This window comes from Pinus tabuliformis, chromosome 5_1, assembly GCF_031772625.1.
Source record: "Pinus tabuliformis cultivar Carrire ecotype Pingquan chromosome 5_1, CPIR1, whole genome shotgun sequence".
NCBI classification, from domain to species: Eukaryota; Viridiplantae; Streptophyta; class Pinopsida; order Pinales; family Pinaceae; genus Pinus; species Pinus tabuliformis.
The window spans coordinates 425,208,774-425,269,721 of NC_142305.1; the positions used below are offsets into that span (position 1 = coordinate 425,208,774).

General features: G+C 37.5%; 2 long non-coding RNA genes across 2 annotated transcripts; both read left to right on the plus strand.

Annotated features, from left to right (window-relative positions):
* The first annotated feature begins 35,078 nt into the window (after positions 1 to 35,078).
* Positions 35,079 to 37,900, plus strand: LOC149165305 (uncharacterized). Its single transcript, XR_016260747.1, has 3 exons — positions 35,079 to 35,555; positions 35,781 to 35,882; positions 37,813 to 37,900. It is a non-coding gene; the product is annotated as an uncharacterized LOC149165305 (long non-coding RNA).
* A 178-nt stretch (positions 37,901 to 38,078) lies between these two features.
* Positions 38,079 to 48,147, plus strand: LOC149165306 (uncharacterized). Its single transcript, XR_016260748.1, has 3 exons — positions 38,079 to 38,319; positions 39,475 to 39,872; positions 47,636 to 48,147. It is a non-coding gene; the product is annotated as an uncharacterized LOC149165306 (long non-coding RNA).
* Positions 48,148 to 60,948: the final 12,801 nt, after the last annotated feature.

The following is a 60,948-nucleotide window of genomic DNA, read 5'->3' on the forward strand; positions in this document are numbered from 1 at the left end:
TCATTGTAACACAGTTTTAGAACAGTTCAGAGGCATGTGGCCACCACATCTCTTCTCAGAGATAAGCTACCATCGCCCTAGCTGATTTATTTCCATTTCTGTTTGTAGGCACATTTCAGTATTTTACAGTAATGAAATGAAGCATTATTTCCGCTGCATCTCTGTGTTTATGGTTATTGCATCTTGGTATTTATCTCTATAATCTATTGCGTTCCTGTTTAAATCCGGATGAGTGGTATCAGAGCGGTCTGCTTTTTCTCTGTTTTTCTTTGCATGTCCCCAACGAGGTTGGGATATAAGGAGTTGGGGCTTGAATTGGTCAAACCTTTGCAAGACCAGCCTCGCAAATCTCGACGGCCTCCCATGGCGGATGAGAAGAAAGACGAGGGGGCAGGAGATCCTATCAAAATCTTGCTCGAAGAAGCGCTCGAGCGGCAAAGGAACGCGATGATGGATAGCTTTGCGCAGATTCTTCAGCGACTACCCAGAGGCGACGCATCGGCTTCCAACAGCGACTCTGGAAATGCCACACCCTTCAAGGTACAAGTTAATTTTGAAATCCCCATATTCGAGAGTCAAATAGACGCAGATGCCGTAGATAAATGGTTAAATCTGCTAGATGGGTATTTTTCTGTTCATGAATTTTAGAATCGGGAAAAGATTGTTTTTGCTCTTCTCAAAGCAGGCCCCCACGTCAAGTACTGGTGGGAAACCTACTGCGAGCAGAAGGATGAAAGTACAGGCTCACTATTTTAAGCCGCACCCACTTGGAATGACTTCCGGGATGCCATCAAGGAGCAGTACTACCCTGTCGGAAGCTATGAGGAAAAATACATCAAATGGACCACACTGCAGCAGGGACGAAACCAAGATGTACCGGAGTTCACAAACACTTTTCATACCCTTCGCACACAGTTGGGTATCAAAGATTCTGAGTTGCATCTGGTACTCAAATACCGTGGCTGCCTGCACAGATACATCCAGGAAGAGATGGTGTTCTTGAACATCCCCTCACTCGGCACAGCATACCGATACACTGTCAAAATCGAGCAAAAGTTCAAACAGAAGAAGCGAGACTTTGGATCTGCAAATCCGAAGCCCAAAGGACAAAGCCAAGGCGGGGTGACCCAAGACAACCCATCGAAGCCGCAAGAAAAGAACAACACCACAAAGCCGAAGAAGGACACAGGAAAGTGGTGTGAGTTCCACAAGATTCCCACTCATAACACAAGTGAGTGTCGGACCAAGCAGTCGCTGGTGGCTGAGTTGAAGGCTTCAGAATCAGATGCATGTTCCGACCCTGAGCCAGAACCCGACAAGGGGAATGGCAAAGGGAAGCAGATCATTGATGCGGATCCCAGCACCACTGTTGCCACCGCCAAGATCCAGAAAGATGAGCCCGAAAATCCAGAGGAAGGGGAGCGTCTTTTCCACTCACAGATGTGGGTGAAGGGTTCGCCGCTACAATTCATTGTCGACAGTGGCAGCCAAAATAACCTCGTTTCAGCAGAGGTCGTGAAGCGGTTGGGCCTACCAACTACACCACACCCACATCAGTACAGTATCGGGTGGCTTCATGAAGGACGAGATCTCAAAGTTCGCCAGTAGTGCCGCCTTCCCTACAGCATCAAGCCCTTCACAGACGAGGTATTGTGTGATGTTACACCTCTGGATGTTTGTGATGTATTATTAGGCCAACCATACTTGTGGAGGCGACATGCTGTGTATGAGTCAAGGCCTCGTGCTGTCATTATTTCTTTAAATAATTCATTATACAGGATACCAGAGGTAGCCCCACCTACTGCCACATCTTTGATCACTGCTAAGAAAGGCAGTAAGCTCATCTCCCAGACTAGGAAATTCATCTGTCTGGTTCACTCCCAAAGTAAGGGGAAGATCATTGCTACATCCATGACCCCTGCAAAGGGTTCCTCCACGCAGCAGCAACAACAAAGGGATACGGTCATGACAAAACACAGGAACAACTTCTCCTCACCCACAGGGGTACCACACAAGTTTCAGGTGGGCAACAAAATCTGGTTGCATCGACAGAAAGAACGCCTTACCAGAACCCATCAGAAGCTCAGACCACTCCCACATGGTCCTTACAGCAGTACCAAGGCTATGGGGAACAATGCTTTGGAGCACATCATTCCTCCATTCCTTCGCCTGCACCAAATGTTCAATGTGGACCATCATCGACCATGCTTCCCACCATTACTGAACACATTAGAGATTACAGGACAAGTTCAGCAGATGGAGAAACTCAACGCAATGGGGACCATTGCTTCCTAAGGGGGGAGGAATGATCCAGGTGGATGTTGGTGGCCACCCACCTATCCCATTTGGACCCCCACAACTGTCTCTTTCAGCTTTTTCAGTTTCCTAAATTGTAGCACAGTTTACTATTTTTAGCAGTTTTTCGAGTCCTGAACTTCCAGAGCCGTTTTGAGGCCCTAAACGACGTTTTTTTGGGAATCTGGGGCAACATGGGTCCATGGACCGATGTTGCCTCCCAAAGTGGTAGTACTCAGATAGATCTTTCTAACGAGTTATCGTACGCGTCAAACGGAGATCGTATGCCAAAGTTACGACCCCGGGAAATTAATGTACCAATTTACCCAAACGGGGCCCACAATTTGGCGTTTCATCTTCTAGGGTTAGGTTTCGGGATGTGAAGGGTTTTCCATTGTTTCTGAACAATAAATAGGCCTTCGAGCCTCATTGTAACACAGTTTTAGAACAGTTCAGAGGCATGTAGCCGCCACATCTCTTCTCAGAGATAAGCTACCATCGCCCTAGCTTATTTATTTATATTTCTGTTTGTAAGCACATTTCAGTATTTTACAGTAATGAAATGAAGCATTATTTCCGCTGCATCTCTGTGTTTATGGTTATTGCATCTCGATATTTATCTCTATAATCTATTGCGTTCCTGTTTAAATCCGGATCAACCCAACCCATCTAGTGCTTGGTACACGTAACTGACTACCAAGAAGCTAAAGACTCAAATACTCACGTGGAACGAAGTTACTTTATTGGCAAAAATATAGGGCATCATTTCCCTATAGGTGACGGTGTGGGCAGCACTTGAGCCTCATTTCCATTACCTTGGTTAATTCGTCGGTTGTTGGAAGGCATCACCATTTCTTTCGGGACGTTTCCCCAGGACCCATTAGAAGATATCTTTGCAATTCCTAGTTAATTTGAGAGTCGAAAGGATGAATAGGTCTTCTTAGGATCTTTTTGCGTATGCAAAAACAAATGAAAACCATTTTTTGTTTGATTGATCACATAAGCTAAAGTTAAAGGGAAAGTAATCTTTTTATTTTTTGATTTGGTTTATGTATGTGATTTATTTTCTTTGAATAATCATCTCCTTCCCTCGTCATACACAAACTATCACACACTCTAATCGACACCATAGGGGACCCTATGGCTCCCCATCGATCTAGATGCTTCTTAAACCTCCCCCCATTATCAGGAGGTGTGTCAGGGCTCTTGCCATTTAGGAATAGAGGACGTCTCGAAACCACCATTATAGGATCTTCCTTTATTGGTGCATCTTTGCTCAGGACCCCTCCTTGTCAAAGCACACCCTTCACGACCACACAAGGGTTCCCACGTGCTACCCCTTCGAGGAGTCCACATACCACTCCTCCGGACAGTCCACGAGACACCCACCGAGGTAGTTCCTAACACTTCCCCATAAAGGACCACTTTACATATAGTTATCCAAAATCATTTCGCGATGGTGGATAACTCGTAGATCCCGTTCTTAGCTTCTTTAAGCCTATCGTATTTAAGTAAGCTAAACAATGGCCTAATCGCTCATAGCTAGAATTGGCCAACCATGCCCACCAATCTCCCTTCGTACATTCCAAAATTCGAAGGGAAACAGGAGAAGACCCAGGAAACCATGTCATGACTTTTCACCTGTGGTGTTCATCTAATAGTATCATGGACGATACTATTCAATTACAACTATTTCAACGCAACCTAACTGGGCTTGCAATGAAATGGTACATTGACCATCCTTCTGCATCACATGGAAACTTTAGCTCCCTAGCTACAGCTTTCCTCACATTCTTCCAGCTCCTGGTTCGTCATGATTTGGGCCTAGAACTCCTCACCCACTTCAAACAAACACCTGCTACCCACATATTGGATCATATACATGAATGGTGGAAATGTTGTAGCTTATGTAAAGCACAGTTTGAAGACAAAGTCCTCCTCGACTTATTTTTGAGATCCCTCACATTGGAAATTTCAAAAGACGTGGAAAATTCATCCCCGCATAATGAGGAAGAAGCCATTATCAAATCTCAACAATTAGAGCTTATATACACCCAGTCTAGATACATTTATCATGTGCTTCCAGACGCCCCATGCCTGCAAACTTATAAAGAGACACCAGGTGCATCCAATGTTGTTGATGGATTGATTGGGTCCATAACCCAAAACCAACTCAACAACACCTACCAGTACCCTGGATACTCGTTCAATGGCTAAGAATTTGATGCTATACAAAATTGATGACCAATACAACTTACATGATACTACCCCGATCAACCCATGTCGATGCAGAATCCGGTTGGTAGGGTTAACCAATATCAGCCCCCACATGGAGGCCCATATCCCCCCCCAAAGGGAAACCAATGCTCCTCTAGGAATACAGGCACAATGTCCTCTACCTAGAATCCATATACCAATCATGGAAACCAGTTTCTCCTTTCCCCGCACAATAACCGAATAACCCATCGGTGCAAAATAATGCAAGGGTTAATCTAGTGCAACCTTCTCTCACTCAATAGCAACAATCAAAGGAGCATTTGAATGCATCTAACCCACCTATTGTTTCTAAAAAAAACCAAAGAGAAAACCAAAGGGAGAGCTTGAATAGGGGGGCAACAACCAACAACAACCCTCATGGGCACTGACAAGGGGCAACTCTAACTGGAATCAAAACCAAGGATCAGCCAACAACAACCCACAGAGGTGAAACAAGAACAAAATTCTGTGGACTAATCATTCTTGTGCCATCTGTGGGGAATATGTTCATTATACCCATCATTGTCCTCAACTCCCTAAGTTAAAAAGGATACAAGACAATAGGGGGCAGGGAGGGCAACAAACTGCAGTAATGAAGGACCCTTTTCCCCATGAGGGAGTGGTTAACACTCAACAACAACCATCCCATACACATCCTTCTCGAGGGAACCCCAATAATAATTATAATCACAACTTTTTCATGACAAGAGAATATATTCTCATGCAAACATGAAATAGAAGTTATGAAGCTCCCCCAGAACCCATCCCATCTACCTCAACCACAACAAAACCTACAGCATCATTGACCATTCCTCAACTTCCTATAGAACCCATGTCGAAGATGGTCAAAGGACCTTTACAGTGAGGAGGACTTAACTCAAAAGTTGCTCATAGCTACAACATAGCTGACAACTTAGTGCAATCTCCCTCAGCTATGTCAGCATTAGAGGCACTAAAAACATGCCCAGCCCAACGAAAAGCCTTAATTTTCGCTCTAGGCATAATCGACCTGGCCGATTCTCACCTAATGGTCTTTGACTTGGATAAATCTTCCCACAACTACCATCAGTTGTTGCTTTCTAAATTCCAGTTTCAATCCAAAACATCACCATCCATCTTTTCATTGTCGACGAAGGGGCATCCACATGTATAACATCCAAAAAAATTTGGCAGGAATTGGCATCCCCCGAACTCAAGCCTTTTGACATCACGCTTAGAACATACGACATGCGCCCTTCAGTCCCCGTAGGCCTATACCAAGGCGTGTTAGTACAGTTGGCCGGCAAAATCGTGCTAATAGATTTCAAAGTATTAGACGCTCAATTGGATTAGAATATCCTATTGGGCCGAAGTTACATGTACGAGATGTTAGCAGTCGCCTCATCTGTGTTCAGGGTGATTATGTTCCCACATAACGAAAAAATAATTACAATAGGTTAACTCACATATTATGAGAAGAAGACATTACCTGCACCCAATGGTGTTCTACCTTTCGTTTCATCTTCTCATGAATGGATCACCACTTACACTGAACTCATCCCAGGCCAATTTAAGTCGTCAACACTCCTAGGGACATTCCCAAGAGATCCTCCTATGATAAAGGATATTTCTCCAACCATGGGAGCATTGATGTAAATGATGACTTCATCAAACACCCCCTAAGCTCAAGAACCAGTTTCGGCTACCAACAACAATGTTGTTACTGATCCTACTTTCTTACCATATTCCATCACTCAAACACCCTTCTTATTCCCCCTGCCTAGTTTTGTCTCACGCCAAGTCATTGCAACACTCTCGTTGCCCCATATAGCTCTAGTGATATTGGTCTAGTATCTAGCCCCTTAGGCCACATCAGTAAGCTCAAGTATCACTGCAACGGGCATCAGTCCTATTCCTCCTTAGGACAACACACCACAACTAGCAGCACCTGCACTGACACCACTCGTTGTTAGAACAAGGGATAAGAAAAAAGGTAAAAAGGTGGAAGCTTCAAACACTCCCTCCTTTAGGGTCCCTCAACCCTTTTCTTTATGTGAAATAGTTAGGAACCCCACCAATAGGTGCCACGAGTTAGATGAGTTCAAATATCTTTTGCATGCCCCAAAAGTGTCAGTGAACCCTCCTCCCCTACTAGAGAAAAGAGCACACCTACGTCATAAGGTATTACGCACCAACCATGCATGCACCATATGCGCATAATACGTGCATTACACTCATCATTGCCCTGAAATCCCTTGATATCGAGATGCATTAGGTGCACTCACCCAAACCAATACCCCATTACTCCTAGCAGAGGATGGATCCAAAAACATTTTTTACATAGTGAGGAAAGAAGCTTCTTTCTCCTATCCCTCTTCTAGTCCATCAACCTCCCACCATGATTGAAGGCAACCCGGACTAGCGACACCCCTACCAACAACCACGTGCGCTTTATGTGACAAACCAGATCATTTGATTAGCCAATGTCCCGAATTAAGGGCATTTAACTAATTGTATCCTGTTACCAGCATTGCTCAAAGCACCAGACATAGGCACGAATGTCACACTTGCCAAATTTTTGTAGGAAATCATCACGTGCGACATTGTCCCCATCTTTCTCGATTTCATTATATGCTAGGATTCATGCAGTGATTTATTGCTAAGAATTCTGATTTAGTCGGGTCGGATACTGAACCATCATATCATACCACACCACTAGGGAATGAAGCATATAGGTCTATTTTATGTGTGTTTGAGGAGAAACGCCCCCAACAATTCAACAATGTGCCCATCATTACATCTCCTCTCACCATCATCAATCTAGATTCAGAAAAAACCGATCTAAGGTCGTCTGGCAAAAAAGATCACCCCACATGTGCCCTATGTGATAAACCTAACCACTTGGTAAATCAATGTCAGGAATTAAGTAAGTTTAATGACATCTTTCTATTGGTGGTCCAAATTCCACAAACCCATCTCTCCAATCAAGAGAATATCACATGATTTTATTTCCACATTTGCTCTCAATCACATCATACGAGGAATTGTCAGTACCTTCCACGTTTTCGTGCAACGAGAGCAGCATTGAGGCAAACCCAGACTCGCAAGTTACGTCATGCTAATACTAAGATCCAAAGATGGCTATTACCCCAATATGTCCCATCTCATGATGTCAACCAGGCGTCATCATCTCATACTATGAGAAATACCACCACCCACACTATATATTCGGTTAGTTCTAGTCCAGTGTATAGTATCTACACCAGTACCTCTCATAGCACCGAGACATGTCATATGTTACAAACATTTTGGCAGCTTAGGATTTAGCATCAAAATCCTATTGAGGAAGATACTTTTTCCCCTTGTACACCAACAAGACTGCAAGAACTTCCTCCCACTCATTATCAACCCACCATAACTGAAATTATACCACCACCTAATGTTGATGACATGCAACACCATATACGATTCATTTCCTCATCCGTAGGAACCATGATTCGTGTTGTCTGCTCATCATTTTTTGGTGTTAAGATCGCAAAATCCACCCCACCAATGGTAACACCACCAACAGTGTAGACCCATCCCATTTTCACATTTTCAACCTCGGTTGGTTTTACAACATTAACCAACGAATCATATTTTTTCTTGTCAACCAACACAACTAGGTCTGAACCCCAACCTCAAGGCCTGGCATAACCCAAGTCAACACTAGATAATTTTTTTCACTCAGATGAAGATATTCTAGAGGCCATGATAGAACACAAATTTCCATGGGATTCCATGCGTCGCGTTCATTTTTTCTACCCAAAAAAGCGTTTCTACCCACTACCGCACCAACCCACCATATCTGTGCCATAGAGTCAAAATATTTCCTACCACCAAGAAAAGTCAATTGGTTCAAAAATCCCATCCCAACACCTGATGCATTTGAGGAAGGGAACATGTCAAATATTTCACCTACCATCAAGGTAAATATTTCAAAAAAACCTGGAAAAGTCGAAGAGATCTCCTCGAGGGCAGCATGCTCTCCAAAGGAAATAATCGCATACACATCCCATATATTTTTGCATGGGATTACTCTAAGATATTTTTGCATGGGATTACTCTAAGATGTTAGGCATTAGTCCCACCATTGTGGAACACCATATTGAGATGTGGCCCAACTCCCATCCCGTCAAGCATAAACAATGTTAGTTACATCCTTCTAAGATAGAAGCAATCAAACAGGAAATTGATAAACTCCACAAAGTTGGGTTCATCTATCCTATCACTTACACATATTGGGTTTCTAACCCTGTAAACATCATGAAAAAATAGGGCACCATCTGTGTTTGTACTGATTTCCAAGATCTGAACAAAGCTTGTCCCAAAGGAAATTACCCTACACCATTCATCGACCAAGTCATTGACACTTGCGCCAATCACGAGGCCCTATCCTTCATGGACAAGTTCTCTCGGTATGCAAATCTAGATTCGCCATATAGATCAGTACAAAACCACATTCACAACCCCTTGGGGTACATTCACATACCAAGTTATGCCTTTCAGTCTTAAAAACATTAGTGGAACCTTCTAGTCGGCCATGAATTACATCTTCCACAATTTGGCTCATCTTATCATCGCCTATCTAGATGACCTTACAGTACAATCCGAGAAGCATTCTAACCATTTGGAGGATCTCTGTGTGGTCTTTCAGAGATGTCAAAAATATAACCTACACTTGACCCTCTCAAGTGCATATTTTGTGTCAATGTCGGAAGACTACTGGGATTTATAGTTTCCCAGCAATGTATTAGAGTTGACCCTCTCAAAGTACAAGACATTAAGGAAATACCACCGCCAAAGACATTCAAATAGTTACAAAGCTTGTAGGGTAAGGCCAATTTCTTACGACGCTTTGTCCCCGATTACGCTACTTGCGTGCAAGGCTTTTTATGCCTCCTTCATCAGGATATTCCCTTCCATTAGGATGATTAGGCTCAAAAATCATTTGAATATTTAAAAAATGCATTATCTCAAGTTCCTTTGATTATCCCACCCAACCACAATAAAGACTATACCCTATATCTATCAGCATCAGATGTAGTCATTGTTGGGGTATTACACGAGGACGGACCAGATAACAAGGAGCACGTAATTTATTATGTCAACAACAACTTATCTAGGTTTGCATTGAAGTATGAACCAAAAGAAAAAATTGCCTTAGCTCTAGTACATTATGTACAGAAGCTTCAGAATTATATCATCCTTCGAACCACCACCGTAATAGTAGATATTAACCCCATGAGGTCACTTGCCATATGATGAACCACAAATACGCTCGATGGATTGTTATTCTGCAAGAATTTGATCTACAATTTAATTCTCCTAAAAGCAAAAAGGTGCTCATCCTCACTGATTTCATCACAGATCTCCCAACAGAGACCCAAGGATCTCCTGTTAATGATGCTCTTCCCGATGAAAATCTATTTCTAGTATCAACGAACGACCCCTGGTACGGTGATATCCTCCTCTTTTTACGAACTCAAAATTTCAAGCCCCACCTTACCTGTGATGATCAGAGGAGCATATGCCACCAGGCCCCCTGTTACCTCCTTCTGGGGGATGTCCTCTATCGACGAGGAATCGGCACTATCCTTCATAGGTGCCTCACTCACCAACAAGTCGAGCAAGTCTTAAATGATTTCCATGGCGGGGCTTGCGATGGCCACCTCTCAGGGATGGCCATCGCCCAGAAAATCCTCTGTGTTAGTTATTTTTGGCCCAACCTTTTCCATGATTTCATATAGGCATTCAAAATATGTGAGCAATGCCAACGATGCACTCATAAGGTGTGAGCACCACCCGCTCACCTACATCCAGTCATCGTGGTTGGCCCCTTCTATAATGGGGCATCAACTTCATGACATGCAACCCCCCATCATCTGGAAACCACAAGTACATTGTGGTTGTCATTGACTACTTCACCAAATGGGTAGAAGCAATGCCCACATATAATAACACCACGAAAACCGTTGCACGGTTTTTCTTTAACCATGTCATAACACGGTTCGGTGTTCCCAAGGAGTTGGTTTCAAACCATGGTAAACATTTCGAGAACAAAATATTTCAAGAGCTATCCCAACACCTTGGTTTCTCTCACAAGTTTGCTTCCCCATACTACCCTCAATCCAATAGTCAAGTAGAAGCTCTCAACAAGGTTCTCAAAACAATGTTGCAGCATATGGTGAACAATCAAAAAACCAATTGGCACCACATGGTGTTCTCAGCCCTGTGGGCATACCGCACAACGGTCAAGGAATCTATAGGGTTCACACCCTTCCAACTAGTATATGGGGTCGAAGTTGTACTTCCCATTGAGTGTGATATCCCTACCTTACACTCTACCATCGAACTTCTTAGTGACACCAAACCTTTGGAACAAAGGTTGGTACAACTGGAGCTTATTGATGAAAGTCGACGAGAATCTCTCCAGAATAATGAAGCACACAAAAAGAGGGTCAAAGCCTCATTCAATCACAACATCACCCCTTGGACATTTACCGAAGGTGAGTTAGTCCTCCGCTACGATGTTGCCCAAGAAGCGGTAGGACCTGGGAAGTTTGAAACACTATGGAAGGGCCCATACATTATCAAACATTGCCTCCTCAAGGGGGCATACATCTTATCAAAGCCCAATGGGACTTTCCTAAAAAATCTTGTCAATGGTCTATAGTGATAGTGCAGGAGTTGGATGCATTCTAATAAATCCAAATGAAGAAAAAACCATGCTTACATGCAGATTGGAATTTGATTGTACTAATAACATTGTTGAATATGAAGCATTGGTTCAAGGCTTGCAAAAAGTTATCAGTCTTGATGTCAAGCATCTTAAAGTTTATGGTGATTCAGAAATTGTTATTAAATAAGTAAGAAATAATATTCATTGTGTTTCTAATCATCTTAAACATTATCAATCCTTGATTCAATATTTAACTACTCATTTCACAGCATTCAACATAACTCCAATTCCAAGATTACAGAATGCTAGTGTTGATCTCTTAGCTAATGTTGCTTCAAATCTCATTCCTCCAGAAGATTTCAATCCTGATAGATTTTCAATAGAGTTGATTTTTCACCCCTCCATTCCAGATAACATAACTAATTGGCGTGTATTCAATGATGATAATGATATCCTAAGTTTTTTAACTTCCAAAGGGTCTTATTTAGATTAAATCATTGATGAAGATGAACATGATAAGAAAATTAATAAGTCTTCTAAGGAAAATTCCTTGCCGAAGCCTGTAGTAAAATTAGAAGACTTATATGATTTGAAAGATAGATTCAAGAAAGCTACTAATTGTAAACTCCATAGTAGTACCTTAAGATTTGAACTGGTTAATCTAGGGTCTGATGAAAAACCCCAAAATATCAATTTAGGCCTTGGACTTTCACCTAATTAGAAATTTGATTTCATCCATTTGTTAAGGAGATACGAGGATGTTTTTTCCTGGAGTTATGATGATTTAAAAACATATGACACATATATCGTTCAATATATTATGCCCATGATGTCTGATGTAAAACATATTCAACAAAAACTTAGGAAAATCCATCCTAATCTTAAAGCTCAAATCAAGACCGAGTTGACTAAATTACTCAAAGCTAAGATTATTTTCCTGACGATAAATTCAAAGTAAGTTTCAAATCTTGTTCCAGTTAGAAAGAAGAATGGAAACATTCAAATTTGCATTAATTTTAGGAATTTGAATAGAGCATGTGAAAAGGACAATTTTCCTTTACCACCAATGGAACAAATCTTACAATCTGTTGCAGGTTCTGAATTGATGTCATTTTTAGATGGTTTTTCAAGATATAACCATATTCTTGTGCATCCTGAAGACAGATTAAAAACCACATTTAGGACCAAATGGGGAACATACGCTTATCAGAATATGCCTTTTGGATTGATAAATTTTGGAGCTACATTCAGAAGAGGTATGTACATCGCTTTCAAAGGTTTGATTAACAAATAAGTTGTTGTGTATTAAGATGATATTACAATCTATTCAAAAGAAATGAATAATCATATTAATGATCTAAAACAAAATTTTGAAAGATGTAGAAAGTTTGGGATTTCTTTGAATCCTAAGAAATCATTCTTTTCTCTTAGTGAGGGAAATATTTTAGGCTTTATTGTTTCAAAAGAAGTAGCATAGACCCAGAAAGAATTAAGGCTATTTCATAAATATCCTTACCTCATAACAAAAAATCTATGCAATCCTTTCTTTGTCAAATCAATTTTGCTAAACGTTGTCCTTGATTTTTCACAAATTGTCATAACTTTACAAAATATGATAAAAAAAAACAAGACAGTCTACAAATGGGGACAAACTGAAAGAAAATATTTTAAATAAATAATGCAAGCCATAATAGATTCTCCTTCATTGTCATCACCTAAATTTTCTAAAGAATTTTTCATGTATACTTTTGCTTCTGAACAATCCTATGCCGCAGTTTTAACTCAACCAAATGAAGAACAAGTTGAAGCTCTCATTGCCTTATTTAGTTCTAATCTACAAGGAGTTGAGTTGAATTATTCAGAAGTAGAAAAACAAGCTTTTGCAGTCTTTAAGTCAGTAAAACACTTTAGACCTTTTCTCTTGAAATCACATACAAAAGTGATTGTTCCTTTCCCAGCAGTTAGGAAATTTCTTATTCAGAGAGAATTAGGAGAAAAGAGAGATAATTGGGTTACAACCTTACAATAATATGACCTAGAAATAAAACCAGCTAAAATAGTTAGAGGTCAAGGTTTTTGCAGGTTGATAACTGGAGCTTTTGATAATCCAACTGAAGAATATTCAGGTAACAATCAAGTTTCAGAGGTATGTCCTGTAGATACTGAATCTTAGTATGCCGATTTAATTTTCTACTTGAAAAATGGTTATGCTCTAGTTGAACTCGATTACAAGAGAAAAAGAGCTTTGAGACTTAAAGCCAACCAATATCAACTTGTTAATAATGTTTTGTTTAGAAGAAATTATGATTATGTCTTACTTAGATGTTTAGAGAAGCCTGAAGCAGAAAAAGTGTTGCAGGAATTACATGATGGACTAGCTAGTGGACACTATAGCGGGGATACCACTGCTCACAAAATCCTTCATGTTGGTTACTATTGGCTAACCTTGTTCAAAGATACACATGATTATGTAATAAAACACAAAAATCTTCCAAACAACTTCAGAGAAAGAAAAGAAGCCAACCTTTCCTTTGTAGCCAATCAATATTGAATAAAATTTTGAACAATGGGGACTGGATATCATAGGTGAGATCATTCCACACTCTTCTAAACAACACAAATATATTTTAACTGCTATAGATTATTTCACCAAGTGGGTGGAAGCAATACCCTTGAAGGTGGTCAATTTTGAAATTGTTATTGATTTTATCGATCAGCATATAATTACCAAGTTTGGCCTTCCTTGTGCTCTCATGTTTGATAATGCATCATACTTTTCTGGAAATGCCATTACTGAATTTTCACTCAAGTGAGGTTTTAAAGTTAAATATTCCACAAATTACTATCCTCAAGGAAATGGATTGGCTGAATCCACCAATAAAAACCTCATAAGAATTATTAAGCGAACTATTGATGAAAACCAAAAGAACTAGCATAAGGCTCTAATTTTTTCTCTATGGGCTGACAGGATTACTCACAAAGCTTCTTTAGGAACTTCTCCCTATTACTTAGTATATGGAAAAGAAGTTGTCTTGCCTCCTAATCTAGCTTTTCCTTCACTAGCCCTAGTGCAATCTGTTGAGGAACAACCTTGCTCTTCTTTACAATTAAGAATGTCTCAAATTATAAAGTTAGAAGAAGGAAGAGATAAAGCCAAACAAACTCATACTCAACATCAGCATACAGTCAAGTCTTGGTTTGATGCGATTTCAGTAAGCAATAAATTTTTTGAAATCAATGACTTAGTTCTAAAATGGGATAAAGCCCATGAAGAAAAAGTAAAGCACATAAAGTTCCAAAATTTTGGCTTGGCCCCTTTAAGATCGTTGAAAAACTAGGCCCGTCAACTTTTATCTTCCAATATTTACAGGGTAAGAGAGATTCTCTTCCCATAAATGGGATAGTTTTAAAGAAATATTTTTCTTGAGAATGCATATTCTGCTGTAAATATGTAAATAAGCATATGTACATATTGATGTCTTTAGATTAGTTATATTGAATAATACTCCTTTGACTTCGTATTGGGTTTTCACATCATTAATATGGAATTTATAAATTAAAGGAGAACTATTTAGAAATAAATTATCACATTGAAGTTTAGTATTGCATATATTCTAATCTATGCTATCTTTATTTCCATTAACTTGTGAATTTTTCATGACTTGAAACATTAAAATATCATGTTATCCTTTGATCTGTCATGTACAGTTTCTTTTAAAAATAAAGACTATTTCAAATTTTTAGCACCTTATGACTTCAATTGTCATCCATAACTCTTAAGGAGTAGTTTTACCTCCCCATCCATTGATTTTACATTTTTTAGAGTGTAATTCAAAAATATTTAAACTTGAAAGATAAGGGGTCTCATTATGAGCCAGCTTACCATGATCATAGGGAACTAATGATGCTAACATTATCATAACTAGTCACCAAGCCAGGATAATGGCTTATGGTTGCAAGACTGTAAGACAAGAGGTCTCATCACGAGTCGACTTGTTCAATATCATTATAACCTATGAATGGAATTGTCAACATCTAGCTACCAAACCAGGACAATGGCTTTCAAGAAATTAAAAGAATTTTTTAGAAAAAGATAAATACCTCTAAGATTTATTATAGTGGATGGGATACTAGTATTACTCAGTTAAATGGTAACTCTATCGAGGCTATGGACGCCTACTGGCAGCAGTGGCTCTACTAGTGACAAATAAGTTTATCTTAATGTTAAGCTTCAATAGTTCTTTATTTCATCTTTTCAACTGATAAAATGACTGACAAAGATAATGTAGGTTCTTATAAATAACAAGTTATGAAGTTTGCAAAATAATGAGTTGTGTTTTCAGAGTAATTTCAATCAATCTAAATTTCAACATTCTGATCTTTCTAAGTCTTATTCCTTTAGTTATTAAAATTCCATTTATTATTACAGAGATAATTGTTTCGCCCAGTACGTCGCCAATTGTTGTAGCATTCAACAACCCTTTATTTTTATACTTAGTTATCAATAAATAATGGGTACCCTTCATTTTATATATTTTAATTTCTTTTAATGAAATATTTGATTTTAATAAAGTTGGAGCATATTTGAATTAGTTGTAAAGTTTAATAGGCTTGAAGTATTTCCTTTATCGGAACTTCATCTATCGGAGTTGCACCTTAAATAAGTTATGATAAAGTTAAGCTTTGATAGGCGCCACTCACAAATTCAAAGCTATATCGGAAGACTTCCATTGAAACTATTATATCGTAACTTCATTTTTAAGAATGTTACGATAAATCTCCTCTCCGATGTCTTTATCGAGCCGATGCTTGCGTTATTAAAAGAATCGTATAAAGGGCTTTCAAAAAAATTTACAAAAGACTTGTGTGCTTTTACATAAATTAATATTATAATTATCTGTCAGTCCCACCATTATTATTTATTCTATCAGAACATCTCATATCATAAGTTCTATCATGTTGCACCTCTGATATCCCTTTCCTTCGATATCTTACACCCTGATATCCAATATCTCTGATATTTCCATCGAAACCCTTTATCGGAACTATTCCATTGGAAGTTTTTCATTAAAACCCTCGATATGAAACCTCTGATATGATTTCCCCGATATTCCTTGCACCTCTTCCATCAGAGCTTTGTATCTAATATCTCTCATGACCGTTATTATATCGGAAACTTTCCGCATAGGAAGTTTGGATTACCATAACTTTCTAATACAGTCCTCTGATATATTTCCCCAATACAATTCTTTCGATGTGCTTACATGGAAAGCCCACATTATTTCACACTCGTACACTTAACGTTTGATAGTGGAGATTTATTGTTTTTGAAATTTTAAATGATTTCATTCATTCCACCTCGATTTTGTGAAGATTCACTTTAAAGAAAAGATTGGTATTGTAAAATTTCATTGTTTGCGCTAAGTCCTCTTTGAAGAGAAGTGTTTCACTCATCTCTGCGTTTTTTATTACATGCAAGCTCTGATCATCATAACAATGAAGAGATGTCAAAGGAAGGAAAGGGAAAGAAGAAAACTACAACACGGCAACAATCTGCCACTCCTTCAATTAAAAGTATTGAAGAAAAGTCAGTTATGTCGAGGCTCTTCTATGATACAGTTTGTACTAAAGACACTGGAAAATCTTCATGGGAAGCGATATACAAACTCTTTGAATATAAAGAACCCAGGGTTACTCAAAGGACAGTAACTACTGATGATTATACTCTAGTTTCAAACACAACGTACAACGATGTGGCGAATTATTTCTTACACATAATTTCAGCCATACTTAAAATTCTTCCCTAGGCTAATATGGTTCATTGGGTCATAGATAATCTAAGTATTGCTAATAGGCGAATTGTTACAAATAAAAATATAGTCATCAGATCTTTTGCCAGTGAGTAGTTGTGGAGGATACACCATCTTCCTGGGCCACAATGCAAGTATGATAAGAAATAAATTGAGGCATTTCTAAAAGAGCATGAGCATGAATCGGAGCCAATTAAAGGGTGGAGAAAGGATCCAAACAAACACAAGTGGGAGGAAAGTGGTAAGTATGTTGTAGCCTCTCTCGTTGGTCCTTATTCTCATATAGTTGTTATGATGTTTAGGCTTTATGCACAGCCTAATGTACAGAAATTCCTTGAACAATGGCATCCTCTTATAGATGGGGCTTCAAAGGGGTTTATTTTTTATTGGGCTACTATGCTTTCAGATAATTTAGCTGCCCATATCTTGGATTTTAGGAGTAAATTTAAAGTTTCTGAGAACATAATCTCTCCTTTCTATATGAGTGCTTATATCATGGATGCTTTGTGTTTTTCCATGGACTTTTCATCTATGGGTTGGAAGTGGACTCTGGAAGACCCAACCCCTATTTATATTTATCATGATATTCTTTGGGATTCCAAATATCAACAACATTTCTATAAAATATGCCATGGGGTCATGTTACCAACATATCATGCTATCTTTGATAAAAGGGCTCCCCGGATGTCTCCAGAGGCTGAAACTAATCTTCTCCGAGTAGGGAATTGGTTTGGTGAAGAATCATTCACCTATATCAAGGTATATGGGAGTCTAGCCAATCCTCTTATGTTACCTTTGTTCATTCCTGATAAACTTCTTACTAGGGAGATAGCCTATCAGACTATGGGAAATGGTATTTCTAAAGTCTTAAAGGAATCTAACAAAAATATGTGGCCTTCCTTTCCAGCCCAATTTGGTATATATGATTTAGATAACTATAAGCATGCATTGATTGAAATAAAGGCTATTCAAGATCTTGGTTTTCCTACAATACCCAATAGACAATATGATCCTCATCAAGTAGTCAAAAATATTACAACTGCATCAAGTATTAGATAGTTTGCTCATGAACCTAATAAATTTGATGTTTTGTTTGACAGAGCTTCTTCTTATTTAATGGTTGCATAAAAATCAGAGCAACAATTAACTCCTGAGGAAATGAGTCAATTCACTCAGTAAAAGGCCTCTATGCTAGCAAAACTTCCTATGGATTCATTTCAGATTCCTCGAGAGAAGACTGTACCTGATGATGTTGTGATTATTGGTTCTACACAATCTATTGATCCTTCTCAACCAAGAGAAACAATTGCATCTTCTTCTTCTCAAGAAGAGGGTTTTGTGCTTAATGCTAGGTTAGAGGAAATCTAGGAAGAATACAATCAAGCTCTTAATTCTAAGGCTGATGAGTCTTAGGCTGCTAAGACTCCTCCACAAATGAAAGTTCAGGACACTCTCAAGAATCCTGAACAGACTCTGGTAACAACAAAGGTTCCTAAGAAGCCTTTGGATGATAAAGATGTAGAAATCATACCAACATTCCCTTATTTCAAGGTTATTTTAAGGATCGAGGAGATTCCTCCACTGGATATTTTCTATAGCCCTCAGCACAAGGCTGTAGTAAAGAGGGAAAGAAAGAAAAGAAAACTTGACCAGTCCCAGGCACTAGTTCCTGGCAATGCATCTTTTGAAGTGTTATGGAAAGGCTCTATAGAAACTCCTACAGAGGAATTGGGTAGACTTACTCAATTCACAAGTGCCTATGCCTCAGCTACTATTGACAAAGCCACATAGGTTCAACAGTTTCTAAAAGAGAAAGAATAACGAATTTCTTTGTTAGAGCAAAGCATTGAAACTGAAAATCAAAAGATAACAGAACATTGGCAGGTGCATGTCACAGAGATTCAACACAAATTCAACTCTCTCAGAGTCTAGTATGATGTTTATATATAGGCCTAAGATTCACAAATTCAAGAGTTGCAGAGAAGGATTGAACATCTGAGTGTCAATCCAAAATTGACTAAATTTAAGAAAGAGGCTAAGGAGTTCAATACTCTTCTTTCCCAATAGCAGATTGTCTTTTGCCAGAAATTGGCAATTATTCGTGATTAGTGCGGGATAGCTATCTCCCTAGTAGACCAACTATCTAATATTAAAAATTAATTTGAATATATAGAGGATAAAATTGTTGGTTTCTTGACATGGCAGGAAAGTGCAGATGGAAGATTAGCCAATATTCCTATAATTGAAGAGTCCCATAAAGATATTGTTTTTAGAGAGTGGGAAATTCGCATTAAGTAGGTGGAAGCAGCAGTTTATCAAGCGCGAGATATTTCAAGTAATATCATTGAAGCAGTCAATGATAATTTTCTCCAAGCTAATCTCATCTCGAGTTGTCCCGAGGGAACATTACCCGATATCAAACTGCTGACTAAAACGTGGCAAGAATCCTCCAAGAAACGAGTTGAGATTATTGAACAACTAACCAAGACTAATTTGGAGAGTCATTAGAAATTCTTGGTAAAACCACACAATTAATGGCTTATGCTTTGATGCTTATCAAACACCACCACACAGATGCTGCCAACATTGCGGGATGCGATCTTCACTAGCCAGATGCGGATACAGCCCAAGTCTCCACCTGAATTGAAGAGTTTGATTGATATTTATGAGATGCAACAACGCATCGGAGGACAATATTCCTCCCAATCTTAGATAATCTGTTGTAACTTATTCTAAATATGTTCCTTTTGGTTCCTTTTAGTTACTTTTGTTTGAAACTGCTTGAGGTTGTTATTGTATTTTCTATCTTTGTCTTTTATTATGAAACTATAAATCCCCTCTCTCAGATAGGAGAAGGGGTTCTGAATTTTTGAAAGAGAAAGCTTAAGTTGCACTATTGTAACTAAGGTTTTTCTTAATATAAAGTTGGACCATCGCCTTTCTATCATGAGCAGATCAATGATATATCGGGTACTATTATCCTTTTGTTATTCTTTTTCTTAGAGTAGAATGGAATTCTGATTTTTTTCATAATATATGTGTTAAAGAAATCATTCATTATCACTATTGATGTGTTTGATTGAAATTATAAATTATATATGAACAACGAGATCTCAGTATATGTGGCAAATTAACAAACTAATTTAATTAACTATTTAATTAAATTAGTTATCTTTCTCTGCGTTAACTTCATAGTTACATGATGATCTACATTGTTTTGATAATTATGAAATATTTATAATCACATATACTAGCAGCATACCTAGGATAGATAATAGTATATTAATCTTTATTTCATTTTCTAGTTGTATTAAAGCATTATATCCTTATTCAATCCACTTCATATAATTTTATAGAAAGGGAAATTGATCCCCTAATTCCAAGCGGAGCCATCATCCCAAACTGAAAAGGATATATTCTAAGGTCTCGACTGGGTGGTTTCCCCTAATGTTGATGTAGTCATTCAAGACCATCAACAGTTTATTAACCTTTTCTAGAAAAATATTTTATAATTAAATAGTTGGAAAATAAAAATAATCCAATTATAATGTAAAAATTGTGCATATAAGATAATATAGAGTTGAAAAGTCAGAAGTTCTAATGTAAGATACTTATTTGTAGGCCTAAATAACTTCTTTCTAGTGGCTAAAACCACAGGTCTAACAAGTAGAAAGCTCTCTTAAGTTCGTAATATGTGACCAAAAGGCTAGATACAAGTATAAGATGAAAGAAATAGGAACTTGTGTCAAAGTGGGGGTTAGATATAGAAATTTAGAAAATATTTCCCAATAAATAGAGTGTTGTAAATTGATATGAAGATAAAACCCAACAACTAAAATCCTACTTTAACTGTAGAAAAATAAAAGAATTTTGGAGAATTTTGGATTTTTTGGTGGTTGGATTTTTTATTTGCCTTAGAGTCTCACCCTTTGTTGGAGTGTGTAGTAGATGACCCTCTAGGTTGCTATGTTTAGTTCTTGTCTAGGGAGTGTTCTTAGTCTTTCTGAAAAATCATCTCCACTTTAGCTTAAATCACTTTGCAACTTTCAATCTTTCTTAGAAGCAACCCTCTTTTTGTGACATCTCCAACCTTTGTCCTTTGTGCGCGACAAAATACAAAGTCCTTGATATAGTAAAACACATTTTCAAATTTCCCCAATGGTGGTGATGAACGTTGGCTCCAGATGGCAGTGTGGTGGCACATAGATCCCGATGGGCCTCCACGCGCCCCACGCGAGAATTTATGAAGCTCCACGGTATGTCGTCCCCACTAGCAGATCGAATCTTAGCGCGATAGCTTATATGAAGACATGGAGACCTCGGACGACTATTCGACGGCTTTGAGCGATGAGGAGGGAGTGTTTGGTGGATAGTTTATCTGGTCTTAATGTTTCCTTGCTTAATGTTTCCTCACTACAGTTCCGGCTAGGGGAAGACGAGCATGATCTTTACATTACTTACAGACTGGAGGAGGGAGACCACCAATAGCCGGAATGGCTATGGGATCTAAGGGCTCTCTTGGCCCCACAATAGCATGAAACTCCAAGGCATTATTCCTCTCTCTGGATGAATTGGGATAGATCATGGCACTTATTCTTTCTCTTGGTTTGGTCATGGGGAAATCTCGGTGGGTGTGACTCTGCTAGCCATCTCGTCAGTGGTGTCTTGTTGGCCAGTGAGCTCTGTGCTAGACTGGCTCCAATGGACTCCGGGGCTCTCTCTACAACTTCTTGTTCTTCTACCATTAGTGTTTCCTTCACAAGAGGGTGGATAGCATTTAGAACGGCGCCTTAGTCTCGAAAGTGCAGGGTTGGTAAAGGTCTTGGTAATGTCTTCTGTTTACTCCTTCTACAAGTTCAATACAGCTTGTTTTGGTTATTTTCTCTAGTTATGTGGAACGCCATCCTCTTAAGGGTGGCTAGTGGTTACAGTGGTGTTCTAATGCCCTGTCAGAGGGGACGTGCATGCCAGGGAGGGGCGGCTCCACACATGGCAGGGCAACAATAGGAAGAGGAGCCAAGCTCTGCTACTAAAACTACTAGCAGCAATCATTTGGGAGAGGGTACGACCACCGCCTCCTTGGAGTCTATTGTTGCTCAATTGACCAACATTCAGCTCAATATCAATACTCTAAGGGAGAAGAGGTATGAAGATATAAATGAATTGGTATCTTATATCAAATATCTTCAACACATGCAGAACGAGATCTTGGACTTAGTGGAAAGTCTACATTGTCACCACAGGTGAAAAAATGACCACCTCCGCTCCTAGAAGCGAGGGTGGCGCACATAGACTTCCACTTGCATGAACGCGATGCTCTCTTTGCTACTCCTCCAGTCTTTCCTACAAATCCACCTCCATTAATGTGGATTCCTATGATATGTATTTTTTCCTATTTTGCGCTTTGTAAGTATTGGTCTGTAAGACGACCGGCAATAACCAGTGACACCGATTGTCATGGTCCTCCTCCAAGCTACTTGTTCCTTAAAGCTAGGCTTAAACCAAATTCTAATCCTGTGGAGATGTATTTGGTATCTATTGATTTTCTGATAATATAATGATTGTTTTTTGACTGACAAAAAAAAACCATTTTCAAAGTAATTTAAAACATTCATACTCATTTACCTACAAAACTAAAACAAACATGTGAGGAACCCTAGTTTCTTGCTTACACATATTGTATTAGCTCTTCCAAGATAGATGATAAGTTTTTATTAGATATCACTTGTCTCAAGTGTGTTAGGGTCATAAGTTTTATCGTCAAAATATTTTTCCTATCCTTTGATTTTCATTTTTGAGTAGTTGAGCATATGACTATCGTTGTTGTCATAGCCTCCAAATCATTGTTTGGCATCTTTGAGTGTCTTGCATGAAGGGTTCATTCAAATTCTGAAAGGGTATTAGTTAATGGGAGTCATGGTCGTGTATGTTTGAACAGTCAAGTCGTGCTTCCTTTTATTTCACATCTTATTTTCCCAATTTCCATTACATTTAGACCCTTTCATATATAAATTACATCCTACTCCCTTTCCCACCAATCATTCATATTACATTTCTTTAACTCCCATTTCATTTTAAACCCATTCCCCCATAACACCACTACTTTCCCATACTCACACCATGTATGACCCTTATGAATAATGCACAACCCCCCATACCTAAGAGACACCATATCCATAATACTTCAAGGTTTCATCATACTCCTATGCTCATGCCAAATCAAGTAGAGCGCTCCAAGTCCTCAATACAAATTATTGTGCTACAAGACAAAGAACAGGGGATAATTCAAATGGTTATGCCACCTTAATCTTATGAACTGTACATTCACTACATTAATAACCACACATACCATCTAGTTAGCAATTGGCAAGAAACCAGGTCACACTCACTGTGGGAATCTGCTGCGCAAGCCCTATCTTCTCTTCCCGAGTGCTGCACAAATACTCTGTTTTAGTGACCATGTTATAGAACGACTTTCGACCACATGGAAGAGATTATTGGGAAATGGAAAGAGGTTGTTTTCAAGGATAGACCAAATAATAATAACCTCTTCCATTTTTTCACAGTTGTAACAGATCGAGAGTTTTGAATACATCTTCAAAGCTAATTTTTCGTAATTCGTAAATTTCTTGTTTTAAGTCATTGTTTTACAGAGAATTTTCTGGGAATCTAGGGAAGCTTTTGGAGAAACTAAGAGAGATTTATCTTCACAAAAATATCATATACAATAAACTCCTTCAGGTTTTACACGAGTATTACTGTTTTGGAGATATACCCAAAACATTGGCCCATTGTACAGGCGCTACGCAGTTGTTGCACAGCTGTTGCACACAAGTCTTCATGAGTTTTTGGAGGGTGTCAGTTGTCAAAGACTGAGTGGAATGAGGTGTTGCTGAGTTGGGATCTAGTTCAAACAACCATTCATCATCCAGGTGTCACCTTTGGGAGGAAAACATGGCAGTTCGTTGTCTTTATATTTTTTTCCAAAAAGACATGCTTCGAGGATATGGATAATTGTTATAGGTTTAGATGCTTTGTAATAGGATAAGGTGATAATGAGCACCATGTTTTTTGCTTTTTTTTATTTAAGAAAAAGGATTGTAAACAACATCAAGTTTCCTCTTTTTAGTTTGGTTTGATCCACTTCATGGATCAAGGGTGCACTACATCTAGACATATTTTGGTATTCTGGCATATGTTTATTTAAGATTGTAAACTGGAATGAAAGGAGGTTGGACAGTATTGGTATCGATTTTCAAACTCTGGTGTAGATTGGTGATTTTATTTTAATGAAAGAAAGGCTCAAATGCACAGTTTTTTCCCAGTAATCATTGCAAAGGATACTGTGGTATGACATTTTGGATCTGTGTTTTCCTGTGTGTCTTTATGTTGAAATTATTCTTTGAAATTGGAGGTAGAACTCAGTAATTCTAGAATTCAATTAAATTTTCTCTAGTGTTCATTGTGTTCTTTTGTTTCAGTTGCAAATGGAGCATGTTGCCTCCTTATTCATCATATGTTTCTCTTAAATATTGTCTCATGAGTATATGTTGAATCAGTTTCTCACTGTTTTCCTACATGGTTAAAAGAGTGTTGTGTCATATTTTCCCACTATACTACATACTCTCTTTTTGTTCCAAAATGTGTATCAAGAGCAGACCTTTGTGTTGACCAGGTATATGCATAGGTGTTATAGGTAAAAAAAATTGATCACCTACACAGTATCTCAGAATTTCCACCAATTCCCAACAAGACATTTCAAAAAAAAAACTTCAGATCTGGGCTCTGTATGCCATATAGTTGAAATCTTTAGTTTTCATAATTTGAGGGAGCCCCCTCCGGTTGGAGAAGACAAGTCTCTCAACCCAAATAGGTTTTTGGTTACCTCTGATTTTTCTCCTTTCAACCTGGAGAGAACTACAGAGTGCTAACATATTGGTGTTGTTGTCGGGGATCGAAAGGTTTCATCTTCCCCAAGAAATATTTTCAAAGTTTCAGATTTGGTTTTTGATGGTGGATAATAGTCAGACATAAGAAGGATGAACCATTCACCTGGTGACTCCAATCAAGAAGAACCTAGATTTTCAAGTTCCATTGGTGTCTCCACGTTTTCAAAATGAATTCAACTACGAGGTATGCTCCCATGAATTGAGATCACATTCCAAGATTTCCAAACCGCATGCCTTGTGTAGATTGGTAGACTTATCTACCAAGATTCAAATATGAGAACAGAGATAATGTTGCTCTACATCTAGTTAAATTTCATATGCATGCACACAAGTTGAAGGTTCAATTTCATGAAGATGTTCATGGCTACTCTGGAAGGAAAAGCGCATCTTGGTATGAAGGTTTGACATCTGGTAAGTTGTATTCACTTAAGGATTTTCATTTAGCATTTTATGAGAAATACAAAGAATCTCATCCTTTTTTGTCGTTGGTTGAGAATTATTGTGACCATATTAAGAATTTCATTCAAGATTTGGAAAATATTTATGGCGATGAAGAGTTCATGGATGAAGAAATCCTGGAAGCTTTGCACGAGAACTTTTTTCATCACCAAGAAGATATGCACTCTTGTCAATATTAATTTAAATAGCAAAAGGAAATGGTAAATGATGAGGACAGTGTGCATGATATTCAAGTGGACTCTTAGTCGGTTTGTCCTCATGGGCTTGATGGATATTCAGAAGATTTCAAATGATCAAGAAAAGGAAATAGACAGTCCATTGGTTCATTCATTTTCTGGGTCAGTGATTGAAGAAAAGCAGATTATAAATCCTTTTGAAAATTCTTATTCTCAACAGCATGAGAATGCATCCCAAGACAAACAGATTGAAAAGGTATGTGACATAGAATTGCATCTTACTGTGCCAATTATTGAAGAGTGCATTAAAGTTAATCTTTTTCAAATATCTGATGAATCTGCTACTCTAGAAACTCTCAATTTAGACTCACATGAAGGATTACTCATGAATCCATTTTCTCAAGGAGATATGCATGTAGCTTCAGATTTTGAGGATGTTAGGCTTCAAAGTAATGAAAAATAAAAGGTTGATCTAGAGCCTGTTGAAAATGAAGACTATATTCAGGAAAATGCGTCTCTTGAAGTAACAAACACATAATATTTTGAAGATCAAGATCATATTTTTGTTGAAGCACATAAAGGGTTAATTCTTGACACTGCCATTATACATAATGCAGTTGTTCCATTTGCAATCTTTCAAGAAAGTTCAAAGTTTTTTCTTGTGGATGAGAAGAGTGAGAAACATACCATTATTTCACTTAGAACTAATTATGAGTTTTATGGTGAAAAAGAAAACTTGGATCAAGCCATAGTTGTAAGTGAAGAATGTCTTTTATTTCTTGCTAATCAACAAGAGTTATTCATTCATGCTTTCAAGGACCTTTTTGCAAACATGTTGGAAGCAGTTGTAAAGGTGGATTTGGTGTTATTCATGAACATGGGGATTCATTTCAGTTATCATATTGAACTTTCATCAGCTGAATACAAGCTTCAATCAAATGGTCATCTGCTTGACTGGCTATATTGGAAAGAGGTGATTACCTAGTGTACATACTTTCAACATATGCAAGATTCCACTATACATATTGTGTTACTTTCAATATTGCAAGTGTGGGTGGTTGGAACTAAGATTTGAAGCCCGAGGTGAAGGCCATAAGGTCTCAGTGATCTGCTGCCATAAGTTTAGTCAGTCAATAGTTAAATTTTCAGTCTTGTCAGTCATATTTTCAGTTTTGAGTGTTTGACTCCATTTGCCCAATGGATAGGCTACTAGTTTACGTTGTCGTTCTTGGCACCTCACAAGGAGGCTTCCATCCCCATTGGAGCCAATGTTAGGGTCATAAGTTCTATCGTCAAATGTTTTTTCCTATACTTTAATTTTCATTTTTGAGTAGTTGAGCCTATAAATACTGTTGTTGTCATAGCCTCCAAATCATTGACTGACATCTTTGAGTTTCTTGCATGAAGGGTTCATTCAAATTCTGAAAGGGTCTCAGTCAATGGGAGTCATGGTCATGTATGTTTGTACAGTCAAGTCGTGCTTCCTTTTATTTCAAATCCTATTTTCCCCATTTCCCTTACATTTATACCCTTTCATATATAACTTACATCCTACTCACTTTCCCACCTATCATTCATATTACATTTCTTTCACTCCCATTTCATTTTAAACCTATCCCCCCTTAACACCACTACTTTCCCATACTCACACCATGTATGGCCCTTATGCATAATACACAACCCCCCATACCTAAGAGACACCATATCCATAATACTTCAATGTTTCCCCATACTCCTATGCTCATGCCAAATCAAGTGGAGCGCTCCAAGTCCTCAATACAAATTATTGCGCTACAAGACAAAGAACAAGGGGTAATTCAAATGGTTATGCCGCCTTAATCTTATGCATTGTACATTCACTGTGTTAATCACCAAACATACCATCCACACAGGCAACCATAGGTTGATCTCCAATTAGCAGTTGGCAAGAAACCAGGTCACACTCATTGTGGGATCTGTTGCGCAAGCCCTATTTTCTCTTCCCAAGTGTTGCACAAATACTCTGTTTTTATCACCATTTTGCAGAATGGTTTCCGACCACATGGAAGAAATTTTTTGGAAACTAAAAGATTTTTTCTCAAGAACAGGCCACATAATAAAAACCTCGTCCAGTTTTTGCACAAGTGTAACAAATAGAGAGTTTCAAATACATCTTCAAAGCTCATTTTTTGTAATTCGTAAATTTCTTGTTTTAAGCCATTGTTTTGCAGAGCATTTTCTGGGAAACTGGGGAAGAATTTGGAGAAACTCAGAGAGATTTATCTTCACAAAATTTTCATCTACAATAACCTCCTTTAGTTTTTACACGGGTATTACTGTTTTTGAGATATACCCAAAACATTGGCCCGTTGTACAGGCGCTACACAGATGTTGCACAATTGCTGCACACAGGTCTTCACGAGTTTTTGGAGGGTGCCAATTGTCATAGAAAAAGTGGAATGAGGTTCTACTAATTTTGGATCCAGATCAAACAACCATTCATGATCCAGGTGTCACCTTTGGGAGGAAAACATGGTAGTTCATTGTTTTTAATTTTTTTTCCATAAAGAAATTATTCGAGGATATGGATAATTGTTATAGGTATAGATGCTTTGTAATAGGATAAGGTGATAATGAACACAATGTTTTTTGTTATTTTTTTTATTTAAGAAAAGGGATTGTAAAGAACATCAATTTTCCTCTTTTAGTTTGGTTTGATCCATTTCATGGATCAAGGGTGCACTACATCCGGACATATTTTGGTATTTTTTCATATGTTTATTTAAGATTGTAAACTGGAATGAAAGAAGGTTGGACAGTATGGTATCGATTTTCAAACTCTGGTGTAGATTAGTGATTTTATTTTAATGAAAGAAAGGCTCAAATGCACAGTTTTTCCCATTAATCATTGCAAAGGATACTGTGGTATAACATTTTGGATCTGTGTTTTCGTATCTGCCTTTATGTTGAAATTCTTCTTTGAAATTGGAGGTAGAACTCAGTAATTCTAGAATTCAATTAAATTTACTCTAGCGTTCATTGTGTTCTTGTGTTTCAGTTTCAAATGGAGCATGTTGCCTCCATATTCATCATATGTTTCTCTTAAATATTGTCTCATGAGTATATGTTGAATCAGTTTCTCATTGTTTTCCTACATGGTTAAGAGTTTGTTGTGTCAGTTTTTCCCACTATACTACATACTCTCTATTTGTTCCAAAATGTGTATCAAGAGCAGACCTTTGTGCTGACCGGGTATATGCATAGGCATTATAGGTATAAAAAAAATTGATCACCTACACCATATCTTAGAATTTCCACCAATTCCCAACAAGACATTTCAAAAAAAAACCCTTCAAATCTGGTCTTTGTATGCCATATAGTCGAAATCTTTAGTTTTCATAAGTTGAAGGAGCCCCCTCCGGTTGGAGAAGACCAATCTCTCAACCCAAATAGGTTTGTGGTTACCTCTAATTTTCTCCTTTCAACCTAGAGACAACTACGGAGTGCTAACAAATGAACAACAACAATTTACAAATAAGGAGTGCCTAGTCTTCATAGAAAATATTATAACAGCTAGTTTGAATCTTCCTTAATAAAATATTTACTAATCCACATGTTTGAGATTTAGTAAATTAATTCATAAAATATTATACTATAAATTTTAATTCACTCACTAAGGGGTCGACTTTAAAAAAATTCCACAATTTAGTTCAAAATTCCTTTTGATCATGGTCCATTGCTCAACTAATTGGTCCCCTGGGTCTCCAAAGGCTAGTTAACTTAACCAATGACTATTTTTAACTTAAATTTTCCCTTTGGTAATTTGATTTAGCCACATGGAAGATGGATCTCCAACACCGTTGAGTTTTTAACAATTTCAGCACCTAGGTATGTTGAAATCGGTCTGGATCTAAACTGGGTATTTCTTGAAATATTCATATCTTTCCCAACATTGCCACGACATCGCCTACCAACCACATCATCATGCCCTGTTGGATCTCTAATGCCATTGGGAATTTGGACAAATAAATCCATGAGTTTTTCTCCTCTTGTTATATAGACCAGATTTAACATATTATATATAAAATTTTGCCCATGTTAAGCCTCCTAGAAACTTATCTAGGGACATCATCATGTCCAAGTGAATGATCTCTAATGTTTTTGAGGATTTGCAAAATCTAAAATTTCAGTTTTGTTTATCTCATTAAGTAGAACAATTTTGATGTCATGCATGTCACAAACAATCCAACACCCTGCATGAAAATTCCTCTGGAAGCTTTTCTTGTACTATTGACTAATTTTGATCAGGTTGTAACTAGCCACCAAATGCTCAAATCGAGAAAAATACACATGGCATGAAATCCTCTCATCATTCTCTATAATATGAGACTGAATTTCCTTTCTACCACTTGGACCATTGTGCATTAGAAAGTGTGAACTACCTGAGGAAATGTGAAATTTGTCACAAGAGACTGTTATGTTGTGAGAGTTGCCATGAGTAATATTGCACCAAGGCTAAGGTCACCTACAAACTCTATAGAAACTAACCATGTGGAATGACATAGGTGCACCTTGACGCAAGTTGGATTGGCCCATATGTTGGTGATCACCCTTACAATTGTAGGCTCGCATAACACCATGAGTCTTCATGAGAAGCCTTACAAGTGAAAATAACTAGTTTTCTTGTATAACCTGTAAAAACCTGCATTAAAAATATATATATATATATATATATATATATATATATATATATATATATATATATATATATATATATATATATAAAGAAAGAAAGAAAGAAAGAAATTATAGTAACCTATTTATTCAATTAGTTAATCCATTGTGTTATAAACACGTCTATGAGTTACCCTTGAGTGCGAAATGATCAGAGGGTGATTATAGAGGCTTTGAAGCCTCCTTTCTACTAAATTTAGACTAAAAAAGATAGAAATTGATTTTCATGTTTTTGGGTTATATTTATTAACCAATAAATTCTCCAGAAATTTATTTTATGATTTAAATAATAGAAATATAAAAGTAATCCAACTCTAACGTAAAAATTGTGTTTATGAACTAATATAGAGTTGAAAAGTCACAATGTCTAGCGTAAGATACTTATATGTACACATGTAGAACTTGTTTCTAGTGGCTGAAAAATTAGGTCCAACAGGCATAGAGCCCTCTTACCTTGGTAATATGCAGTCAAAAGGTTAGATATAAGTGTAAAATGTGAGAAATAGGAACTTTTATCGAAGTGAGGGTTAGATCTAATAATTTATTTAATTCTCCCCAATAAATAGTTTGTTGTAAATTGATATGATAGTAAAAACCAAGAAGTAGAATCATATTATAAATGCGGAAAATAAAAATAAAAATAGAAAATTTTGGAATGTTTGGTTGTTGGAATTTTTATCCATTCCTTGGGGTCTCAACCTTTGTTGGTGTGAAGTATATGCCCCTCTAAGTCACTATGGTCAGACGTTCTTGTCTAGGGAGTGGGCTTGGTGCTTTCGGAAATTGCCCCCACTTTAGCTTAATTGACACTACAACTTTCAATCCTCCATAGGAACAACTTTATTTTTGTGACGTCTCCAACCTTTGTTCTCTATGTGCCGCAAAATACCATTCCTTGAGATAGTAAAGCCCCCTTTCGAATAGTTTAAACCCTCATACTACTTTACCTGCAAAACCAAAACAAACAAGTGGGGAACCCTAGTTGCTTGCTTCCACATAGCGTATTTTCTCCTCAATGGTAGAGAACATTTGTCTTAGGATAAATTTAATTTTTAGCAAGATGAAATGAGATTAAAATAATACTCAATGGAAATAACATTAACAAAATCCACTACAATATTATACAAGAGTACAAACATTTGCAGAATAGGTGAGCTCTTTTTATTGCGTCGAGAGGCACTCTCTCCAGCCCAGTATGGAAGAGATGTTGTAATGTCTTGTCCTATTATGTTATGTAAACATTTTGACTTGGTCAAATTACATAAAATTAAAATCAAATTAAATAATTAATAATCATGATTATTAATTAAAACATTTTGACTTAGTCAAATTACATAAAAATAAAAATATAAAATAAAATAAAATAATTAATAATTATAACTATAATTCATTAGGGGAGGCAGGAGCGAGAGGTGTTCTTTTTCACCCCAATGAATAAATAGAGATTCAATATTAATGGGGTTTGGGGATTTCAACTAATAACCAAGCCAAATTTCTAGCTTTTTGGCAAGGATTAAAACTGGCAATATCAAAAAATATTAGGCAATTAATGGCGTTTGGAGACTCGATGATAGTTATCCAACAGGGGTGTAAGCTTAAAGAGAATCCTACACTTAATCAATCCTTAATTATACATAGAATAAGTTTGCAAATGGCAAAGTTGAGATTGTCAAGTTCTACCACATCAAGAGACATCTCAACTCAAAGGTAGATGCATTAGCAAACATGGGAGTTTCCTTAGAACAAGACATGATGGATCAAGATGAAATAAAATTTGGATTTAAATTTGTACCATGAAAATCCCAATTATAATCCAAATGTTAGGGGTATCGCAAGTATTAAATAGCATTAAATAAATAATTATTAGGATGAATATACATCAGCCTAATGTCAGATCAAAACTTGGTATATTGGTCCTGCAATCCCTCTCCCCTTCATTTTGGCGACACCCATTTCTATCGAGTGTTGGATCCTAGTGTACACCTAGATAAACCATGTGATCATAGCTATGGTAAGGGACAGATAGATGATGGCTCATTCCCTTAATAAATTTGGATGGATGCAGAGAGATTTTATTTTCATACACAAGAAGCTGCAAACTCATTTGGGGTACCCAAATTTAATGGAGTGGGACATAAGTTGTAGAGACATTAACTCAAATATTGAACACCTGATTCAGAAAATGTACATGGCTATCTGTCGTATTGATGATGGTGAGAAAATCAATGGCCTGGGGAGGGAAGGTATGTATAGTTATAAGGCGAGGTTGCATTTAATTGTTTCATCAAGATTTCAAGCTTGTTCATTCAAAATCTATGAATGGAGGGAATTTAGTTGTATCGGTATTCAAATGGAGTGGTTGTCTAGTTTCGAGAAAAACGAATTCAATCGTCAATTGGATTATCTGACGACAACTACATAATTCATCATGTCCTTGTTGACCTATCAAGGGGAAATGAGGAATTCAGAAGTTCCAGCTCAATTCACTCTTTTAAATAAGAAAATTGGTCTATTGCATACTAAGGTGGACATATTGAAATTAGCATAAGACCTCCTAAACCTCAATCTTGATCTAGTGGCACCTTTGCAAGGTGCAACAACATCTGGTGGGAATGAAGAAAAGAATGTGGAAATTGTGGGTGTGGTTCCAGATTAGAAGACAATGACAATTGAGGAGGCAAATGCAGAAGTGGCTTCTACTTCTTTTAAACCAAGGCAAGAAGACGATGGAATCAAATTCAGCCTTATTCCTGGGTTACATAGTGAATGCTAGATTTGTTTTTAGTTTTAATTCATGCTATGAAAGTCTATAGTTGTTTTAGGAGTCTCTTGGAGGATATATAAGAAATGTCAGCTCAAAGTAGCAATATGTAAACAAAGTATCAAAATATCAAGTCTTTTTTGTCACATCTGAACTGAGTTGATGATGATCTTGTAGCAAATGTAAAAGGTTCTAGCTTTCAAACCAAGTCGAATTAATAGAAAAAACCTACTCGCTTCTATATAGATATATGTATATATATATATATATATATATATATATATATATATATATATATAAACTAGCCTAGATCCATCTTAACTATGGATTTACCAAGCATCGAGAGGGATCAAATCTCTTAAGGTGCAAACCTCTTTTAGAGTGAACAGAGAGTTGATCCCTCTCGGCACTAGATAGATCCAGAGTTGAGATGGATCTAGGATGGTTAGATAATACTTATCTCAAGTGAACAACAAAGATTCACAAATGACGAGAGTCTAACCTTTATAGAAAATATTAGAATGGCTAGCTAACAATTAGTTTGAGTGTTCCTCAATAAAATATATATTAATCGTCCACAAATTGGAGATTTGGTAAATTAATACATAAAATATTACAATATGATTTTCAATTCACCCACTAGGGAGTCAACTTGGACAAATTTCCTCAATTTAGTTCAAGATTCCCTTTGCTCATGGTCCATTGCTTAACTAATTCATCCACCGAGTCCCCAACGAATAGTTAGACCTTCTAAGCTCTAGTTGACTTCACCAACGGTTATTTTTTACTTGACTTTTCTCTTTAGTAATTCGACTTAGCCACGTGGAAGTTGGATCTCCAACGCCTTTGGTTTTTTGAAAAATTATCTACATTAATTAAATGGATAATTGATATCTTAAAGCTAATTAAATCTCTTATTTTTCATAACATTGAAGTATATAAAAATTGTAAAATTTGTTATAAAATAAGGAGACCATGACCATTATTGAATACTATTTTATGTCATTATCAAATCTTAATTTTTAAGATGTTGTAGGGAAAATTAGCCAGCAAAATATTTATTATTGAAAATAGAATTGAAGAACTTTTAAAAATAAAATGAAAATATTCATACAAATATATTCACTTTCTCAATAATTCACAAATACCATGAAATCTCAAATCTCTACAAAATTGAATAAAAGTACCTAAAACTACTATAAATTGTTTAATTAGATAAGTAATTACAATATAATATTTGTACAAAGAAAATCTCAAGTTTGTAGTTAAATAGTATTAATTTTATTAACTAGTATTACTATATAAATTATATTACTGATAAACAATACTAGGGATCACTCCATAATAAGCATCAAAACACTTCATAATACATCTCACATTACCAATATTTAAAAAAAAAAAAAACTAAACTAAATTATAACTTTATTTTAAATTATTATTATTATGATCATCATTTCTAAAAAAAATTGCTATATGAATTAGACGTATATATATTTAAAAAGCATGTAACAAGATTCTTAACCATGGACATCCATTTCCATTTTACCGTGGAGATTATTAACCTATAAGTAGGTTTCGGTACAATATCATGGGCTAATACCATGGCTTATCAATGTCATATGCCCAAAAAATCTTAACTCGCTTCATATGACAATTGTTCATATGGCATTTTATTTTAATTAAAAAGGTAGAAAAGACATAACTACTTTTAAAATAAATCTCAATCTTTGAATGCTACTAAGAATATTCTAAAATATGATGTGGAGGTTAAATCCCTACCATCCACCTAATAATTATTATTAATTAAATTAAAATATCAAAAAACTTATTAAAAAATAGACACACCTATCATAATTACGTCGTAAGGCATTTCCCTTTGAAAACAACTCCCCTAGCTGCCACCATGTCACTTAGTAGACCTTCAATTCTATATGTTAGATAGATTAGAATATTTTTTGCCTTTGGATGATTATAGGCAGTGGAGAATGTTGGGGTGGAAGGTTATTACAGATCACCACAATGATAACTGATCTCGAAAGTCGAAAGGGTTCATATGTGCCTGCTGCATTTAGCATGCCATCACAACAACTTTGCAAATTTACTCTCTTCGTCGTATTCATCTTCATCCCATTTTCAAGCACCGAAATCTGCAGCGAAACCCAAACAGGCCTGTCAGAGAAAAGGCTAGGGTCGCGAGCACTAGTAAGGTGCAAACTGAAGTGCAAACTGAAACAAGCCTTTCAGAGAAAAGGACAAGGTCACACGCATTGGTAAGGTCGGAAATTTGGTCACAACATGACACCTCCTCTGCATACCTCTAGGTCACTGTGGAAAATTCATCTTGGAAAGTGGAAAGTGGTGGCGGTGAAGAAGTTGGGTATGGATGTCTGCCAAGGGATGAGGGAATTCCAAGCATAGTAGTTTCTTTTGACATTGGTATTCCTCAAATCTTAAATGCTATTCTACCTGTGGAACTCAACAGAATCAAATGCCAAATGTTTTTTTTTAAACCCCTAAAAATAAAAATAGGGAAGTTGCGCCATTCCATCCCTATTTTTAATTCCCAGAAACTTTGAAATTGAGCTAAAGGTGTTTACATTTCATTTTCTTTGAACTTAAAGTATGTTTCCATTCTTCATTGATGATTTTGAATGGTGACAGGGGCAGTTGAGTCTCTCAGAAAATTGCATGGAGATGGATTGCAGATCTATGCAAACACCCTGGATTATCACAACATTACTGGTGCGCTCAAGGGTTGTTCTGGTATGTTCTATACCTTTGGATAACCTCATAGTGTTGTCAGATATGATGTAATTTAGTGAAACTTTGAGTTGCTTCTAATTCAAGTTCCAATTTTGCAGTGTGTTCAAGTTTCGATTCATAGGTAGTTGTTTCTAAACTCATTCAATTTTTTGCTTTTGTAGACTTAACAATGAAGCTCTAAGATTCTTGAATTATGCGAGGAGGTGGTTTACAGTGGCCCGGACTAGGAATTATTGGTTCTTGTTTTCAATTTTGCCTGCTTTGTCTGTCATAGAGACGTTTTGCATCACCCGCTCTGGTTTGCTAGAGCTAGGGTTTCATTCGGATCTTGTGAGTATGGACATGTTTTTTTTTTTGGATTTTTGCGTATTGTCTATGGTCTTCTTTTGAGGCATGCACAATATGAGGGTTTCTGATGCATAGTTATGTCGCTCTAAACATATCATAGAGAAAAATTGAGCAAAGCTTGTTTGTTTCAGTCCACAGAGAGTCCAATACAGAAGTTAAAAACAATTGATTTGTTATCTTGCTTCTTACATACTTTAACACCTACTCGATCTATGTGTCCTCTTCTCTTGAAATTAAAATACATGAATTGAATTTGATTTGAATTTAATGGGAGATTTGCAATTCGGGAAGCGAGATCCAAGTTAGCTAGGCAGGTGAACTCGACAATAAAGCTCTACAAGTCTCAAATTATGCGAGGAAGTAGTTTATAGTGGTCTGTACTAGCAATTGTTGTCCTTGTTGTAAATTTGGCTTGCTTTGACCACCATAGACACAATTTACACTGTCATCCGTTGAGCAATTACACGCTCAGTGGTCTGAGTGTCAAAATGAATGACCTTGAGAATTGGTTGTTGTTTGTAATGGTTTTTTTAATCAATGTATGTGGGAATCAGCAGATAATCTCATTTGAGGCTGAATTATTGACCTCAGTTCTCCAAAAATTTAGCAGACACTATTGTTTGAAGGCTTATTGGCTTCACTAACTCCGCATTTTTTAACACAATGGTGAAGAAAACTCATAAATGCATTAAAACTTAATTACCGAAATTATTAATGAATTTAATATTGTTTTGAAGACTATAAATTTGGTCCCAACTCTCACTGATATTTGGCGCCCTTTTGTATGTACCTCCAAAACCCTCTAAGAGTCCCATTTTTCACTTTCAATTGAGCAGGAGAAGTTTCACCACCGTGGCATAGATGGGCTTTCTTCTAGGTAAATACTCATACACTCCTCTCTCCTTCCTTAACCAGTAGAAACGATCACGGAACTTTCAGAGTGCAGGAGTCGTTTGAATTTTCATGCTTTTAATGCCTTCAATCTACAGAATCACATAGCTCTTGACCTCAAATAAATGCAATAAAAACCAAAATTCAAGTTCCCCCTTCGCTTAAAACATTTATTGTAAATTTAGAACGACATGCATTTCCATTTGAAACAAACAAATGATTCAATATTTGAAATATGTTGTGTCAAAGTTGGTAACTACGCACTGGTGGATAAATAGACAAAGGTAATTTCAATTGTTAAGGTATGTGACACTTCTCCTTGTATTGCATCCCATGAACTAATTCTGTCAAGAAAGGAGATAAAGTAAATTGTATTGAATTTTGTTGAATCTTGAATTAGTATGCAACTTCTAAGCAAATTTCTGAAACTCAAGGTTGTTTGGCACAAGATATTAATGAAGATTGACCATACTTTTATAAGGGAAATTTTGTATAGCAAGAAAATAAATCACAGTATGCTTTACAGAATATGCTAGCATTACCCGAAAAAAATAATATGCCATAGTTATTTGAAAACGTAGAGAATTTAGAGTACACTTTTTCATGATGACAAGCAGCTCACAATGGACTTGAAGTGTGCGCTTAAACTGAGACCATTGAGAAATTTGTGTTCACTTTTCTATGGTTGTAGCTATTTGGAGAGAAGATGGAGACTACAAGGTTAATTCCCTTGATGAGAGGCATTGGAGTGATGCAAATATTTGCAGGATATTGAAGGTATGTATATGATGAAAAGTTAGTTGTGTTATACAATCTCTGAGTAAAGTGGACTGATTTCACAATTTTTCCCTTAATTTGTTAACATTTTTGAACTGAATGATAAGTAATTCATAATCAGATGCCAAATGTTCTTTAACCCAAGTTTGATGTATTATTATTTTTTTTCAAACCCCTAAAAATAAAAATAAGTTGCACCATTCCATCCCTATTTTGAATTCCCAGTCACTTTGAAATTGAGCTGAAGGTTTTTATATTTTGTTTTGATTGAACTTATAGTATGTTCACATTCTTCGTTGATGATTTTGAATGGTGGCAGGGGCAGTTGAGTCTCTCAGAAAATATGGGGATGGATTGTAGATCTTCTATGTAAATGTCCTGGATTATCACAACATTACTGGTGCGCTCAAGGGTTGTTATGGTCTGTTCTATACCTTTGAACACCTCCCTTTAATTAGTTAACATTATCTAACTGAATGATATGTTCAGTAGATTTGGTTAGATTAGTTACTTAATCTAGAAAGTAACTCAGAAGTTTGCATTTATAGTTTCTTTGATCATATTAGTTAGTAACTCAAAAGTTTGAGTTGACAATTTTCAAAGGCCAGACATCATTAGGATGGGAGCCATGAAAATAATATAGTTTATAAGATATCAACATGTCACTTCGCTTATTGAAATTGAATTTGCATGGAAAGAATAATAATTTTTCCAATTAACTCTTATATTTTAGTTTCTCCACCATCAAGATACATTCTACTTGGTTGTACAATGTATCTTGCCTCTCTAAGTTCAAGAAGCCATATCCAATTAGCTTTTGGCTTTTTGAAATTGCTTAAATGATAATACATCCCTAGTTAACAAATATTGGACATGAGCTTCGCAACTTCAAAGTGCATATCTGTCATGTGTTTAGATGTGTCTGGGCCAGTTTTTAAAGGGGTCGATTGTTCATTGTTAGCTTATGTTGAGGTTGGATTATGTTATTTTACCTAGGACAGGGGAATTTTACAAAAATGCATCTTATGTGATTGTTATTGCCATGGTTATTTGAAGGTTGAATTTTTAGGAGACAATGTAAACTTCAGATTACCTTTTTAATTACATTAACATTAGTAGATATTTCATGTGGGCATTTTGTATGTCTGTTGTTGATGAAGTTTTCCATAAAACGTTAATTTTATTGGGATATTCAATATTTGTTGTTTTCACATTGTATTCAATGGATGTCCTTGATGTTCTAATGTCAATTTGTTCAAAAGGGTGGGTTTATATGGCTCAAATGATACAGTTCTTTTTGTCTGCTATTCTAACCTCCAGTTTTCACATTTTTTCATGAGTAATGTGTGATTTAGTATTCTTGAAAATGCCAAAGGACTGTTTGTTATCTCCAACATTCTATAAAACCCATATTTCAAATTTATTTATTTGGGCTTGTAGATATGAAGCTCAAAACCTTTTAAACAGAAGGATCTTGGAAATTACTTTTACACATCTTCTTTTCTTTTAATTTTTCATTAATAACCATTGATTGAAATTTGAAATCATATTGTTACATGATGATTTTGATGCACAGGTCTGCATATGATCAATTGAGATTTTGTGAGACATTTCACTTCGAAGAAGATGGTTGGAAGGATTGCAACACTTGTAAAAAGGTCAGAATATATGCACTTATTGAATGCTTCCCTAAATAGTCTATGGCATTAAACACATGGTAGTTAGAATCTTCACGTTGTTGATGCAACCAAAATTGGCCAGAATAACCTTTTCTCATAAGGAAATATGTCATTAATTTACAAAATAGATAAAGAATTGGTGTCCCACCATTGGCTGGGGGCCAATGACAGTTTGGATGTACAAAGACCTTCACAAGGCAAGGACATATTGTCCCCAAACTCTAACATCTCGATGATTAGCATTGTATGATTATGGACTGGACTATGAGCTGAATAATGGAAGCAAGCTATGCAGGTTATGTTAGTGTCAATCTTTCCAGCCTTCCTCCAGTGATCAAATATGCTCTTACAAAGTGGTCTCAGAGTGTCAAGGTCAAATTTTGTCATTTCAGTGAGTCTTCAAGCAAAATTTGGTCACTAGGCATAGGGTCTAGGGTTTGCTCTCACTCTTTTCAAAGTTGCCCAAATGCCAATCTATGTCACTATTCAGCTGAGTCTATCATCATTCATAGGGTTGTCATTATCATCTCAGTGTCTAATGAGTCATTTTACACCTTGTTCATGCTTCAGTTGCGCCTAGGTAAGGTCATTTCCCTCTCCTAGGGTTTTGAAGCCAATTTCTCTTGGACGGTCAAATCATCGGCAAAACTTGTATCCTGATGTTCATACACCTTCCCCTATCCTTAAAGTACCTTACCAAATGCTTCCCATCACTGAGATTCCCCAAATTCCTCATTTTCGCACAAACCCTAGTTTCTAGCTACAACCTGGCAATTTTCTAGGTTGGGCCTGTGTTTTGCCCTTTTGGACCCCTTACCCTCACTCAATCTCTGAGATTCCACTTTCCCCTACTTCCTAAACATCCCTCCCTACTTCCAAAAATTTCCCCAAGAATTTATAAGCCCCTTATCCCCTTCATTTCGCTTCATTTCGACAAAATTCTTTGTTTCACACATCGGGATAAGTTTCACTCAAGAGATGTTTCAGAGAAATCAAAGATGAATTTTGGAAAACCGAGAGAGGTTTTTGTCCAAAACATGCCAAAGAAGAAAAACCTCCTTCACTTTTTGCACAGGTGTCATGGTTTTAGAGAAAGGTCAAAAATACAATTGTCGGATCCAAGGAGGTTGACCAAGGCACTAAAACGACGGAAAAGGCCCGATCCACTCCAAATTTTGGCCAAAGCCTCTTTGACTGAGCATGGTACTTGATTGGGGACTCCCAGCCCAAATTTCAAGAAATTTGGAGAAAATTTTGTCAATTGTGAATTTTTTGGGCAAAAAACAGGTTTTCTCCACCAACACGTCGTGCGCCGCGCGCGACCCTTTCGATGGGAAACTTATTTTCAAGAAAACTCAGCATTTTTGGATTTTTCATGAAAAGATACACTTGCTCAGCAATTGCCAAGAAATTTCACCAAGTTTTGGGCCTCCAGAAAGTCAAAAAACAAGCAAAAAATGACTTTCTGCCACCTTTTTGACACACAGGAAGCAGTCTTGGGAGAGTGCAATTTTGGAGTGGCAAACGGCCACCAAATTCAGAAATTCCACTTGGGTTGGAAAGTAGACATCCAGACCTTTCCAAAAAGCCCACTTTTGCCTCATTTGGACACCTGGAAGTGCCTCAAAAGCAGCTCCAAAGGCGCGCGACGCGTTCAGGATCAGGGCGCGACGTGTTAGGCAGTTTTCACAGAAATTCACCTACAGCTCAGCAAAACGCAGTTTTGACTGGATTTGACTTTTTTGGAGTAGATTTTGATCTTCCTTGTTGTAAATGATGTAATTTTATGATATTTTGACACTTATTTATCTCTTCTAGAATATTCATTCATGAGATAGGCAAAAATTTAATGAATGAATTGGTTTCCTAGCTTATAGAGGCAAGTTGTTTTGACTGCCTAGTTTTCAGTGCTCAGTTTAGAATTGGTTGAAACAGCTCCTAGGATAGTGATCTCAACCCCTAGAGGCAAGGAAAGATGTTAGATTGCCTATATTATGTACTTTCTTGGTCATTTTCATGGTTGGACTCTTGAGGGAGAAGTTTCTATTGTATTACTCATTGTATCTCTGCAATTTTGGCAAAGGAAGAAAGACCAGGGTTTTGCAGTCCTTTTTGGGATTCCTGTGGTTACATGTATTGATGGTGTGTTTCTCTTTGTACTTGTAATTTTGTTATGTGAATCATCTTCTTACTTTTCCTTCTGCAAATTAGGCAAATGAAGTGTTAAAGTAGAATTCATGATTGCCATGCTCTGCTTTTAAGTTTGCTTAATATCAATGTTTTCATCTATTTAAGGAGAAATCAAGGTGAATTGCTTGCTCTCCTTAGCTCCTCACCAGTCATTCTCATCCATCCAAATCTTTCAAAGGCATCAATACAGTCTCCTATCTTGCCCCAAAGAACCCCCTGCAAAAACTGTGTCCAATCCCCACACCCAAAATTGCCTTTCCCCGATTTTCCACTGAAATCCTAAAAATCTCAAATCAAACCTTTTATCAGTTTACTAGCCTAAAATCAGTGTTCTTTATTGGTTATCTCCGCCCTTTTGAAGATCTTTTCCGAGATATACCGGAGAGAGCCCTCTCCTGCCCCGTAGGGCTAGCTACGAGGCTAAGTGGTTTGATGTTGCCTTGGAGTTTACCTTTCTCAGCCTGAGGTGAAATTTCAAGCGCTAACATATTGGAGACCATACTGGGGAGAACAAATGGTTTGCTTGTTGATTTCATTTGTTTTATAAGCTACAGACGGAGCCTGAAGTTATGCCAGGTAGCCTTCGAAACGCTTTTGCTTTGCATTAACGGAAGTAGATAAACGCTGCTTTAGTCAATCTCCGGTCTAGCTTGTAATCATGACATCTAACTTGTTAATTGCCCCAGTACATGTATCAAGTTCAGATCTGATGGTTGATGGTGGACAACGATCAGACACTTGAAAGGCTGAAATCATTCACCTAGTGACTCTAAATCATTTTTGAGATCAGATCCAAAGACTCCACTGGAGGATGATCCCGACCAGCAAAAACATGAAAGGACAACATGGACAGACCAGGTATTCAAGTTGGAATTTCATCCAAGACATTTTGTTCTTTGTCATAAATTATTCCTTCTCTTTTCCCAAGAATGTCAAGAAGGCTTTGCAACGTATATTGTATTTGAGAAGAGATCCTCGGCCTGCAAATGATTCTTTCCCTTTGAAGATTGTGAATACCAAAGATTTGCATGCCTTTGAGCTTGATCAAGATCCTTTTTCTGAATTTTGTGATGACCATATTCAAATTAATGAATCTCAAGAGACCAAGACTGATTCTATACCTGCTGTACATATCCCTACACCTTGTAAAATTCCAGATCGGTATAAACCTCTTGTTTTACCTTCTGTTCTTCATGCTTTCCCCAAAAACTATGATCTATACTTGCCAAGGTTTGACGGTAAATGTAAGAATGTCAACGCTGAGCAACATGTGCATAATTTTGAGTCTTTTCTTGACCTTTTTGAAGTTGACGAAGAGGATGTTAGTATTAGGCTTTTTGCTCTTTCTTTGCAAGCTAAAGTGAAGAGTTGGTTCAAAGCCCTGCCTGATGCAAGCATTTCAGATTTCCAGCAGTTTGTCAAAGTTTTTCTCGACAGGTGGATGATCGGACAGAACCTTCTCTTGATTGTGGAAGAGTATAACCAGCTGAAAAGATTGCCAGGGGAGACAGTACAACAGTTTTCAGCCAGATTTAACCAAGTTTATTATTCGATGCCAGTTGATATAAGGACTACTCCTAGATCGGCTCTCTTGCACTATACGGGTGCCTTTGATCCAGAAATGGAGTTTCAGCTGAGAGAAAGGAACCTGGCAACACTTCACGAGATGCAGAACAGTGCAGTAAATGTAGAGGCTCATCTGCTGATCCAAAGGGCAAGGTTGAACGAAGAAGAGATGAAAAACATAGATCCAGCCGAATCGACATCTCTAGAGGTAAAGCTTGACATTTTGGTAAGTGCAGTGGAAAAGATGATGGACAAGATCAACGCAAGGAATGAGAATAATGTTCAAACCCATGGCTCGCTGATTGAAGAAGAACAAGTTGTTGATCCAAAACATTTTGTTTCTTATCCTAGTTGTCATAGATCTGATAATGATTGTTTTGTAGATCACCTTGGCGAAGAAAGCACTGTTGATATGACCTGCATGCTTGATGATATGCTTTATACCGATGATTTGCCTCAGTTTGATCAGTATGATGATGATTATGTTCTCCAAACAGAAGCTAATCTTACAAACAAATCAGCAGCTAGTTTGTGGGAGGAATAAGTTCACTTACAACAGCTCAAGTACAATGATCAACCGATGCATATGAGCTATGACAATGATGAGGAAAGTGTAGCAAAATTTGAAGTAAGTGAAGGATATTTGCCTTTTTGTTTTGATTCGTTTCAATTCATCAGAGATAACTACCATGCAATCAGAAATCAAATGTCAACAAGTCTTGATTTGAATCATCTTGAGAGCAATGAAAATTTTGTTCAAGACTTCTCATATTCATATTTGCAACCCCCGAAAGCCATTGATTTTCAAGTTGCAGCTGAAGACTTGGAAGTGGACACACATGATTTAATGATTCAAGGTGACTCTGTACCATTCTGTTTTGAATCATTTCAGTTTTTGAAGGGTAGATTGCATAGTAAATCTCCAAATGAACAGCCTATAACAAATCAGCAATCTCTCAGTGTTAATGTTGAGGATGAGACAGATAAAAAAATTCTTGAGCAGCCTGTAGCATCACATTTGCAACCACCAAATGAAATTGAAGGGCAGATTACAGATGAAGCTGTGGAAGATGAAATACATGATTTGATGATGCAGGAAGATTCTATACCCTTTTTGTTTCGAAGCATTTCAGTTTATAAGGCAGAATCTTTGTAAAATCTCTCAAGAAAAAGATGAACAACTAGAAGGATGTCATACATTTTCAATGGATACATTACAGCAGTCTTTTCAAGTTTTTCATGATCCAATAGCTGATGTTTTGGATGAGGTTTGCAGTCAAAGTCTTTCTCCATTGACTACATGTGAGCTTGAAACATGTGCTGATATGAATTTGATCCAGCAGCCGGTTTCTTTGTCACTTTCAGTAGAGGTCTCGTCACAAGGCTCAGATCAAAGTTTGCATTCATGGTATGAGGAAAAGAGAAGTAATCCATTGGATGAGCTAAGTTCTAGTGTGCATGAACTTCAAGATCCTTATGCAGTGTTTTTGGAGGCGGATAGAGAATTCATATCATTCAACGGATCTGTTTCCAAGTTGTCATGGGAGATGCCTTTCAGTAGTTCTCTCTTGTTGTTCATAAGTGAGCACTTGCGGAGAATTCGAACAGCAAACGGGATACTTACTTGGTTGCACTGGTTGTTTCATTTCACTTGATCAGTTGATGAATGAAACTGTTAGAGTAGGTTTTGACGAATAAGCTCCACTTTGAGCATCATTTCCAGTTTGTCGGTTGTGTTTAAGTATTGAGTCAGTTTTTAGTTGAGTGAGAGTCAATTTGTGTCATCCGAGTCATCAGTTTTCAGTCATGCATTTTAGTTTGAGTTTATGACTCCATCGCCCAATGGATGAAGGCACTATCTAACTCTTACAGAGATCTGCGGTTCTTGGCACCTCCAAGGAGCTACCATCCCCATTGGAGCCAATGTTAGTGTCAGTCTTTCCAGCCTTCCTCCAGTGATCAAATATGCTCTTACAAAGTGGTCTCAGAGTGTCAAGGTCAAATTTTGTCATTTCAGTGAGTCTTCAAGCAAAATTTGGTCACTAGGCATAGGGTCTAGGGTTTGCTCTCACTCTTTTCAAAGTTGCCCAAATGCCAATCTATGTTACTATTCATCTGAGTCTATCATCATTCATAGGGTTTTCATTATCATCTCAGTGTCTAATGAGTCATTTTACACCTTGTTCATGCTTCAGTTGTGCCTAGGTAAGGTCATTTCCCTCTCCTAGGGTTTTGAAGCCAATTTCTCTTGGACGGTCAAATCATCGGCAAAACTTGTATCCTGATGTTCATACACCTTCCCCTATCCTTAAAGTACCTTACCAAATGCTTCCCATCACTGAGATTCCCCAAATTCCTCATTTTCGCACAAACCCTAGTTTCTAGCTACAACTTGGCAATTTTCTAGGTTGGGCCTGTGTTTTGCCCTTTTGGACCCCTTCCCCTCACTCAATCTCTGAGATTCCATTTTCCCCTGCTTCCTAACATCCCTCCCTACTTCCAAAAATTTCCCCAAGAATTTAGAAGCATCTTATCCCCTTCATTTCGCTTCATTTCGACAAAATTCCTTGTTTCACACATCGGGATAAGTTTCACTCAAGAGATTTTTTAGAGAAATAAAAGATGAATTTTGGAAAACCGAGAGAGGTTTTTGTCCACAACATGCCAAAGAAGAAAAACCTCCTTCACTTTTTGCACAGGTGTCATGGTTTTAGAGAAAGGTCAAAAATACAATCGTTGGATCTAAGGAGGTTGGCCAAGGCACTAAAACGACGGAAAAGGCCCGATCCACTCCAAATTTTGGCCAAAGCCTCTTTGACTGAGCAGGGTACTTGATTGGGGACTCCCAGCCCAAATTTCAAGAAATTTGGAGAAAATTTTGTCAATTGTGAATTTTTTGGGCAAAAAACAGGTTTTCTCCACCAACACGTCACGCGTTGCACGCGACCCTTTCGATGGGCAACTCCTTTTCAAGAAAACTCAGCATTTTTGGATTTTTCATGCAAAGATACACTTTCTCAGCAATTTCCAAGAAATTTCACCAAGTTTTAGGCCTCCATAAAGTCAAAAAACAAGCAAAAAATGACTTTCTGCCACCTTTTTGACACACAGGAAGCAGTCTTGGGAGAGTGCAATTTTAGAGGGGCAAATGGCCACCAAATTCAGAAATTCCACTTGGGTTGGAAAATAGACATCCAAACCTTTCCAAAAATCCCAATTTTGCCTCATTTGGACACCTAGAAGTGCCTCAAAAGCAGCTCCAAAGGCGCGCGACGCGTTCAGGATCAGGGCGCGACGTGTTGGGCAGTTTTCACAGAAATTCACCTACAGCTCAGCAAAACGCAGTTTTGACTGGATTTGACTTTTTTGGAGTAGATTTTGATCTTCCTTGTTGTAAATGATGTAATTTTATGATATTTTGACACTTATTTATCTCTTCTAGAAGATTCATTCATGAGATAGGCAAAAATTTAATGAATGAATTGGTTTCCTAGCTTATAGAGGCAAGTTGTTTTGACTGCCTAGTTTTCAGTGCTCAGTTTAGAATTGGTTGAAACAACTCCTAGGATAGTGATCTCGACCCCTAGAGGCAAGGAAAGATGTTAGATTGCCTATATTATGTACTTTCTTGGTCATTTTCATGGTTGGACTCTTGAGGGAGAAGTTTCTATTGTATTACTCATTGTATCTCTGCAATTTTGGCAAAGGAAGAAAGACCAGGGTTTTGCAGTCCTTTTTGGGATTCCTGTGGTTAAATGTATTGATGGTGTGTTTCTCTTTGTACTTGTAAGTTTGTTATGTGAATCATCTTCTTACTTTTCCTTCTGCAAATTAGGCAAATGAAGTGTTAAAGTAGAATTCATGATTGCCATGCTCTGCTTTTAAGTTTGCTTAATATCAATGTTTTCATCTGTTTAAGGAGAACTCAAGGTGAATTGCTTGCTCTCCTTAGCTCCTCACCAGTCATTCTCATCCATCCAAATCTTTCAAAGGCATCAATACAGTCTCCTATCTTGCCCCAAAGAACCCCCTGCAAAAACTGTGTCCAATCCCCGCACCCAAAATTACCTTTCCCCAATTTTCCACCGAAATCCTAAAAATCTCAAATCAAACCTTTTATCAGTTTACTAGCCTAAAATCAGTGTTCTTTATTGGTTATCTCCGCCCTTTTGAAGATCTTTGCCGAGATATACCGGAGAGAGCCCTCTCCTACCCTGTAGGGCTAGCTACGAGGCTAAGTGGTTTGATGTTGCCTTGGAGTTTACCTTTCTCAGCCTGAGGTGAAATTTCAAGCGCTAACAGGTTACTATGGATACACGGCACCATTAACCAGAATAACTACGACATAGACTGTGCCAGCTAATACTCTAAGCCATTATGTAAACATAAACCAAGAAAAGGCCACTAATTTCTATACCTCCTCAAACAGCAAGAATATGCATCAAATCCCAAGCTATTCTCACCTAAAATTGTCCCTTCTCAGTGGGCCTTGAGAGTTTTCAGAGTTTCTTGCTTGCATTGCATCTGCAAAATTTGCCCCCTTGTTAAGATTTTCAGGGCTATAATTCCCTCATCAGTTTGGTCCAGATTCTTCCTTGCGCTTGTAGCAACAATAATGTTATCTGACTCAGTTGCCTCTAATCTCTACTTTGTCTCTTTTGAAATCCATAAAACTCTATGTAAGTTGTGAAGTTGTCCTGTGACTACCTGCAATTTGTTCACGTGTGCAGTGATGCCAGTATGAATCAAGTATTTTTCCCAATCCAGTTAGAAAATACTGGACATTTTCTAGCATATATGAGACTACTATGCAGACATTCTTCACGGCCCTCAAATTTTTCTATTTTAGAGAGTTTTAGTTCTTCTTCCTTCTGTTGGAAGAAGATGGGTCTTCTCCATTGTTGGCCTTGGCAGTGTTGTGAGGTCTTCTGCCCAAATAGTAAATACAATTAGGATGAGAGTCCATGAGAATAAAGTCCATTAGGATGAGGGGCTGCTTTACATTGTTCCACCAAAAGCTCATTTTTTCTCCCATATGCTGCTTTGAGATCCTTGACCTTTGGCTTTTCCATTGCATATGAGACTTTGAGATGGAATGAAGCAGCATATGAAACAACAAGACAGGGCAGTGCATGGAGTGTCCTTTTATGTTCCTAATATTCACTACAAATTGGTTTGTCTTGTCTTCTTGAGCCAGGTCCTTTCTATTCAATTATTAAAGCAAGTTGGTGGTACTCGGACTATAGAACCTCCAATTTCAATTGAGTAAATCTTCATTCTTGACCGAGTGGAGATTTTCTAATATTTTGATTGATTTGAAGCTAGATTAATTGAAACATTGGCCAACAATCTTGTTATTCTTAATTTTTTTGAATCAACTGAGGCCATTCTTGAAATCAAGTCTTTGCATTGTTTTAATAAATCTTCTATGGTTGAGATATTACTTCTTGGAAGCATAGAGTTCCCTTCATTTATAACATTCCTTAGGCCTAATCTAGGATAGGGTTCAAGGTCAATTATTAACCCAAACAATGTTGATTTTTTTCTTCCATGGACTAAAATTGTAAGTGCCATCCAACCTGTCCTTGAACCTCAAACCGGTTGATGCCATCTTGAAATGGGAAAATCAACAGAAAAAGTGACTATCACACCCTGATTGGTCCTTGATTTCTCACTCTCCACCTACTTTAATAGGATTGTCTTCAGAGGTCCTATCATAGTTCAGATTGAAATATTTTTAGGGAGTTGTTGACAAATCTAGTTGGAGTCATTGTGGTCCTCAAAGGTTTGTTTTAAGAAGATTGAAAGAATGATTTTTAGTGCTCAATATGAATGCCCTTACTCTTTTCAGTTTTTATTTTTAAATTTTAACAGTTTAAGTGACAACACCTGTTGGAAACTTTTCCTGGTCAAGTTGGCCTCAAATTGATGTCCCACATCATTTAGAAAGACTACAAAGTTGTGTGATGCTAACTAATACAACATTATGAATTTATCAACCTTAACGTAGGCTTTTGGAATGCCAGAGTCTTAGGCATTATACATCAAAGGGTTGCATCAAAGTTGTCCAATTTGTTTTACAACAGTGGTCCCCTAATTCTTAGTTTTTTGTTGAATGGTGATGAACATATATACTTGCATATTATAATCATGACAAGCTAGAGTTGTTTGTTCTATGGACCTTAAGTGCAGAGGTTGGAAATGTGTACCAATTCTTGATGCCTACAAACAACATCCATTTGAATATGGATGTGAAAGCTACAGATGGCCATGTTGGATGAATACATGATGGAAATGAACTCATCCTCTTTGAGTGGAAGAAATAGAGCAACCATAAATGGAAGCTCCAACCCATCCATTGTAAGTAATTTATTGAAAGTAAGTGTTATATCTGCAAGTTTATCAATAGTATGGATAAGAAAATTGATAAGATAATTAGTATTATGAGACATGATTGGTTGTTACATGCAAGTTTCTCCACCAACATAAATCCATCTTATCCATCTTCACCTAGGATTTATCGAGCAACCATAAGAAATTGGCCAACATAAATCTTAGCCCAGTATTTATTGAGCACCCATTAGTTTAGTTGCATTTCACATGTGACACTCTTTCCACCTGTGTTGTTCTTGGTGCAACACAAAAATTATTTGAAAACAAAATTGAATGTATGAATATGATTGCTACATTTAAAAATGTCTACTTGTTGGCATGTGGGGTTGTTATGATAGTGCATACCATCCAGTAAGGGATGTACAATATTAGTAATTTCACTAGGATGTATAGTGTGAGTAATGTCCTCATTTATATTACTAGAAAGGGTTGTATAGTTTAGGTAATGGAAAATGCACTTGTTTGTATTTCTAAAACTTGCAAGGGATGCACTTTATATCTAATTTCAGTGGTGCTAAAAAAAGGATGGCACATGTCAAAGAGAGACTAGGACCTCTAGAAAAAGCTATGACAAGCCAATTTCATGCTTTGTGCAAAATAAAATTTGATTATGTTCATTCTCCTATGTTGTTTGTGTTTTCCTACATTCTCATGGTCATTTTTTGTTGTTGTTTGTTCTGTAGTTTTCACAAGTCCATGTGTAGGTGAAACTTTTGTGGTTGCAGCATTCCAAACTACAAGCTTGTTTCTACAACAAAGAATGTTTTAATTTTGCATTTGCAAGCTTGTTTCTGCAACAGAGAATGTTTGAGTCTGCATTGCCTAGCCTTGCATCAAGTGGTATAAGAGAAATCTCTATTCCTATGAATTTGTTCCTGTTCAGATTTGTTTCAGTTTGAAATTGTGGTTTTGTGATCTCAGACAAAGTTGTCTCAATATGTGTGATTGCTAGAAGTGTAGCTCTTGGGAGACAATGTTGGGAAGGAAGGTTTGTGAATGGTAGTGAGGTTGAGGACTATGAGGATTCTACCATGAAGAGGAGCAGCCTAAGGAGGCATGAAGAACGAGGAATTGGAGGAATTGAAGAGGAGATGCAACATTTAGATCACATAACATATCACATCTCTCTTCCTCTATGCTCTTCTTCCATATGCTACCGACTTATGGTGTTTCCTTTGCAACATCTGGTGCAATTGCTAGTTAATTTAATTTTTAAACTCATCAGTTTTTTAAGACTTGATCATGTTTCATGTTTAATTGTGTAACTAGACAATATAATTATAATATTGATTCAATAATTTACATAAAGGAAAATTTCTTAAGAAACACGTATTGCATGACAACTTAGTCCCTCCCACTAAAGTTAAAAATTATGCTTTGGAAAAAATTGTATAAAAAATTATAATTTGCATTCGTCAATGCTAAATTGAATCCTATAATCTTGTTTTGGCATGAACTAATGAGTTGAGATGTAAAGTGGATAAATGAATTGCTTGCTCATGCACAAGGACTTGCATAAATTTTGGTGGATAGTAACCACTAGTAAATCTACACATTTAAAGTTTTACTCCTACATAAATGTTGAGAAAAATATAAATAATGGTGGGAAGTAATTGATCGTAAATATGTTATTTACTTGAGTATGAACTATCTTTGATTTTTGGACAATTTTCTTGCAAAACTTTAGAATAAAAATCACCACAAAAATATCTCAAAATCATGCACGAATATTGCAATTATATTCATAAATTATGGCATAAAATATGTAAGGCAGTTATCAACATGGCATTATATTATGCAAACTTTGCAATAAGAATTTCAAGTTGTGGTCCAATCAAACATTTAAAAAAAAAAATCTTAATAATATTGAAAAATAAATATTTATTTTTCAAAACCAAACATTATAAGTTGCATTGGTCAATGCTAAACTAATAGTATTCAATAAGTAAATCAATTACTAGAGTCCTTATTTTTTTAATAATATTGAAAAATAAATATTTATTTTTCAAAACCAAACATTATAAGTTGTATTGGTCAATGCTAAACTAATAGTATTCAATAAGTAAATCAACTACTAGAGTCCTACCTTAACAATGACTAATAAAAATACTTATATGAGATAAGACAAAGATCATTGATTATTATAATAAAAGCACAATTAACATTAATAAGATTATTAAATCTTTTATATCCCATAATATTAAAACACAGAGAAATTACAAAATTCATCATATAGAAATTATAAAATTCGTCATAAAATGAGATTATGATTATGAGTGAACACTCGTCATCTCACTATTAAAACTTTGTTTTGAAGCAAAATGACGCTATGAAAAAATTACAAACATAATAGTGAATATAAACAACGACTACATAGTCGCTAGTACCTGCCTCTTAGTTTAAATATAGCTAAATTAAAATAAATAATAATAAAGAACTAAACTTGCATATACCTCATCTTGCAACAACAAGACAATTACATTTAGGCAAACATATGTAATAGCCTTTGATGCATTTATTATTTATTATCTTTATTCTTTTATGCTTCTTTGATGTTAGTAAATAAAATATTTTAATAAAGATGTGCTCAAGTGATGCTACATTGTATTTGGTCCCTACAATTTAGTTTAAATATAGATAAATTAAAGTAAAAAACAATAATAACATAAAGATTTCATCGATAGTTTATATTCCAATATCTTTAAATTTAACTTTGTGTTGACTTGTTTCTAGAGTCTTCATATCATTGTTACTATTATTTGTAGTTTCTCTTATACAAAAAAAAAAAGGCTTTTTGTAATGTTCTTCCAAAAATAATATGTTAGAGTCACAAACCAAATCTTTTACTTGTCTAGAGACCAAACACATATTAGTTAGAAAATACTATGATGTTCTTAAATAATATAATTCAATGTTGAATCCTCAATGCATATGGGAGCTCTTTTACTAATATCAACACCTTCAAGAAAGAAATATAAATTGTTCAATATGTTCAAGCGAAAAAACATAAAATGCTTCAATACTCAATAAGATAATCATGCTTGTTTGCATAAGAAAATAACATAATACTACATATGAGAACAATTAATTACTCATGTTACTTATACAATCACTTGTTGGCTGCAAAGTAACTGTTATTTTGATGCTTGAATCCTCAATGCATATGGAAGCTCTTATACTAATATTAACACCTTTAAGAAAGAAATATCAAATTGTTCAAGCAAAAAACATAAAATGCTTCAATACTCAATAAGACAATCATGCATGTTGGCATAAGAAAATAACATAATACTACATCTGAGAACAATTAATTACTCATGCTACTTATACAATCACTTGTTGGGCACCAAGTCACTGCTATCTTGATGCTTGAAAGCTAATGTATTATCCAAAGGATATTCTCTGGAGAAAATGTAAACATGCATAAGTCAGAAAGTATTGGAAAGGTTCTTCAATGAGAAGTTTTTGCTAGCTCATTCGACATTATTGACTAAAATAGAATCTCACTTCCAGAGAAAATGTTGATATTACTATTTTTATGGCGCATCATATTTGAATGCAAAAACACTACAATGAAAAGATTCTTCAATTAGGAACTTATTCATGGTGTCATTTGTGCATTGAAATAAGATGGACCCTAGCTCAATTGGTGTGAATGAGAAAAATTGGACTTCACGACCAACATGGCTAAACACATAACCACAATCTGTATTATGCAAAGTAACATTTTTATTACCTGCTACTTAGTTTAAATATAGCCAAAAAGTAAAAAATAATAAAGATTTGTTGATGGATAGATTGATAAACTAGAAATGGTACCACCATTTTTGTAACGTTTTAAATTTTCAATGAATTATATTTGCCAAAGTGAAAAGTTGGAAAAAACAAGTTGGAAATCTCAATTTTCTACAACATAAACATTATAGTAATCATTACGTAGCAAGTGATTTGATGCACCAAATAAAGTGGTATCCCCCAATTACAAAGACGAACAGTGCAACTATAGTAAACATCAGAAACAAATGAAATTCACAAAAGCCCCATACAATTTCCAACATGTTGCGTCATACAATTTCCAACATAAACAATATGATTTCCAACTGAAAGCACATGCAAATGGTAAAAAATATTTGAAGAAATAGATAGTTGGAATTTCTACAATTGAAACCCTATTATACCATACTATTTCCAGCTACTAAAACACATTTTCGAGTTGAAAAAGTATGCATAATTTCACCAATGTATAATGAAGAAGATGGTTGGAAAAATCTACAATCATCCCATGGCTGTCCTGTGAAATTTCCAATGTCCAAAATGCCATCTTTCAAATGAGAGCTTCAATTTTCTATAAAACAAACTATTTTTAAGACAAATTGCTACAAATAATTCTTATGTAAATTATTAATAATACTTATATTAATGTTCAATAGATAGTAGTAGGTCATATGATATTAAAAGAGGTGAGCTCGTTGAGGTCAACTTGTGCAACACAAAATGATATCAGATTGATTTGTAATGCACGACATGCCTACATGACAATTTTTGCAGGAATCTACTACTTCACAATTTTGGAACAGTTAACGAGGAGACATTCCAACTGAAATATAAATAACCACACCATGGTACAACTAAACCCTCATCAATACAAATGAAAAATATAAATATGTTAAATATTTTTTTTAAACTAACAACATAGAATATAAACGAAAAAGCCGTGGAGCGATGGAGGTAGGCGGAAGGTTTCGATGGTGGGGCTAGGTTATTATTGAAGTTTCTTTTACTGCACTTCCATGAGCAGACAGTGCCGTCGTTGTTGACTATACCTGGGGTTTCTATTTGCCTTGGTTTTTCACGGAGGCACTGTTATTTTATTTATCGTCCCCTCACCCGATGTGGTTCTATCTCTAACTAGCGCTTGGTCTCAAGGTAATTTATCCATTGTTTTTACAAAATTGTTTTTACAAGTTTTGGAGGGGCGGTCTTCCATATTGTCGCCATGAGGTTATCTGTGACTTTATCAGCGGTTGAAGGCAGATTTCGCATCGGGTTTTTCGCCTGAACGGTTACAGTTTCTAACCCTAACTGTTGGTAAGGGTTTCCAAACTGCTAGTCATCGTTTCAGTGGTTTCTTATTTTTAGACCCCGGTCAGCGGGAAGGAGGTTTCATTACCCGCTATTTCTTGGAACGGCCCCCAATTTTTCTACAGCAGTAGGCGTCTGGATGGAAGAAGAGCTCTTAGACTACTCCTCAGACTCACTGACCACAGAAGACATCTGGGTCAATTACTCACACCCGTCATCAGCCGTGACTGCACCAGAATTTAACCGTTTACCAGCTCCTCAGGTTACGGAACTCACCACACTCATGAACGAAATGGAGGTTACCCTACAGGAGATGGGTAAAAATCAACTGGAAACGGTCGTGTCGGAGGAATTATTTAGTCTGGGCGAGGGCTCAAAGTCTCCCTTTTTTTCCATCCCTTCACCACCTGAACTCCAAGAATGGTCTCAAGCACTTCCGAATACTACAAACTCTCAAGGAGGTGTGGGATTATCGGTGGTGGGGTGTAGTGGCTTGCATCTCGGTGCTTAGGGTTTTGATTCAACATAGGCTAGCCTCCTGGGTTTTACGCCCATCTGTTCTGCTCACTTGCCCATGGTTTTAGCACCACCCTCTAGGTATTTCAACGGCATTGAAATGCAAGATATCGACACTGGGGAAAACAGGTCCTCAGACTCAAATGAGAATGCTCAAGTAGAGGACGCCCAGGTAGCTCAACCACAAAAACAGCGAGAAAAGAAAAAATCAAAGCACTCCAAAATCAGAGAAAGGGATCGTTGCCTGGTTTTCAGGGAGGGCATTTCAATGGCCCAAGTAGCCCTAATAGAGAGCAATGTGCTTGTGGGCAGGGTTAGGGGCAGGAACTATACACTTGCTCAGCTGCGAAAATAGACCGCAGAGGTATGGGGCAACTTGCTGGTGCAGCTACCTGGTATCATCACCCTGTCTCGGGGGTGGTTCACCCTTATCTTTTCACATCCAGACTAGGTTGATTGGGTGTTGACGAGGTACTGGCACATCGAAATGACTTCGATGATGCTAAAGAGATGATCTCCGTTGTTCGACCCTGAAAAAGAAAACCTCAGTGCTGGTCTGATATGGGTCCGTTTGTCGGTTCTTTCGCTCTAGTTTTGGGCAGAGGAGATCTTCAAAGTTATTGGAGATGATTTAGGGGTGTATCTAGACCATGACAGGGCTTACCAGGATATTGGTTGCATGGCCTTAGCTCCCATACTGGTGGTTCTTGATCCTAGAGTGGGCCTGGTGGAGAGTTATTTGCTCCAAATGGGTGACATCACTCGAAGACAGAATCTAGACTACGAAGGCATCCCCTTCTATTTTCGAAGGTGCCACGAGGTGGGACATCCATACAAATATTTCCCCCTACTGTCCAGGAAGCATCCGGATCCTCCTAAATCACTCGAATCAACTAGCACTCAAACGTTGGAGGCATATTTCCTTTCACTAACGGACCCTCCAGAAGATTCAAAGCCTCACCTATAGGGGTCGAAGGTGCCTTCCTCACAACCGGACTCAATGACCTTAGCAGCTCCCCACACCAGAGCACGGGCTAGAGATTCGGCTTTCACGGGTACTCCTCCCCCCACCCTCCTCCTCTGTTTTCAAATGAATGTATGGTTTCAGAATTTGTTTCTGCTTCTATGTGTTTTTCTGGGTCGTTTTCTGAGGTTAGCAAGATGTGCTCCCCGGTTTGTCCTCTTCTATCGGCCCCACCCTCTTTCCTAGCTTCCACACCATCTATCAGCTAGGCGCTACCTGATCCTAATCAAGGGGGCAGCCCGACTTCCAGTGGGTCTCATCAATATTTCCTCCGCTCTCCCCCTATCACACAACCCCCGGCCTATGGTCTGGAAGTGGACCCCCCCCCCCCCCCCCCCCCCCCCCCCATCCCCTTAAAACCCCACCGTGGCAGACAATCCAAACTCTCTAAAGCCATTAAGAGGGTCGGTGTTGAAGTGGCTTCGGGGGTACAAACCCCCATTGATTAGGTCCTTAGAGCAAAGGGAAACCCTCACAATGCTCACCCATGAAGTGCCTCTCCTTCAATTGCAAGGGTCTAGCCAGCCCAAAAAAAAAAAAAAAAATGGCTCTTAAGAGGTTATGTCTTTCGGAGAGACTCGATGTCATATGTTTGTAAGAAATGTTGGGTGAAGGGAGTCTGGTTAAATTTTTTCTTCTGAGTTTCCTACCAGACTGGGATTTCCACTTTTTGGATGTAAGGGGCCACTCGGGCAGCTGTGCCATGGGCTTTAATAACAGATCCATTAAACTACTCAATGCCTGGGGGAGTGAGGGCTTTTTGGGAGCTGACATTACTTCCTCGGATCTTAACAGGCCTTTCAGGCTCGTCAACATTTATGGGCCATGTCACAATAGGGAACGTTTTTGGAACAAACTTATGGAAGCCAACTTTATGCAATCTGAAAACTTGATTATAGGGGGAGATTTAAATTTCTCTCTAGGTTTGGCAGAATCATGGGGTAGTCGGGCCCAATGTGATCACCTCTCGGCTTATTTTGAAAATCTGTTGGACTCACACGAGCTCCTGAACATTGACTCTGCCAAGATCATGCCGACCTAGAGGAATAGAAGAATGGGTGAAGGGGCACTGGCTAGGAGGCTGGACCATTTTCTGATTAAGGCCCCTCTCCTTGCTAGTTTGAATCTTTTTTGCCAGTGGGTGGATTCGGGCGGGATCTCGGATCATTCCCAAATCTTTTTGGAGATCAGGGATAACAACTTCAAACCCCCGATGCCCTTCAAATTCAACTCGACATGGTTACCTGATGCAGAGTTCCACAAATTAGTTGTTGACTCTTGGATTCACTGTAGGCCGGACGATCTAATCTCCCCGGCTGTGGTCATTTCAAAAAATTTGGCATGCATAAAATCAAAAACCATCAAATGGGCAAAGGAAAAACGAAGGAAAGATGAGGCTGATCTCCTTATGATAGAGGTTACCCTCAAAAACCCAAAATCCTCTAGGCTTAATTGTCATGCTTCAATGGAATCAAAGGCACAGTTAAGATTCCTAGAATTGGAAAGAATTAGATTGTTGCAACAAAAAGAAGAGCACTAGAGGCTAAAGAGAAGAGATCTCTGGTTACAAGCAGGGGATGAAAATTAAAAAAGTTTCCACCATTTCGCACGAGGAAGAAAGTCAATTAACACAATTTGGGAGCTGCATGATCAAGATGGCAGAAAGGCAAACACATATGCGTAGCTAGCCGATATGGGTGTTCGTCATTTTTCTAAAATATATAAGGCCCCTATTGGTGTTGCTCTCCCAGAAATCATCCGAACAGCAGAAGCATTACCTAGATTTGTTGAGCCCGAAGAGATGGAGACTTTAAAATCCCCAATCACTAGAGGGGAACTAGAAGCTCTGTTGAAATTCTTTAAAAAGGATAAAATTCCAGGCCCGGATGGGTGCCCGATGGAATTCTACAGCTCCTTCTTGGAACTTATTGGTGATGATCTATTATTGGCCATTGAGGACTACAAAAGCATAGGCAGAATGTATGAAAGGTTTAATGCGACCTTCTTGGCCCTCATCCCCAAAACTGACAATCCTTCATCCTTTGATGATTACTGCCCCGTCTCCCTCCGCAACAACATTTACAAAATCATTTCCAAAACTATTGCTCTTCGTGTTAAACCCATACTTTCTCGGATGATTTCCATGGAACAATTTCCTTTCCTCAATCAGCACTAGATCCATGAAGCTAAAGTGACAGCATAGGAAGCCCTTCACTTGATCAAAAAAACATAATAAAAAGTCCATAATCCTTAAAATTGACCTCTCCAAAGCTTTCGATCGGGTTAATTTGTCTTACCTCCAGCTCACTCTCACCCATATCGGCTTCCCACATGCTTTCGTCTCTTGGATTATGTGATGTTTCTCATCTGCCTCATAGAGTATTCTTATTAATGGTGTTGCCTCGGGGTTCTTTCATGTGGAACAAGGGCTCAGGCAGGGATGCCCACTCTCCGCTTTACTCTTCCTTCTCATCATGGAAGGATTTAACAGAATGATTAAAAAAGATCGTGAGGCAAGAGCTCTGGGGGGTGTCCGTACATCGGATATGACCACTCTCTCTCACATTTTGTTTGTAGATGATGTACTTATTTTTCTAAATGGTTATTTTCATGACTCACATGCTTTCAAGAACATCTTATCTCTATTTTTCAAAGCAACGAGTATGGAACCAAATTATGAGAAGTCCCCGATCATCTTTGTGACATGCATTCAAAACAAGGCAAGATATGCAACTCAACAATTTGCCTATGTTAGACACAATCTGGATGCTGGGTTAAATTATTTGGGCTTTAGACTAAAACCAAATGGATATCGTATAGCTGACTGAGCTTGGCTCATTGCAAAAATTGAAAATAGAATCAACATCTGGCAGCAACATTGGCTTTCCAGAGCAGGCAGGCTCACCCTGATAAAATCAATCCTCAAGGCTATCCCAGTTTACTGGATGACGCTGGCTTGGATCCCCAAAGGCATCCTAAAAATGATACAACAAATTTATTGCCGCTTCCTCTAGAGGGGTCAAAAAACAGGGCGGACTTTTGCTTGGGTAAGCTGGGACCAGATTGGAAAACCAAAAAAATTGGGTGGATGGGGCATAAAAAACCTTCAGCATTTTGCAATGGCACTTGCAGCAAAAATGGGCTGGCATATCATCAAATCTCGAAGCCTTTGGTAGGAGGTCATTTACTACAAATATATTCACCCCCTCTCAATAATGGATTGGATCTGCAGTCCTATCATTAACTCGACTGGTGCTTCCATTATCTGGAAGGCGATATCCCAATCCCTTCCCATCATAAAGAACGGGCTGACATGGAAAATACGGAAAGGCGATCATGTGCGTTTAGGCATGGATGCCTGGGGCGGGTGCAGGATTTCTCATATACTACCAAGGGACCTGTGTAATCACCTCGTCAGGTCCAGTATCACTCATATCGCTCAGATTGCAATTGTTGGACATGATCAGTGGCTGCCTCAACACTGGATGGATCACAAGGTCTTAAACATTCTGGATAGATGGTTCGAGCACTGGAAACAGTACATTGGGGCCCTCGAGGAAGCCAATGTCAGGTTAAATGATCAGGAAGATGTCCTCATATGGGCCACGGACCCTCGTGGCAGATACACTCCTAAAGCTGGTTATGCAGCTGCTATGGTTGCCCAGGAAAATGGTGATATCAGTTGGTGGTGTAGCCACCTCTGGAAATTAAAATCTCCCCCAAAATCCAGACTATTTATGTGGTGCATACTCACAGATAAGGCCCCAAATAAGTGTTGAAAGTGGCAACAAGAAATGCTAAAAATAACATTGCTATAAATAGCATTTTAAGATATACTCCAACTCTGTTGGAAATAGCAAAAAATAGAAATGCTAAAAATAGCATTGCTATAAATAGCATTTCGGGATAGATTCCAATTTTAATTAGTCCTTGAATTAAAATTGAGAATTAAAATTCGAATTTGGTCTCAGCAGTTGTTTGAAAAATAATTAATTAATTCATCTTGAGTTAATTAGTTGGAGAAAATGAAACACGAAGTCTATGTGAAGACATGCAACAGTTATCCCTTTGATTGAGCAAGTTATCCCTTAATTAAGGAGATAAGGATGAGTTGTATTTGAGTTGTAATTAGTTAGCTCAGTTAATTGAGTTAAGTCTAGTTAGATTAGTTCCAAACAGTTTGTGGAACTGATTGTGAGTTCAGTCAGTTAATGCATGCATGCATTCAACTAGTGTTATCCAGATAACTTAATATTCTCTCATAAATAACTCATGCATGTCAGTTCAGAGAAAGACCCAGTTGAGATTAAAGACAAGGACATTGTACTATCAGTTGGAGGAATTTTTCTATAAAGGAAACTCATCCATGCAGAAGGAATTATCTCCTTCAGGATTGCGCAGTTATTTCTAAGTTTGGTGAGTTGTGTGAGAGGTGAATTCACACAGGTGGCAGCCAAAGGACCTAGGAGAAACTGCGCAAGGAAATAGGAGGCTTGGAGGGCAGAGGAGAAGGTTTGTGAGAAGCCTTTGACTGTCTAAGAACAGCAGTGAGGGATTGTAATAAGAGCTGGATAGCTTGTGAGTTAAATCTTTGTGTAAT